The following is a 64,210-nucleotide window of genomic DNA, read 5'->3' as shown; positions in this document are numbered from 1 at the left end:
TGGCCTCCAACTTGTGATCCTCCTGCCTCAGCCTCTCGAGTCTCTGGGATTACAGGTGTGAGCTGCTGCACCCAGCCCTAGGCCCCACTTCTTAAATGTGGCACCACCTCCCAACACTGCTACACTGGAGACCAAGAGCCCTGCACAGCACCCTGTGATGTGAGTGTGGGTGACGCACTCAGACCATATCAGACCATAGCAATTAGACAGGAAAGAGGCGACCATGTCAGGAAGTGTGATGGTGTTGCAGGTCCGGAGAGGCATGGTGTTTACAGAGCTGCAGGCGGCAGGGCAGCTCCCAGCCTGGCTGTGGCTGCTTGTGACTTTAGGAACATTCCCTCTGTTATGTAGCCTGGGCTTTTTGCCAAATTCCTGAGCCTGATTCTGTAAGCGTCCCAAGTCTCCTGGGACCTCAATGTCCTTCCACATGCTGCTCCTCTGCTTCACAGGACCAGAGGCAACATCTGTGGTCTGCAGACAAGAACCTTGGTAGGCAAAAGCTTTCATGGCAGCCCTGCAGGGGGCCCTCAGGAATCCCCCTTTCTGCAGCGCAGAGGGGCTTTTGCATCTATGAAATGAAGTTCCTTGGCCTCAGCTGCAGATTGGATTCACAGATGGTGTCTCTGCTGTTCTTAAGCAGAATAGGCTTCTGAAGGCTTCTGTTTTGAAGACGTAGGCTGCACTTCGGGGGATGAGGAAGGAAATCTATTTGATTTCTAAAACTCCTGTTGAATGTACTTATCAGACTGGAAATAAACCAAGCCTCCATCTAGAGCAAACGGGATGAACGACAGTATGTTCAGCTAGTGCAGCCATGTTAGGAGAGGATTAGGGGACAGCGTCCATGCAACCGAGAGACCTTCAGGATACAGTCCTAGAACAGGGCAGGATGCAGGACAGGGAGTCAGGATGTTGTTTGTGTGTGTGTGTGTATAAAAATAAGTCTATATTTCTATTTCATTATGTTCATATAAACACTGGAAGAACATAGGAGAAGCTAATGGGAGGGGTTAGGTCTGACAGCAAGATTGAGATCATTGTTTAGTGGGGGATAGGACTTCCTTGTGCGTATGCATGCATTTTTGTATCTTAAACTTATTGCTGTATTATTTGTTTAAAATAATATCTGTGTGTTTGTTACATGGCCCAATAAGCACTGCCTTATATCTTATGAGTATTAGCTGACATGAGTGTACACATTGTGTAGGTATGTATAGATGTGCATGGATATTTCTGGAGAGATACAAAAGCATGATATTATGCAATGGATATTTCTGGACAGATGCAAAATAAATCAGTCAAAGCAGAAGGGGAGAGGAACTGGGCACCTTGAGAATAGGGATAGATGAGGGATTTTATTTTCACCCGTAAACACATACCACCTCAAAACATGCAGCCAGAGAAGGGGCCTTGCCAAGACAAATGAACACAGTGGTCCCTGACCCTGAGGTTTCTGAGGTTTCAGTTTCCTGAAACAAATAAACTATAAATATCTATATATCTACACGCACCCTGAGGCAATGAGAGTTGAAGCAAGGGGCATCCACCACTCAGTTACATCCCCAGCCTTTTTATTTTTTATTTCGAGACGGGGTCTTACTAAGTTACTGAGGCTGGTCCCAAACATGTGATCCTCCTACCTTAGCCTCCCAAGTCATTGGATTTATAGTGTGCACCATGGTCCCCAGTTGCAGTCTGAAAATATTAAATGGAAAATTCTAGAAATAAACGATTGATAGGTTTAATTCTGGGAAGCATGGTGAAATCCCACTGTTTCAGTCTTCCCAGCCTGAGAAATGAACCATCCCTTTGTCCAGGTTGTACGTACTACCCTCGTCTTAGTCGCTGGTAGCAATCTTCGTTATCAGATTGACTGTCAAGGTATCAGAGGGATTGTGTTCAAGTATTTTGAACACAATTATTTTGCTTAATAATGGACTAAAGTCCCAGAGTCATCATGCTGGCAGTCTGGATATGCCAAAGTGAAGCCTCAAAGTGCTTCCTTCATCACTTCACATCGTTACAACAAAGGCCAGGATGTACAATAAAACATACTGAGAGGGAGAGACAGGTGTGGGGGCACGCGTCTGTCATCCCAGCTACCTAAGAGGCTGAGGCAGGAGGATTACAAGTCACAGGCCAGCCTCAGCAACTTGGCCAGACCTGTTTCAAAACAAAAAATAGAAAGTTCTGGGGAATGTAGCTCAGTGGCAGAGCACCCTGGGTTCAATCCTCAGCACTGCACCTACACACAGAAGACGCACCAAGAGACCACAGTCACATGCCTTTTGCCTCAGTACATTGTTAGGATTGTTTTATTTTATTATTACTTATTACTGTTAATCTCTTACTAGCCTGATCTATACATAAACTTTACCATAGGTGTGTATATAGGGAAAACACAGACCACACACGGTTTGATTGTCTGTGGCTTCAGCCTCCCCCAGAAAGTGGGGAGCACTACCTAGGATTCCTCACTAGCCCCTCGCCCAGCCTCTCATTGCTGGCTGAAGGAGAAACTTTCCTGTTAGATCAGGCGAGGTGGGCAGTGACCAAAGGAGGCAGATTTAAAAAGGCTGCCACACGAGGCTTTATTGAGGTATCACTCCTGGGCGGAACTCGATCAGACCCACAGAGTGGACAGGAGAAGGGTCTGAGGAGAAACCGCGTGGCAGCTCGACTGGACTGGACTTTTATGGGGCTTACAGCAGGAAGGGAAGGGCTTGGGACAGGAAAAGGTGTTCTTAGGGTCCCTTGTCCCATCGGAGTTGGTCAGGGGAGTTGGCTGAACTCCAGGATTGGCCAGGGGGTCCTGCTGATTGACAGGTGTTAGTCAGGAGATCTGGCTGATTGACAGGCGTTTCCACCGGCATCTGGGCACCTGATAGATGTTCCTTTCCCCGGCTCAGGCTGCTTTGTTCTAAGTCGCCGCCACCGACCTAACATCTCCTGAGCTCGAAAGCCACAGGGAAGTAAATCCTACCAGCACATGAGCAAGTGTGGAAGCAGATCCTGCCCCAGTTCAGCCTCCGGATGAAAACCCACTCCCAGACCAAGCCCTGATTCCTGTCTTGCAGAGAGCCCAGCTCCAAAACGGTGAAATGCAGAAATGGTGAGATAAGAAAACGGTGAGGCAAGACATTCTGTGTGGTTTTAAGCCACTAAGTGTGGCTTATGTTGTTTACAGACAATAGATCATTGATGCTCTCTGCTAGGCAGGGAGTGTGTTAAGAGGGACAGGATGTGGCCATAAAAAGAATGAGGTAGGGCCTGCTGGGGGGGCCGCCCAGGCCTGTGACCCCAAGTGACTGAGGGGTGAGGCAGGAGGATCGCCAGTCGGATGCCAGCCTGGGCAGCTAGGGGAGACCCAGGCTCAAAATAAAAATACCGAGCTGGGGATGTGGCTCAATGGTAGAGCACCCCTACACACACCCACACACACACACACACACACAATGGGGTGGGGCTGGGGTGCAGCCCTGAGTTTGAAACTAAGCATCCTCAAAAGGAGGAGTCAAAAGTTGAAAAGAAGGTTGGCATGAGATGCAAAGAGTTTCTTTATTATTAGAGGAGAACAACCCTGGCTGGGCACGGAGGTCTCTGGTTTCAGAATGGAGAAGTGAAGAGCTTCCCCGAAAGAGCTTCTATTTTCTATTTAAAGACCTAGAAGGAGCTGAGGGGGAAGAAAGAGTGCCAAAGGTTGAGGAGAAAGAAAATAGGGTGCAAACTGAGTGTCCCTTATCTAGAATGCTTGGGACCAGATGTGTTTGGAGAATCAGATTTTTTTCAGATTTTGGAATAGTCACGTACACCAGACTGTCTTGACGACGTGACCCAAGGCTAAACATGAAATTTTTGTACACGGAGCCTGAAGGTAATTTTACATAATACTGTTTAAAAATATATTTTTAGTTGTACATGGACACGATGCCTTTATTTATTTATTTATTTTTATGTGGTTATGGGGCTCGAACCCAGTGCCTCACACGTGCTAGGTAAACCCCCCACCACTGAGCCCCAGCCCCAGCCCTCCTACAACACTTTCAATAACTTTGTGCATGAAACAAAATTTCATGGTATGAAATTTTCCACCCGTGGTGTCATTTCAGTACTCGAAAAGTTTTTGTATTTGGGGGGGGGGGATTTCTGATTTGGGCCAAGGATGCTCCAGCTGGCCTGCCGCGTGGCTCACTGGTGAGGCACTTGCTTGGAGTGAGCAAGGCCCTGGGTTCCATCCCCAGCTCGAAGCAAACAAACAAATAACTGCAGCCTCCACCTGTTCTTGCCATACAGGAAGCGGAGGAGTAGATAGATCTTCAAGAGGACTGCGATGCGGCTGTGGGTGGTGATGAGGGCCTATTTGAACTTGGTAATCAAAGGCAGTCTTGATGTCCCAAGCCTATAGACCCAGCACTTAGGGGGAGGAGGTGGGGAATCACTGGAGCCCAGGAGTTGGAGAACAGCGTTTGGTTTTGTGTGGCGGAACGACTTGGCTCCGCCTAGGGCGTTTCTGCAGCCGTGCTGAACAGCTGAGGTCAGCACAGCACGGCCTTTTCTTCTCCAGGACTGGGGCAGTACCAACACAGGGGGCACAGGAGTGTTGGGTACCTGAGGTGGCCACAGTGCGACTGAAATTGGATGTGCAGTCACATCTAAACAAGGACGAAGGGAGAAAGGCTGGAGAACTGGGTTTCTCCTGGGGAAGGAAGGGCCTAGTGGGAGTTCCGAGGTGAAGGGGAAGCCGTGGGCAGGAGAGGCGTGGATAACGGAGCGGGTGGGTGTCTGCCTCAGGGAGGGCAGTCAGGTCTTCAAGTCAGTGGCTCCAAATATTTTCACATCGTGGGGCAAAAAGAAACAGGAAGCTCTTCCTACAGCACGCGGCTCAACAGACGAGGCTGCCATGGCCAAGGCCACCAGTCCACTCGGAAGACAGAGGGATTCCAAACCTCATGGCCACCTGTAGGACGGATCCAGGGCACAGCAAGTGGGAAGCCCGTGACGCCAAGTGGCCAGGAGGTCCACAGACAGCAGAAAGGTATTATCGCCAGAAAACAGCTTAGGGGCTACCTCTCAATAAAGGCAAGGGGAGGAGGGAGCGAAAGCCGCAGTGTGGGTGTGGAGTGGGGCTCATGGTAAGTGCCTGTCTAGCACGTGCAAGGCTGGGTTCCATCCATGGCACCGGGTGGGGTGGGGGGCGCTCTCACAGGGGAGTTTGCCTGGAGAAAGTCCAGAGGGCAGAGAGCAAGAGGAATTGGAGCCGGTGGTGATGGAGACTGATGGTCAGCTCTAGCAGGAGTCTTCCTCCTTCTGCCTGGCTCTGGGTGCAGAGGCTCCCCCATCCCGAGAAACCCAACCTCCCTGGGAAAAGCTGAAATGTGGACAGAGAGGGTCCCCCTTCACAGAGCTCAGGACACCATCAGGGCAGCTCCAAATGCAGCTGCTCTTCCAGATGTGATCACCTTATGGGATGGAATCCACTCAGCCCTTGGCATCTAACAGGGCCACTCTACCACAGCACACGGGAAACTGAGAAGCAGTTTGCCTGCCCGCGGGATGGTGGATGAAGGAGCTGAATGGCGGCCCCAAAGCTATTTCCACATCCTGGGCTCTGGGAGCTTCCTTTCCAGTACTTTGAGGTCTACAAGATGTATCTAGAAAATTTACTATGGTGGAAATGAAGACTGCTTAAGTCAAATGGGGGGACAGCTTGTTTGTTTGTTTATTTTTGTTTTTTATTCTTTTTAAGAGAGAGAGTGAGAGAGAGAGAGGGAGAATTTTTTTAATATTTATTTTTTTAGTTTTCGGTGGACTCATCTTTATTTGTATGTGGTGCTGAGGATCGAACCTAGCGCCCCGCGCATGCTAGGCGAGCGCACTACCGCTTGAGCCACATTCCCCAGCCCAAATATTTATTTTTTAGTTTTAAGTGGACACAATATCTTTTATTTTATTTTATTTTTTATGTGGTGCTGAGAATCGAACCCAGTGCCTGATGCATGCTAGGTGAGCACGCTACCACTTGAGCCACATCCCCAGCCCCTATTTATTTATTTATTTATTTAAATTAATTGAAGTAACACTGTCCTTCCAGTGGCTGAGGGAGTTTCATATTTTCTTTTTATGACATCATTAAGTGCCACAGCTCTTACAGAACAACTTTGATGCTATGTGAATGCTGCCATTTTGCTAGCACTGATATGGCTCTTGGGTCCTCCAATCCATTAGAACTCTTTACTCCATTCATATTAATTTTCATTACAACTCTTACAAAGGGGGTGCTTCTAGGTATTTAGGTCCATGTTCTATTTTAAGGCTATATATTTGGTTTTCATAAATTGCTCAAGCCTGTGCTGGCTGCCATCTTGCTGAGGCAATCAGTTTTACAAGGAGGAAACATTTATTTTGGCTCATTGACTCCACGGCTTTTGGACCCACGGTGAGGCAGAACATCACGGCAGGCAGCGAGCAATAGAGGACAGATGTTCATCTGGTGGAGGCCAGGGAGCAAAATAAGAGAGGCGGGCCCAGGGTCCTACAGGTTCCACCACCCAACAGCACCGTCAGCTGAGGATCAAGCCTTCAACAACAGGGTCTTTAGGGCTCACTGAAGAGCTAAGCCATAACACAGTGATAGCTATCATGATGAGAGAGAGGGAGATTTGACCAGACACCCAGGAGAGAGCAATGTGGAGATGGAGGCAGGGAGGCCCGCAGAAGCCAGAAGAGGGTGGGAGCCCTTGTTCAGGGGCAGAACTTGGAGAGATTAATGTTTTCTATTGTTTTAAACCACACAGATTATGATAATTTTCCAGGCACAGTAGCACACAGCTGCAATCCCAGCTACTCAGAAGGCTGAAGGAGGAGGATCTCAAGTTGGAGGTCCTCTTGGTCAACTTAGCATCACCTTGTCTCAAAGTCAAAGAAATTTGCGTGTATGTGTGTGTGTGTGTGTGTGTGTGTGTGTATTGAACACAGGGGTGATTAACCACTGAGCCACATCCCCAGCCCTTTTTATTTTTTATTTGAGACAGAGATCACAGGCGTGTGTACCACACCCAGCCGAGATAGTAACTCGCTAATTGCTGAGGGTCTTAAGTTGCTGTGGATGGCTTTGAATTTACAATCCTCCTGCTTCAGCCTCCTGTGTGGCTGGGATTATAGGTGTGTGCCACCCCTGCCTTGTTCAAAGTAAGATTTTAAAAGAGAGCTGGGGCTGTAGTTCAGTGGTAGAGTGCTTGCCCAGTGTCGGGAGCTGCCACGAAGGAGGAACCAAGCGTCCCTTAGCCCTGAGTGATGGGAATGTGGAGATGTGGCCAGCCAGCCCTGGGCTGTGTGTGTGTGTGTGTGTGTGAACTATGGGCATTAAGCACGCAAAGTGGACTGAATCCACGTTGTCCTCTGTTTGGATGGGCCTCGCTCTACCATGATCCCCACATAGCTCATGAGATGGGCGTGGCCTCCCTAGATGCAGACATCAGGAAGCTAGACTCAACCCCCTGAAACCTGACCCTTTGCCTCATTTGAATGGCTTCTTTCCCATAAAAGGGTTCAGCATGTGCTCCTCTCTCTCTTTCCATGGACCCCTAAGGTCAGAGGAGCCATCACAGGACCCAAAGAGAAAGGTATTTCTTTGTCTCTGAGTGATTATTTTGTGCAGCCCAGTTCACCTGGAGTGACCCTGAGTGTTTAGTCAGTATGTGTGAATTCAATCCCCAGTACCATTAAAAAAAAAAAAAAAAGAAGAAGAAGAAGAAGAAAGAAAGAAAAAGAAGAGGAAAAGATTGTGATCATGTGTGCCGGTGCCCTAGGAAGCTAACTGGGATGAATGGCAGTTCTAAAGGTGAAATTCTTTCTTCAAGTCACTTCCAAATGGACTCCCCAGGAGATCAGGTTTTTCAAAACCTTCTGGACAGCTTTCTGGTCAGCTGCTCTGATGATACTGTGCTGATAAGACCCCCAAACCAGGAAGGAACAGATACAGGGGAGGTGATCAGGCCCAGGAAACTGCCAGTGTGCACCTCAGGGAAGACATTGGGAACCCTATAGCCAGAGGCCAGTAAGAACATTCTCTCCAGATACAGACGTGATTTCATCTTGACCCCTGTGTCACTGGTGAAAAGGGAAGATGTCCTCCAGGGGAGTGGGCACTTCTTAGCCTGCTTTGTTCCAACACAGGAGATTCTCGTAAATATTCATGGGTGACTGAACAAATGTCAAAAGGGCCCAAAGTATGGTACATCTGTATGAGACTGTGATACACAAAATATGTCCTTTAAAATATACCAGTGCCTTCCCAAATTCTATGTGCCCTTCTAGCAAATCATCAAACCCAAGAAGGAGGTCCTGGGGTTCCTGATACAGCAGTGTTCAGAGCCATGGGAGGCCCAGGCCCCATATTTGCATCTAGTGGGGGAAGCCTGGTAGGACAGAGCCATCAGCCGTAGGGCTAGACCCTAACTTCAGGCAGTGCTGGGATGGAATTACAACATTGGTTACCCAGTTGGTGCCGGTGTGCCAGAAACTTGACTTTTGGTGTATAAAATAAAACCCACATGTTTAGTGTTAGAAGCTCTAGAAGTGAAAAATGGAGTAAAATCTGTATCCCAGGCGAACTCTCCCCCAAACAGAGAGTGTCACAGGGAATGCTATTATGTCATCTGGTAGGTCAGAGGCTGCTCTGTGGCTCCCAGTCAGACTTCCACTAGCCTCCCCAGTTCTTGCTCAGTAGACTCCTGAGCCCATGGCCATGGTGGGCCACCAACCTTAGCCAGCTCCGTCACTGAGGAATGCCCACCTTGTTGGCAGCAGCCACTGCTGAGCCCCCACCAAGGCACAGACTCCTAGCAAGGTCGTCAAGGCCTGGTCAGTTGAGGATTACATTGGACCCCTTCCATCATGGATTGGGCAATGAGTTTTTCCTCCCTGGAATAAATAACTCTGGCCTTGCTATTTGCTTTCCTTGCCCTTTGCACTTCTGCCAAAAGCAGCCTTTCTGTGTGCGATGAATGGCTCTATTCACCACGATGTTAACACACACACAATATTGCTTCTGATCAGGGAACTCAATTTACGAAGAGGTCAGCGTGTGTGTAGGGGGGTGCTGTCCATGTACCCCATCACCCCAATGCAGCTAGCCTTGTGGAACAGAGGCACAGCCTGTGTGAGACTTGGTGGCAGTTCCAGGTTGGGGATAACATCTTGGGGTTGGGGTGCTGTCCTACAGGATGGGTAAACACTGAACCAGGGACACATGTGTGATGCCAGATTACACAGACTTGGGAACCTAAGAGGGCCATTTCTGAAAATCACACCCAGTGACTCACTCTTCAAATGTTTGCATCTTGGGCTGGGGGTGTAGCTTGGTGGTAGAGCACTTGCCCAATAAGCATGAGCTGAGACGTGCGTTCCATCTCCAGCTCTAGGGGGAAACAAAAAGAAAAAGCCAAATATTTGCGTCCTTTTCCTGCTACCCTGAACCCTGCAATGGAGGGGTTTTAGTGCCTAGAGAGGACATGCTTCCACCACAGGGCACAGCATAGTACCCCTGTAAGCAGAGGTCCTTCTGAACCTCAAGTCTGCCACAATGGGGTCAGGCAAAGAGGGTGACTAGGCAGGAGGGGGGTAGAGGTGGGGCCAAGGAGGTGTGTCAACCTCCCTGGGGAGGTTCCAGGGAGCTTTCCACTAATAACTGACTTCTATCAACACATAGGCCCACCCTTTTTAGACAAGGCCAGATACTGGGAGCAGTAAAAACCCCTCCCAGTCACCTCACCCCCAAAGTAAAAGCCTTCCCCTGCTGGTTGGTGTAGCCCATGCCTGTAATCCCCGAGACTAGGGACCAGCCAGGGCAATTTAGGAAAATGAAGAGAGGTGGGAGATATAGCTCAGAGGCAGAGCACTTAGCAAGCACGAGGGAAGCCCTGTATCAATCCCCAGTGCAGCCAAACAAACAAACAAGCAAACCCCTCCCCGACGCAGGACACAGAATGACGAAGGGTCTGTACCCCCCTCACTCTGCGGGGGCACAAAACCGAGCTTACAGGCTCTCCTTTCCTCCCATCTCTGCCCCCACCCCTGCAGAGCTAGCAGCCTGGTCCCCCACCAGCCCCTCCCTCCTCCGTAGGGCAGGCAGGCGGGTACACCTAGCTCCCACGCCCTTTGGACCCCTCCCTCCGCCACGCGCGCGTCGTCCCCCGGAAGGGGTCCAGCGGCAGCAGCGGAGGAAGCTGCGGTTAACTGAGCGTCGGGAAGCCTCCGCAGTCGCCATCAGGCCCCGCCCAGCTGCCGCCGAACTGGGCCGCGCCCGGGACCGCTGCAGAGCGCGGTGAGTGAGCGCGGCCAGGAGGGAGGGAACCGGGCGTCTGGGTCCTCGCTCAGCCCCTCCCCGGGGGCCCAGCCCCTCCCCGGGGCACCCCGACCTTCAGCTCCCTTTTCTTTCTGGGCTGTCAGTCCGTTTCAGGGCCGCAGAGCCGCCCCTTAAAAAATGAACCCTGCAGCCCATCTCTGCTCTGGGCCCCCGACACATTGATCCACTGCATCCCTCCCTCTTGCAGAACCCGGAATCCAGAGCCCCCAGACCCAGCCGTGTCCTCATTAAGACTCGAGTCCCTGCCTGTCCAGGAGCCGGGAATGCAGGCCAAAAATATCTTTCCAGGCCCAGAAGGCTCGCTTTTAACCACTTCTGCTCCTAAAACCCTGGGAGTCTGAATTCAGATTGCTCTTTTCAGTCAGAAACCTGGCCCCCCAGCTTAGGCAGCATGTGGAACCCAGTAATCCGTACCCCAAACTCCTACGGCACTGGGTCCAGGAATTTTGCTACAACACCCTTCCACCCCTATTGACTGTGATATCTGAGACCCAGGAGTCTGACCCCCTCCCACCCCGTCCTTACACCGCAGATACCAGTGTAAACGTGGTTTAAGGGACCTCCTCCCAAGATCCTTAAATACAGGAATCTAGCCTCCACTCTTTCGTAGGAACCCAGGAGTCAGGGATTCTAGCTAGCCAGGACTTCATGTAGAGCCTAGGATTGGCACCCTCAACTCCATCTTCTTTTTGGGAGACAGAGACCCTAGCACGCAGATCCTATTCAAACCAGGGGTCTGGTTCCCCAATCCGTTGCAACCCAGGTAGCTAAGGTTTCCTCTGTATTAGCAGAGCGGCGGACTGGAGCCGACAAGGAGGGCGGGGGGGGGGGGAGACATGAAGGGAGAGGCACAATTGAGTGAGATGAGGCTGGGGTGGGGACCTGAGTTGGGGGGCTCTGTTCTAAACAAACCACAAACATGTGGGTTTCTATGGAAACAGCCTTTCCCGGCCTATCCTGGAGACTTCTCTGGGCTGTGTCGGGAAGGCATCCCCCAGGAGCCCCCACTCCGCCAGCTGTTGTGTCTTCCTGTTTTGTCACCATGGCAACGGTGACCTCAGTGCTCCACTGGGCTTACTGGTAGAGCCCGAGCTCCGCTACAAGCTTCAGCTCAGGAGGGGCGTGGTGTGATCTTGGCCCCGCCCTCAGGGCGGGCAGGGGATAGCCCCAGCTTGGGGAAGTCCCTTCCTACTGCCCCGGCCGCTAGCCTGGCCTCTGCCCGCGGCCCGCCCCCGGCCCCGCCCGCGCTCCCTCCGCAGCCCGCCAACCCGCCCCAGCTCGCAGACCCTTCTGGTCTGCAGCTGTCGCGCTTGCTTCAGCCGCAACCGCCGCTGACCGAAGAGGTGAGGCTGACCGACCCCCCAGAGGGCGGGAGCAGCAGTTCAATATCCTTGGGTCCAGAGGGAGGAATGGGCTGTGATTCGGAATGTCTACGTCCCTAGAAAGACTGGGGCTGGACCAAGATTCCAGGATTCTGCGGAGTAGAGGGTTGAGAACCTGGACTGAAAGAGAAGAGCTGGGGCCTGGACCCTGGGTCTGAGGGAGGAGGGCTGTGGACTGCAGAGGAGTGGTGCCGGGACCCCTGGGCCTGAGGGCGTGGACACAAGATGGGCCTCCCAGGTGTCTGGCTGGGCTGGAATCTGGTGGGCGAGGTGCTCAGGAGAGGAAGAGGGGAGGGACTTGGGGCTGGGACTCCTGGGTTTGGAAAGTGGCTGTATTTCAAAATTTCTGATCCTCTGCCTCCCGGGGACGAACTTTGTGCTTCCCTGAAAGGCGGGGGCTGCCGTCCGGCCAGGGAGGCCAGGAAAGCACAAGGCTGCCCAGCTCCTGGTGTGGAGAAAGGCCGATTCGGGGTTCGGGGCGGCCCCCGTGTCTAGGGAGAGATGGGTGTGGCGCCTGGAATGGAGGGGAGGGCGCCGAGGTGCTGGGTGTGGCTGGGGAGTCCTCCGCGTGGAAGCCCCAAGGGGCGTTTCCTCTCCCAGCTTCAGTCTGCGGCTTTGCATTCCCGAGCTCTGACCTCAGGCAGCTGCTGGAGGCCTTCAGGGCGGGGTGGACCCCCACCTCTCCGCAGGATCCCCCTCCCCGCCGCCCTGCAGACCCACCTTCCACGAGGAGTGAGTGAGTTACGTCGCTCCTCCTTCACCCTCCGGTGGGCGGCTGGGCAGTACCCGCCTTCAGGAGCTAGGGGGGTGCGGCTAGTCCCGACTTCCTGCTAACAGGTCCTGGCTGGGTCTGGGGAGCTGGAGGTGGCTGACTCCATCCACGTGGCACCTCCCAGGTGCCCGCTCTGCGAGCCCTAGCCGGGGACCTGCGTTCATGAATGTGTGGCTACTGATCTCCGGGCATCCTGTGCCAGATTTCCGGCCTGGAGCCAGGGGGCCTCCGCAAGGTGAAGCCGGGCGTCTGGGATCCCAGCTTAGTACTCCTTCTTGGAGGTCTAGGTCCCCGGCCCGTACTTACAGAGCTCACACTTTTGGAACCCAGAAATTCGGCCTGCCATCCCTGCTAGGACCTGGGGGTCGGGGCGCCCCTCCCCTGACAGCGGGCGAGGGGTGGGCAAAGCGCTGGCCAGTGCGGGGCTGGGGTCCCGGCACCGCCTCTTGGTCCGCGCCACATTCCAGATGGCTGCACCGACTTGAAGCCCTTATAAGGCGCGGAGACGTCGGGCGCAGCTGGGCAGCCCGCCCCCGCAGCCACCGCCCAGGGCCTGCCGCCTCCCGCCGAGTACTTCCCTGGCCAGGGCAGGGTTAGGATCGCACACGCCCCTCGCTGGCCGCGGGCCGTGCTCCTTCGCCTGTTTCTCTTCACTCCCGCCCGCAGTTTGTATCTGGGGAGGAAGAAGGGGCGGTGTTCCTGTAGGGTCAACTCCTCGACGCGTCTAGGCTTGGAGCCAAGTCCCGGCCCCGACCAGGAGGCGCGCGGCGGCTGAGGAGTCCATGGCCGGCGCTGGCCGCTTGGGCCTTGGGGGGAGGAGCCAGGTCAGCCAGCTGTGAGCTGACACAGAGGGCCTCTCTCCGCTCCAGGGGCGCTGACCAGTCTTCTCCAGGTGGACGACTGAATCGCCTTCATCGCCGGATCTTTCTCTTTGGCCGGCTCAGCTAAGACCGCAGGTGAGTGCCCTGAGGTCCTAACCACCTGGGTCTGAGGGAAGAGGCTGGGGCCTGAGGGAGGAAGGTTGGAGTCCAGACCTCGATCTGAGGGAAGAGAGACCTGAAGCTTGGGTCCCAAGGAATCGGGCCTCAGGCATCCGTGGGGGAAGTAGAGTGTTCTGTGTCCTCTGTCCTCTGTTTGGGACAGGCCTCTGGAGAGGTAAAGCCTGGCTCTTGTTCTGCTGTGAGCCTGACACTGGAGAGAGGAAAGTTTTTTGGCTGAGAGCCACGTCCAGATATTTTTAGGGATGTCAGCTGAGATTAGACATTTTTGCATCCTGAGGAAGGGTCTGAGCGTCTGGTCCTGATGCCTGAGGGCCTTTAGGATGAGGAGTGGGAGATGTATAATTTGGAAGTGGGGAGAAAGGTGTCTCTAGAATGTGACTCACCTGAGACTGAGGGCTGAGTGATTGACCGGTGGAGGCTAGGGACTCCAGTGCGAGGAGCTGGGGTGGGGTGAGTTTGGAATGGGAGCAGCTGAGTTTCCCAGAACTTGGGGGCTCCTGGGGGAGGGGACACTCAGTGTGAGGGAACAGACAAAGGAGAAAACTTAGCCTTCCTTGGTTTTTAGTACTCTAGATCTAAATCTGATTCCTGACCTCTGCAGAGAGAGGTGGGAGCAGCAGTTTACACCCCCTTCCAGAAGCTTGTAAGACCATCAAGGTGGGAGGTTGGAGCTCTGATCAGACATGTGAGAACATAGCACGTGGAAGTTGAACTCTTGGATAAGTAGGACCCGGAAATGTCTGAGTGGCTATTAGTTCATAAAAGAAGGAAGCTTGTTTATAGGGGCTCGAGTGTAGAGCCTTCCGTCTCCATAAGGAGGAACTTCAGAGGGGATTTTGGAGCCTGCAGGATAGGCCTCTTGTCTTCCTATTTGAATCTAGAAGAATTCAAAATGTTAAGTGGCTGGGTTGCTGGTCGCTGAGTCCCATCTGTAAGGAGGAAAGGAGTTTTGAGTGTCTGGAGGGGGCAGGAGAAATACAGAGACCCAGAATTCTGGGTTCTGTCTTGGGTGAGGTAGTCTGAGCCAAGAACCAGGGTGACCAATTCATTCTTATATGCCAGGGACTGTCCTGTTTTGCACACTGAAAGCCCCATGTCCTAGAATAATTTGTCCTAGGACAAATGAGGGCTGGGCCACTGGATTTCTTTGTCTGGGACTTCACTGAGACATTGTCTTTTGCCTTTTGCAGCCATGGCGGTGACGGTGACCCGCACGACCATCACAACCACAACAACGTCCTCAGGCCTGGGGTCTTCAATGATTGTGGGGTCCCCTCGCGCACTGACCCAGCCCCTGGGCCTCCTGCGCCTGTTGCAGCTGTTGTCCACCTGTGTGGCCTTCTCACTGGTGGCCAGTGTGGGTGCCTGGATGGGCCCCATGGGTAACTGGTCCATGTTCACCTGGTGCTTCTGCTTCTCCGTGACCCTCATCATCCTCATCGTGGAGTTAGGTGGGCTTCAGTCCCGCTTCCCCCTGTCTTGGCGTAACTTCCCGATCACCTTCGCCTGCTACGCGGCCCTCTTCTGCCTGTCATCCTCCATCATCTACCCCACCACCTACGTGCAGTTCCTGTCTCACGGTCGTACCCGGGACCACGCCATCGCAGCCACCGCTTTCTCCTGCATCGCGTGTGTGGCTTATGCCACTGAAGTAGCCTGGACCCGGGCAAGGCCTGGTGAGATCACGGGATACATGGCCACCGTGCCAGGGCTGCTCAAGGTGCTAGAGACCTTTGTAGCCTGCATCATCTTCGCCTTCATCAGCAACCCCTCCCTGTACCAGCACAAGCCGGCCCTGGAGTGGTGTGTGGCAGTATATGCCATCTGCTTCATCCTGGCAGCCATAGCCATCTTGCTGAACCTGGGGGACTGTACCAATATGCTGCCCATCCCCTTCCCCAGCTTCCTGTCAGGTCTGGCCCTGCTGTCTGTCATCCTGTATGCCACTGCCCTGGTCCTCTGGCCTCTGTACCAGTTCGACGAGAGGTATGGTGGCCGTTCCCAGCGGGCGAGGGATGGGGGCTGTGCTGTCCGTCACCCCCACTCTGTGTGTGACTGGGACCGCCGACTGGCTGTGGCCATCTTGACAGCCATCAACCTGCTGGCGTATGTGGCTGACCTGGTGTATTCTGCGCGCCTGGTGTTTGTCAAGGTCTGAGACTCACAAAGGGCTCCCGGTCTCCTTCCAACCTCTTCATTCTTCCCATCAGCGTCTGCAGTTGGTTCTTTTTCCTCTGAGTCCTTCTTCCCTCTCTATTTTCTTCATGCTTCTCCAGCTTTTCTTCCCTCTCCTCTTGCTGTCTCCCTTCCTTTCCTTCCTGTTTTGTTTGCTGGCCCACATTGTATTTTGCCCCCAACTGTTTCTCCCCAATCCCCTTCTGCCTCTTCTCACCTCTGGTTTTTCCTGTAGCCTGTTTCCTAATCACCTCTTCCTCCTCCTTCGGGAGCCCTGAGACCTTTCTGTCTCCCTCCACCCCACCTCCAAAGGTGCTGAGCTCCACACACCCCACACCCTTCACTTCAGCTGTTCATGCCTGGCCTCCTGAGGGGCCTCATTGCCAAAGCATGCCTGCCCGCCCTAGCTGTGCCTTAGTTCTTGTGTATTTGTGTGTTGGGGGGGGGGGGGTGAGGGTAGGTAGGTAGGCACCAGCCCCCCATTCTCCCAGTGGAGGAGGGTGTACAATGCACCTCCCCTTTAAAGTAAAAAAAAAAAAATCTCTGGAGGTAAATAATTCCTAGTGGGCGGGAGGCTTTAAGCACAGACCCTGGGTCCCTAGGCCCTGCCTGGCACTCAGTCTTGCCAAGGTTGACTGCAGAATTGTTGCCAGGCTTACTAAAATCCCACTGCCCCAAGGCCATCTTAAAGGTAGCAAGAGGTGCAGATGCCTTTTATCCTAATTATTCTGGACTATTAAAAAGAAAAAACTGGCAAGAACCACATGGTCTTGAAGATGACCATCTGACGTATTTGTGAGGGGCAGTGATGTGGTCCTCAGTGTTAAAAATAACACGTCCTGCCTTGGCAGGGATGGGAATAAAATGGCCACTGCCAGCCTTAAAGGCAACATATGCCTGGGTTTTTCTTTTCTTTTCTTTTTTTTTTTTTTTTAATTTTTCTGGTCATGAGGGCAGAAATTACTGGTAGCCCTATTCTTCCAGAGCGAAGTTCCTTTTCAGCTTTCTTTTCTTTTTGGGTGGGTGGGGAATGGGGATTGCTGCTGCCATAGCCAGAGGGATGGCATTGCTTGAGTGTGGTGCATGTGCACGTGTGTTTCTGTGTGCTAGATGCTTCTTGCTGCTGCTTCCTGCTTCTCTGGGACTCACATGCATAATGTGATATATAAATGTATAAATATATATTTTATTTTTTTTAATTCCCTGGAGCTTTTGGTTCCAATAGCTTGTGCTGTCAGTCATAGAAGCCTTGTCCCTTCCCCACTCCCACATCCATAATGTTCTTTATAAAAATCTCAATATAAAGATAAAAGGAGAACTTGTGCTTTCTTTATTTCTGGGGAGGACTCCAGGAGAGTGGTGAGGTCCAGACAGATTTCTCAGTCTGATGGAGGAGGAGGTTGGAGCCAAGATGATCCTGGCCACATCCAAAAAACCTAGCTGTGCAGGGTGTTTTAATCCCAGCAACTAAATGCAGGAGGATCACAAGTTCAAGGCCGGCCTGGGCAACTTAGCAAGGCCCTAAGCAAGTTAGTGAGACCCTGTCTCAAAAAATAAAAAGGGCTGGGGATGTGGCTTAGTGGTAAGGCACTTCTGGGTTCAACCCCCAGCACCCTCTCCCCTGCCAAAAAAACAAAGCTAACACTAGTAGAATCTGGGTCTTCTGGATTCCTCCCCAAGCCAGGAGGGCTGGATGGGATTAAAAATGAACAAGATTTTCCCTTCCTTGGTGTCCCTTGAGCACCTCAGAAATACAATGTCCCACTGAGTGCAGCATCTTTTCTCCAACATCAACTCTTTCCTCCCAGGTTCCCTGCCCAGCCACAGACTCTCAGAGCTGAGAACCCAAGCACCTGGTCTAAAACACTCTCTATTCCTTCTAAGTACCATTTACATCTGTTCCCCACCTGAGCTACTGCCCCAGCCTCCTTGACCTTCTTACCTCTGGCCTTCCCTAGCCTCAGAGAATTCCCCAACATCCATAGCTGATCCTGCCTTCTCCTGTTGAAATCCTTCCACATCTCACCCCACGTGCCTATAGGTGCTATCAAAAACCCTCAGTGGCATTCAAGGCCTTCAGGTTCTGAGCCTGCCAACATTCCTGCTATCATCAGCTCCATGCTCTTATCTGCTGGGTGCGCCTGACCACACACCCTGATTGAGTGTATTACTCCTGCCGTGAACCTCTGTCCCACAGGTCCTGGTTCCCCAAACTGAGGACAATATCTAGGAAAACTCCAAAATCACGCAACCTCCTTTGTGCCCTTACACCTGCAAAAGCAATTAGGAAGAGATACTGAAAAGTTTGGAAGAAGGCGGGGTAGGGCCAAGTAGGGCACATTCCTTTTGGGTAATGCAAAGCCGCTTCATCTCTGCGGGAGTCCGACCTGCACCCAGCCGCCTTCTCAGAGGGCGTCTCGTTCCCCTCCCCTGCCCCGGCCTCCGGAAGGCACCAGAAAGAATAGCTCTCACCGTCACCACGGGGGCGGGGAAAGCGTTGGGCACTCGGGAAAGGGCCGAGGCCGCTGGCCTAGAAGGCGGAGGGGCTCCTAGTCCAGTCTCCAGGGTCTGCCAGCCGAAATCCTGGAGCTGGGGCGAAGGCAGAGGACCCACGCCTCCAGAGGGAGCGCTCAGAACCGGGCAGCGGCGCCTGCGGGACCCCGCCCACCGCGCGCGGCTCGCCGGGAAAGGAAGGTCCGGGCCGCGCCCGGGCTCAGCCTGAGCGCGACGCGGACTGCAGGTCCCAGGGTGCACTGCGCCCGCAGCCCGGGGCGGGCCTTGGTTGTCCTGGCAACAGTGCGGCCTCCGCGTGCCCCGACCCGGAAGCGCGCGCGAGTGGAGGACACCGCCCAGCGGAGGGGGAGCGGCGAAGATGCGCGCAGCCGGCAACCGGGGTGCACGGACTCCCAGGGAGACTCGGGGAGCGACGCCCAGAGACGGAGAGTCCTGGGGCTGGACACTCGGGAGTGGTGGGCGGGGCGACCCCCAGAGACAGAGTACTGGGGCCGGGGGCGACCCCCAGAGATGAATAGTCCTAGGGAGACAACGGGGGAGAACCCCAGAGATGGAATCACTCAGGGAGACACAGGTGGAGAGGAACCACCCCCCAGAGATCAAGATGACCAGAGCCAGAGACATGGAGAAGCAACCTCCAGGACATTGATTCCCAGGGAGCTAGCTACAGAGGAGTGAGCCTCAGAAACAGAGTCACAGGGCCAGAGGGACAAATAGAGGATCAGAGGGAAAGGGACAGAGAAGAGAAAATGGAGAGACGCTGAATCACAAAGAGATACGGGGAGGAGAGACAGAGGCAAATATTCAGAGCTTTTCCCTAGCGACAGAGAGATTGACAGAACCAGAGAAGGACAAGCAAAGAGAAACATATTAAACCACAGATTGAGGAGAAAGAGGCAAGCCCAACAGATTAGCCATAAAGAGAAACAGACAGGCAGGTATAAAGGCAGGGATGTGGGAGAGAGAAGAGAGGCAAGAACAGTCAGAGAGAGGGGCAGAGACTGATCCTCCTAACACTAAGACCCAGAGAGGTGACAGGCATTGATGGAGACACACAGCCAAAGAAAGAGAGAAATGGAAACAGACGTTCTCGGACAGGCAAAGGAAAACAGATCTAGGGAGAAAGGGGGAGAGAGAGAGAGAGGGAGGGGGAGAAAGGGAGAGAAAATTGAGAATATGAATCTTCACGAATAGAAGGAAAGTGACAAAGTCAAGAGGAAGAGACGCTTCCAGAGAGAGACGTATAGAAAAAAAAATTCACAGATCGTGGGAAAAAAGAGACTCCAGTAGCATGGGAGAAAGTAATACACCAAATCTCTGTCCACCATTGGATTCTCAGCACTAAGCAGAAAGTTTGTTGATTGACTCAGAGTGACACCGTCAGAAAGACGGAGACCCGAGGGGAGATGCAGGGGGCGAACGGGACACACCAAGGCAACTGGGTGGGAAGAAAAAGGGAGCCGATCAGGATAACAGATTGTCGGGGACAAGGCTTAGAGAATGCCCTCTCCCCGCAGCCAATTCACGGAGTGGGTGTGTGCACGTGTAGGGGAGAGGGAGGGCATTCGACCCATGTCTCAGGGAGGGGGGCGCCTTTAAGCAGAAACCCCGCCCCTCGGTCGCCATGGCAACGCCTCCCCCCACCCGGGGCTCCCACATTTCAGCAGGTGCCGAGCCCAAGCTCCCGCCGCCGCCCGTGCCTCCGGCTCCTCGGCGCCCGGGCTCTGCTCTCCCGCACCCGCCCGCTGCCCCAGGCGGGGCCGGCGGGGGTGCCGCTCCTGCCGGCGCTGCGCACCTGGCGGTGCCTCGCCCCTCTCCTGCCCACCTCGGGATCTCGCGAGTCCCCGCTCCTCTCCAGTACACCTGTTTCCCCAGAAAGGCAGGGTCCTGGTCCCTGCTGCATTCCTGGGGCCATGGCGGGTCTGGGCCCCGGCGGAGGCGATTCAGAGGGGGGACCCCGACCCCTGTTTTGCAGAAAGGGGGCCCTGAGGCAGAAGGTTGTCCACGAAGTCAAGAGCCACAAGTTCACCGCTCGCTTCTTCAAGCAGCCAACCTTCTGCAGCCACTGTACCGACTTCATCTGGTGAGGGAAGGGGCTGGGGGCCGAGAGAGGAGGGGACTGGAGGTGTAGACTTGTGTCACACAGACCTCCGAGGGAGGAGCACAGAGGGGCTGCAGCCCCGACTCCTGGGTTCCAGGAGGGTGGGAACCTAGGGTCCGGACCCCTGGGTCTGAGCGAGGAGGGGCGGGGGCTGGAATCCAGGGTCTGAAGGAGGAGGGGCTGGACCAGAATTTCTGGCTTCTAGAAGGGGAGGCGGCTGGGGCTCAGCTACCTGGGCCCAGAACTGCAGGTCGGAGGCCAAGACCTCAGACTTCCAATGGCTCTCAGAGGTGGGAGGGTCCACCCTTCCCTGCGCTGACCTCAGGTCCTTGCTCTTCCAGGGGAATTGGAAAACAGGGCCTGCAGTGCCAAGGTAAGAGCCGGGACCTGGACTGCTGGGACCCCCGAGGGTGGAGGCTGGGGTTTCTCAGCTGAGGCTGCTGACACACGTGTTCTCTGGTCCCCAGAGAGGCGCGGGGGAGCCCGGGGCGGGGGGTGTGGCAGAGACACAGCCTGTGGTGGGGAGGGAGTTCTGATGGCAGGGCCACCGCGGAGGTGGTGCTGGGGGCCCCTCCCTCGGCCGGCTCCAGGTGGGGACAGATATTTGGAGAATCTGTTGCCATGGGAACAGGGAGATTTGGAAAAGGGGAGCTGAAGGGGGAAGGGGCTGGAGATGCAAAGTCAGAGCCCCCCCACCCAGGCAGCCATCACCATGACAACGCCATTCTAGGCAGGGGCAGGCCGGGTGGGGTCAAGGATGGGCGGATGGGGGCCCAGCCGGCCGGCAGTTCTGGGGGGCGGAAAGGGGGGCGAGTCCTAAAGCACCAGCTGCCACTGCTGAGAACAGAGTGAGTCAGGGTGGGGGGCGGGCCGGAGCAGCGCCCCCAGACTCACTTCTGCCCAAGTTGCCACTCTCCGCTGTGTCTGAGGATATTTCTGTGTTTTCTCTCCTTAAATCTGTCTGCCTCTCTCCTGGCTTTCTTATCTGCATCTGTGGGCTGGGGTCTGTGGGTCCGTGGAAGGCTGCTTTCTTTCTCCCTGTCTCCCTTGGGCTGTGGTTGCACACTGGGGGCTCTGTGCTCTGAGTCTGATTCTCTGCATCTCTGAGAACATTCTTGGTTCCCCCTCCCCCGGCCCAGGGTCTCTCTTCTGATTTTCTATCTGTTGGACTCTGTATGCTGGAATCTTCTCTGTGTGGTTGTCTCTGTCAGAATTTTGAGTCTCTTTCCAATTTTGTGACTGTCGGGGGTCTCTCTGGATCTTCCCATCTCTCCTTGCCTCTGTGTCTCTATGATTTTCACCTTCAGTCTGCAGCTTTGTGGTTCATCGACGATGCCACGAATTTGTGACCTTCGAGTGTCCAGGCGCTGGGAAGGGCCCCCAGACGGATGTGAGTGTCCGGACACCTGGTTCTTCCTCCTCAAGCCGCACCCCCGCCCTCACCCCCTCGGCGTCCGTCCCAATTTCTCCTGCTATTTTTAAGGCTGGTAGGGGAGGGGGGCTGAAGAGATAGGGGGAGCTAGTCTGGCCCAGATTCTTTGCCCTTGGCCTGGAAAGGGGGAATGTGAGGGGGCCTGGGACAGGCCAGGGACACAGGTGGGGGACAGAGAGGAGGCAGGGGTGAAGAAACCAAAGACCAGCACTGGAGGGGGTAGGCTACAATCCAGAGGTAGGGGGATTTAAGAAAATGAGGCCTGAGGAACAGAGAGGTCAATTTGGACCTTGATACCTTGAGATAAGATAGAAAAAGGGACAGAGATACAGGAAAAGAAAGTCACAAGAGATTGATTCAGAAAGAGAAAGAGAAATGGAACAGAGAAAGCAATAGAGGGGAGCCGGGTAGTTCTGGACACAGAGAGACAGGCCGAGAATCAGAGGCAGACACGCAGGTACTGAGAGAAGCTAAAATAGGAAATGGTGGATCCTGGACCTTTAGTGATGCTGAGAGAGGGCGGCCCAGAGACCCTGCGACACACACCCACACGTGCCCAGTGCAGTTGCACACGTGCACACACTCCGGTCCACACAGCCTCCCACCCTGCCCCTCTCCCTCTCAGGGGCTGACAACAACTGTCAACTCTGGATGCCCCTCCCAGCCCCTCCACTTCCTCTCTGAGCCTCAGTTTCCTCTTCTGTAAAACAGGGCTGATGACCTAGCCTTGGCTAGTAGAGCTCTTCAATGACAGAAGTGTCCTGTTTGCTATCAGGTGGCCGTCAGCCACGTGCACTAGTGAGCACATGAAATAGGGCTGCTTCCACTGAGGGGCAGGGGTCTCCATTCCATTTCATTCCAACTGAGTTAAACTTAAAGAGCTACATGTGGTTAGTGGCTACTGAGTGGGACAGCACAAATCTAGACAGATGTCCCTGGCTTGTGTTGACAGTTCCCTGAAGCCGGTGGGTTGACACGTGCAGGGTGTGACACGGGTGGGTGACCGCTCTGTGATTAGACGACAGGCAAAGAGAGAAAGATCCACAGAAGCCTGGGAGACAGTTGGCCAGCTGGTCAGGCTGTTGAAGTACATAGCGGTGAGACCTCATAGAACGCCGCAGCCCACACGCCTGTGTGTTCTGGCCACCTGCCCACCTCCACCAGCCCTGGCTCGGTCTGTGCAGTGCTCATCCTGTGCACACACCGGGGTCTCTGGACATGGAGTAGAACTGAATCTCCACAGCCAGTAAGGTTAGCTGAAGTGTTCCGTCCCCGTCCGAGCAGGGGATCATAGCCCTGCCACATTCTGGTTCTGCAGCCTTCCTCAAGGAACTTACCACTTGATCTCAAGTTCCTGATCTGTAAGGTGGGGGTGTTAATTGTGTCCACTATGGAATAATTCTGAGGTTTCAGTGAGTCAGATACTCATGGATGGTATCTGGAACCTAGAACCAAAATATTATTTATTATTATCATTGCTGAAAGTGTTATCATCAGAGAGGAAACAGGATGAACAGTGAGGAGGAAGTCTTTCTTCTGCTCCCCCCTCTCTCTCTCTCTGTGCTTCTTAATGCTTTTGATCTTGTTGTAAGTAAACGGATCAAGGCTTTAGAAATGCCAAGGGCTTGGAAGCATGATTTCACTTGGTCCTCATGAATCCTTTTCAGGAAGGGCTCATGGCCCCCATTTTACAGTAGGGAACCTAAGGTCCTAAAAGGGCTGGTCGTGGGGAGGCCCAGGGCCAGGTAATGACTCAGACCAAGACTCAGACCTGGATCTGCCTAACCGGAGGCTCTGTGCTGACTTCTTTTAGCAAGGACCTTCACTGTGAGACTAAAAGCTTCTGTCGGTGGATAGCTTGTGTCAGGCACCCTGCTGAGAACTGTCCCTACCCCACCCAGCACACACCCTGGCACAGGCATCTTATTTAGGGTGGCAAGAACCTTTGGAGTTAGAGGCCCAGAACCTTGAAGGAGATCATGGCCATTTCCAACTCCCTCCCCCAACCCAAATATATATATTCAAAATAGAAACCTTGCTAAAATAAAGGCCAAGACTGTTGTAAATTTTTCCCTATGACAATTCTTTCAATGAATTCCTAGAAAAAGAAAAATATCAAGTTACTTAACAACCAAACATTGTCCTAGGGGTAGAAGTTTGGGGGGCTGGTAGGAGATGCGGCGTAGGTGTTCTAAATTCCTGTGGAAATGACTCTGAAAAGTTAGCATTGCTTCAAGCTGTGAATTGCTTACTTCCATTAGACAGAGGAGGACGCTGAGGCTCAAGACTGGGAATGGCTTTGCACAGTCACAAGCTCTCATTTAAACTCAGGACTACACAGGACTGGCAGCAACGTCACTAGTAATAACCACACCGATAACTACGGCCAGAACCATGACATTGAGCACACCTGACATCCAGAGTCCTGCTGGGTGTTCTATGCTAGTTCATTCAGGTCTCCTGGGTGCCTGCCATAACTGAGGGGTCACCACCCCTATCCCATTGAGTCTGGAAGAACACAGTCCACCCAGAGAGCAGACACTAAGGCTATCAGGAAAGGATCCTGGGGTTCAGGGCAGCCCACAAGTTCTCCAAAAATGTTAGAAGTCCCCACCTTCAAGTTCTGCCCAACTGCCATTTTGTTAGTAGGGCTCCTTTGACCACTCCACTTCAAATTTCAGCCCCCCCAAATTCTGGCAGTCTTTATCCCTGCTGTTTTTTTTTTTTTCTAGAGCATCTATTACTGTCCACCACACTACTTATTTTATTTACCGTGTTTATACTCTGCCTTCTTCCACTAGGAAGCAAACTCCAGGTAGCAGAGAGTTTTTTTTTTTTTTTTTTATTTGTTCAATGCTGAGTCCTGTTAACCAGAACAGTGCCTGGCGCACAGTAGGCGCCTGGTGAATATTTGTAGCCCCAAATGAGTAGATGGCAGGCAGAGAACAAGGCAAAAGGAGATAAAAATCCTCCTCTTGCTGGGGGGCCCTCCCCACCCCTAAGCCCCCCTAAGCGACTCTCCTCCGCCCAGGACCCCCGGAACAAGCACAAGTTCCGCCTGCACAGCTACAGCAGTCCCACCTTCTGCGACCACTGCGGCTCCCTGCTCTACGGACTGGTGCACCAGGGCATGAAGTGCTCCTGTGAGTGCCCGCTGCTGACTGCTCGCGTCCGGGCCCCTTCAAAGCCAGGGTCAGGGCTGGGGAAATGCCGGGTGCGGTGTGGGACCTGGGATGGGCTTGTGCTACCCCCAGTTTTATCCCGCCAGGCTGCGAGATGAACGTGCACCGGCGCTGTGTGCGGAGCGTGCCCTCGCTGTGTGGGGTGGACCACACTGAGCGCCGTGGGCGCCTACAGCTAGAAATCCGGGCCCCGACGGCCGACGAGATCCACGTGACTGGTGAGGCCCCACTCCCTCCCAGACGTGAGGCTGTGACCGAGCCCCACCGTGCTGGCCCACGTCCACAACACTGAAGCCACGCCCTCAACCGTGAGGTCACGCCCACAACAGTGAGGCCACGCCCACCAGCGCCTGGGCTCAGCCATTCCCTTCCAGCTTGGCCCCCGCTTCCTGCCTTGGCTCTTGCAACTTCTAGGGATCAGAACCCTTGAAAGGGCTGGATGTGGGAGGACCTGGGGTCCGATTTCTGGATGAATGGTTGAGGAAAGAGCCTGGTTGCCTGGGCTTCTGGCAGGTGAGGGACGTGAGAAAAGTCGGGGCTCCGAGTTCTTTTTTTTTTTTTTTAATGTAGTTGTAGATGGACAACATGCCTTTATTTTATTTGTTTTTATGTGGTGCTGAGGATAGAACCCAGTGCCTCACGTGTGCTAGGCTACAGCCCAGGAGCTTGGGGTTCTTGATTGGACTGAAGAGGGCTAGGAGCCTCTTCCTGGGCCTCTAACTCAAGTGACCCCCTCCCTCCATTTGTGCTTCAGTTGGTGAGGCCCGTAACCTCATTCCTATGGACCCCAACGGTCTGTCTGATCCTTATGTGAAACTGAAGCTCATCCCAGACCCTCGGAACCTGACAAAACAGAAGACGCGGACAGTGAAAGCCACGCTAAACCCTGTGTGGAATGAGACCTTTGTATTGTGAGCTGGGATGCTGGGGAGGCTATGATGACTGGCAGATGATGATCTAAGGGTCCTGGTGGCCAGAAAATCCCAGAGAGAAGCTGAGAGAAGTATTAGGATACAGAGACTCTCCCAAGCAGGGGCAAAAGAAGGTGGTAGGACAAAGGAATGGAATGATTGAGGGAGGGGAATGGAGATACAGAAGCTGAGAAAAGCCCTCAAGTTTAGAGACAGCCAGCAGAGAAGAGAGGGCACCATCAAGAGACAGATTGGAGGACAGACAGAGAGACTCACAGATACTCAAGAGGTGGTTGGGACAGGTGGGGAGGGGACCAGAGAAAGAGGCAGACCTAGAGACAAAGGAGATCCAGAGAGTCTAGAGGAGACAAAGAGGAAAGGATTCAGGAGGGAGAGGAACAGCCAGAGGCGGTCACTAGGAAGAAAAGACCAGGGGAGGCACAGACCCAGAGAGAGAAGAGGTGTGAGTCCAAAGACAGGACAGGGAGGGAGGGTGGGGGGAGTGGCAGGGCACCAAGAGAAGCCATAAAGACAGGACAGAGACTCAGGGAGGGAGAGACCAAGAGACAGGGATGGGAAAGGGCCTAGAGGTCAGCAGGGAGGGACAGCTACTGCGAGTCCTGGAGGTTTATGTGGGCCCCACCAGCCAGGGTGGAGAGACTCCCTTGTAAAGGGCGGAGGTGGCTGCATGGGTAGGAAATGGCCACCCCTCACCCTGCCCCTCTCCTGCCGCAGCAACCTGAAGCCGGGGGATGTGGAGCGCAGGCTCAGCGTGGAAGTGTGGGACTGGGACCGGACTTCCCGCAACGACTTCATGGGGGCCATGTCCTTTGGTGTCTCCGAACTGCTGAAGGCACCCGTGGATGGCTGGTGAGGAGGAGGGCTAGGGCCGGGCACACTCAGGATCACCTTCTCCATCCATGTGTGGTCTCTCCTCCAGACCACCGTCATCCCCTCCACCTCGAAGCACTCTCCCTCCTCCTCCTCCTCTCTTTTCTCCTCCTCTCTTTCCCTCCTCTCTCCCCCTCCTCTTTCTCCTCTTCCTCCTCCTCCTCCTCCTCTTCTCTTTCCCCTCTCCCCTACCCTCCCTCTCCCCCCTCCTTATCTCACTCTTTCTCTCCATCTCTGTGTCTGTCGCTCTGTGTCTCTTTCTTCCCTTTGGTTGTCTCTGCCTCTCCCATGGGTGCCCTGCTTCCCCTACCCCTGCCCGGCCCTGGTCTCCGTCTGTATGTCAGGTACAAGTTACTGAACCAGGAGGAGGGCGAATATTACAATGTGCCGGTGGCCGATGCTGACAACTGCAGCCTCCTCCAGAAGTTCGAGGTACCTGGACGGCTTCCCCAGGGGAGCACAGCCCAGCCTCCCCCAGCTCAGAGCTGGCCTTGCCCTCTTCCCACTGGTTGCCCTCTGGTCCTGGGACTACAATTCCCAGAAGACACTGGGGGCTCCTTCTTCTGCCCTTCTGGGGGGCTCTAGCCCCAGGGCCTGATGGAAATTGTAGTTCTTCATCCCCACAACTTATGGGTATCAGGGGCCCTGGTCCCCAGTCTTGGGCAATCACCTGCTCTCTTGGGGCCCTGACTCTGCTTTCTTCTCCCCTAGGCCTGTAACTACCCCTTGGAGTTGTATGAGGTGAGTATAGCCGGGCTCTGAATGAGACCTGCTTTTCCTCTCCCTCTTTCTACCTTCCCCTCCTTCCCCTGATCTCCACCTTCAGTTCTGCACACATAGGTTGAGCACATACTTTGTGCCAGGTACATGCAGTGATTGCAGAATAATCCCAGTGTCCTCAGGCAGAGACTTGCCACAGATACTTAAATAAAGGAAGGTGTGCTAAATTAGAGATGGCTGGGGGTACTGGAGAGGCCTGGAAGAGGCCATGAGCCAGCCTGTGGGTGGGTGGCCAGGAGGGCTTTCCTGAGGCACTGAGGTCTGACCTGGCCCTCGGGTTTTCCATCTTTCAGTGGCTGGGGCCCTCCGCCTTTGCCTTTGCTCACCCAGTCCCAGAGCAGTAGTTCCTGAGGCATGGCATGCGCCAGGCCCTGTCCTGAATTAGAAGCAGGTGGTTCTCTGACAAGGAGGCAGCCTGAGATGGCCAGGACAAGGGGATGTGTGTTTGAAAATGGAGGTGGCTCAGGCCCTGGGGAGGGGGCACAGCCTGGAGAGTGGGGGCAGCTCCCCAGAGCCTGGAGGGGCAGGCAGGCTGTCTCTCCAGCTCCTGTGTCAGAGAACATTTTGTGGAGCATCTCCATGTGCAAAGCCTGGTTCTGCACACAGAAAAAGTCTTCCCCTCCTGGGGCTTTCACTGGGGGGAAGACATGAACCCAAATAAATAAGTACATGGTCATGTGTAAAAGGTGACAGGTGACAAGTGAAAAGAAGGAATATGAGCATCAGGGAGGGCAGGGAATGCTGCTGGGGAGGTTCTCAGTAGGCAGAGGGCTTCCCCGGGAAAGTGGCTCTCAGGCAAAGACCAAGAGGAAGTGAGGGAGTGAGCCTCAGGGACCCCTGGGAGAAGGGCCTCCCAGGCAGAGGGATGGGCACATGTAAGGGTCCTGAGGCCAGAGCAGGTCAGGATGCCTGGACAGTGAAGCCTGAGCAGAGGAAGGGGGGAGGAGGTGGAGCTGAGAGGGAAGGGATGCCTGCTCATCTCTCCAGGATGGCCCTGGGTGAGGGGGAAGGCATGGAGCAGCCAGAGAGGGCTGAGCTGAGCCAACTGAGGTTGTAACAGGTGACTGCCCTGGTGTAGCATGCAGGCCGCAGAAGGCAAGGTGGAAGCAGGAAGAAGACTGCTAGACTTGGGCTGTAGCTGAGGATCAGTAAGTGCACTGGGCCTCTGGCTCCCAAGGCCTCCGTCCGCTCAGCACCCTCTCGCCAGATCTTGTAACCAAGCAAGGGGATGGGAACTGCTGGGGAAGCTTTGCACTGCCCAGGCTGCTGCACAAATCACAAGGACAGAGGGGCTGTCAGGGGTTGTTAGCAGGGGGTGGGAGTGGGTGGCCACAGGCTGTGGTAGGAGCCCAACACCTGGCCCAGAGGCTTCCCAGAAGAAGCGGCACTTAGGTGATAGCTGCAGGACAGGTGAGATTCAACAGCAGCAGCACAGCTAATCCTTCCTGGACTCTTAGAGCAGCTCCCACCAGGGTTCTGGTTGTGTTTGTGGTCACCTGCATCAGAATTAGAGGAGCATTTGCTTCAAAAAGCATGTTTCTCACCTCTTTGCAGACCTACTAAGTGAGACTATCTGTGTACTAAGCACATTCCTCCACTGGCTCTTTTGCATTGTGAAATTTGAGCACTGGCTGCATTGAAGGAAGGACAGAGGGAGGAAATCCATGCCCAGAGAGGCAGAGCCTTTTTCCCAGAGTCCTTCAGCAGCCGCATGGTGGTATGGGTATGCATAACACCTGCCTGTGCCTTCAGCTGAGAAGGTGTGGTCTGCAGATACCTGGCGGATAGTGGGCAGAGGCCTGGTGGCAGGAAGTTGGAGATGGCATATGCCTGAAGTAGAGAGGTCATGAGTGACAGTGGAGGGAGGTGTGGCTTGGGGTGATTTGTCCTGAAGTACCCAAGTCTAGAACCTGTTATCTAATCTTGCTCTCTTAGCCTTTTGGGCGTTAATAGTTTCCTTAGAAAATTAGAGATTAGGGACACGAAGCAAAACAAAATAAAATGTATGCATGTATAGTGTGTACAATTTTCTTTGAATTCTACCTTTGGATTTTATGAATTCTGTAGTCCATAAATACCACTGATAAGGCAGATGTGCCTGTGGTATCCTTTGCCACTCAGTGATGGGCAGGGATTAATATTACCAATGCATTTCCACAGGCGCCAGCCCCTAAGGAGGCTGGGTGTCCTGTGGGTATCCGGGCCATGGCAAACACAGCAGCCTTTCTCACACTTTAGGCACCTTCTGGGTGCTTTGCATATGTGAATACACCTGCTCTTAGTAGCTGCCCTGGCGGTCACTCCTGTTATCCCAGCATCCTAGGGAGGCTATGGAGATTTCTCAGCAGTGGCAGTCCGAATCCAGGAGGTCAGACTGCGCTTCTGCACAAGACTACACCTTGTGCAGCTGCAGCTATGCCCCAGGAACTGCCACTGCATCTTGGAGAACAAAACAGACCCCTGCCGCAGGGGGCTGGCCCATGGTGTGAGCAGATAGGCACGCAGAGAGAGGCAAATGACCAGGGCTATGAAGGAGCTGTCCACAGTAGCAGAGACCATGAGAGGCAACTGACCCCTTTAAAGCAATTTGCAGAAGCCTCCGAAGGCCTGAGCCAAGGTCCAAAGGATGCTTGAGAGAGAGCTAGGAGGACAGGGGAGCGGAAGGAAGACTGGGCGGGGCATCCCTGTGGGGGAGGGAGGACAGTGCATCTGAGGCCGGGGTGGCTGAACATGAAGGAGGAGGGACCCGTGAAGCCACATGGAATGAAACCCTAATGCAGGGAGAAGCCGTTAGAAGGTTGGCAGCATAGGGGAGACATGACCTGGTTTATTTATTTTTAAATTGGTCCCTTTGCCTGCCGAGCAGAGAGTGCATTAGAAAGAGCCGCGCGACAGACAGGGACAGTGTAGAAGCCGAGGCAGCCATTCACTAGGGGACCCTCCTGGAGGCAGGGGCAGGAGGAGGTGCAGAAGCTCTGGCAGCTCAGAGCCCAGGTGGTCTCCAGGCCAGCAGCATGCAGGGCCTCCTGGGACCTGTTAGAAATGCAGATTCTCAGGAGTGGGGCCCCTTGTCTAAGGGATTCAGGCTGAGAGGCTGAGAGCAGCAAGATCACAGAGATGAACAGCGTGGGTCCGATGGCTGGCCAGGTTCCTGCCCTCTCTGACTCTGGGCAGATTGCTTAACCTCTTCTCCCTGGTTTCTTCTTCTGTAAAATGGGGATGACGGCAAGGTTTCCCAGAGGTGGCGTAAGTGTTAGTTAAACAATAAATCAAGCGCTCGGGATGTGGGGAAGTCAGAGAAAGCTCCTCGGCCAAGCGCAGGGTGGGAGGAGTGGCACCCTTTCCTGTCTTTATCTCTCCCCACCCTCTCATTCTGGCCTCTCAGGGGCCTCTTCCTACCCCTGTCTGGGTTTGACTACCTCCGGACCTCATTCTCCCTTTTCTCGCAGAGAGTGCGGATGGGCCCCTCTTCCTCTCCCATCCCATCCCCATCCCCTAGTCCCACAGACCCCAAACGCTGCTTCTTTGGGGCCGGCCAAGGACGTCTGCACATCTCTGACTTCAGCTTCCTCATGGTCCTAGGAAAAGGCAGTTTTGGGAAGGTTGGATTTCTAGGGTTCTGGGAGAAGGGGGGGATGTCTGTGGGGAGGCTGGATTTCTGATCCTTAGGTGAGAAGCAGGGGTGGGGAGAGATGGGGCTCCCATGTTCCCAGATGGATTTTGGTGGGGTTGCTTGGGTTCCTGGAGGGAAGAGGTACAAAGGTATGGACATTTCCTCAAGGGCATGGGAGCAAAGTCAGGGGACCACCGCTTAGGAAAGGGGAAGGTACCTGGGACCCCATTCTCTGTGTCCCTGCTAGGAGATGGGGCAAGGTCCTGCACCCCTGAGTTCCCCAAATGGACTGCCCTTTCTGGATCGCTGTCTGTAGGTGATGCTGGCCGAGCGCAGGGGCTCTGACGAGCTCTATGCCATAAAGATCCTGAAAAAGGACGTGATCGTGCAGGACGACGACGTGGACTGTACTCTGGTGGAGAAACGCGTGCTGGCACTGGGGGGCCGAGGTCCTGGCGGCCGGCCCCACTTCCTCACCCAGCTCCACTCCACCTTCCAGACCCCGGTGAGGAGGGAGGGGACAGAGTCTGGCCCAGAGACCTTGCCTCTCCCCCCTTTGGATGGATTTGCTGTCTGCTTTGGGATTCTGAGTTTAGGGCAAGGAAAAGGAAACTTACTCATTCTTGAGTGGGCATGGCCAGACGGTGGACTCCTGGGCATGCTTGGAATGGATGCCATGCTTGGAGGGTGGCCAGGGGATGGGATCCAGAGTGGGCGCGGCCAGGATACCTGTGCCCCTGGCAAGCTTGGTTCTGAGCACATGTAGCCAGCTCTCTGGATCTTTGAGCACAGGAGTAGGTGTGTTCTAAATGAAGGATAGGTCAGAAACGGGTAATTCCCTGAGACTACGGCATGGAGCAAGGGGTTTGACTTTCAGGGTTTGGGGAGGTATGACCAGCTTCCTGGATTAAAAAACAAGTACAGGTGAAGCCTGACCACCTTTGGTCATAGGTAGCCAGAATTACACATGTGGGTGGCTGGATGTGGAAAGAGGTTTTGGTGTGCCTGAATTTCAGTCCCGTGTGTGAGCCTTAGTGTTCAATTCTGGGACAGCTGGCACCAGATCATCTGATAGGTATAAGAAGGGAGGACTGGGCCATGCAGATTATGAGGAGGCGGGATTAGAAACTTAGGGCCCTTCTTGTTGGGGTGGCCACTTGCTCTGGATTTCTGGCTGGGTGGATCCAGAGCCCTCTATGTTTGCCCTGAGTGGGGAGCAAAGGGCTTTTCCTATCCCAGATGTTTGTGTCCCTGCCTCTAAGCCCTGCCCACTCCTCCCCAGGACCGCCTGTATTTCGTGATGGAGTATGTCACCGGGGGTGACTTGATGTACCACATTCAGCAGTTGGGCAAGTTTAAGGAGCCCCATGCAGCGTGAGTCTCAGCTAAGAAAGAAGGGAGGGGAGGGTGGTAGGGCTAGGTCCAGTGACCTTCCAACTTCACGCTGACTTTGCAGGTTCTATGCAGCTGAAATCGCCATTGGCCTCTTCTTCCTTCACAATCAGGGCATCATCTACAGGTCAGCCCCAGGACTTTCCTTGGAGGGATGTCTGGCCTTCGAGGGGAAGGGATTAGGGCTACAGCCTGCTGAACTGAGCCCTTCCCACAATTCCTCCTCCTCCCCTCATCCTCCAGGGACCTGAAGCTGGACAACGTGATGCTGGATGCGGAAGGACACATCAAAATCACTGACTTTGGCATGTGTAAGGAGAACGTCTTCCCTGGGACCACAACCCGCACCTTCTGCGGGACCCCGGACTACATAGCCCCTGAGGTAACCTTGGAGCTTAAAGTGCTGCTTTGGGCACATTCTGACCTCCCTTGGTGGGTGTGGCTGTGTAGTATTCACAGAGGGTGGTGCCCAGGGGCCTGTGGGTGTTGGAAGCAGGTGAGGTCTCCCTCCAGGGTCTGCATGGGAAGGCCTGCTGGCTGAGCACTCTAAGTGGAGGAGCTGGGTCTCTAAATAGGCAGCGTGAGCAGCACGGGTGGGTGGATGTTGGAAGGCAGTGGCACCAGCTGGTAGGAATGCTGAGTGAGTAGGGCCTGGATCATCCTAAGGAGTGGAGACTATTTCTAGGGTACTTTGTGTGGGCAGGGGCCTGTCCCCTAAGAATACTATGCGTGCGTTGAGGCTGTCCTCTCCTGTGTACTCCAGCTGGGGAATTCATTGGAGGAAAGCTCTCTGGTGCGTTTTGCACATGGATTTGTTTTGTTTTGTTTCTGAGGTGCTGGGGATTGAACCTAGGGGCCATGGCTCTTTGATCTCAGTGGGCTGCTCTTCTGCCACTCTCAGAGGGAAGGGTCACACCCCTAAGAGTCCTGGAGAGCAGCTGCACTTCCTCAAGTACTCTCAGTGGGCAGAGAATCGCTCTGGCTTTGTGAAGGGGCTGGAGTTCATGTTCTGGTGTGCATGCAGATGGGTGCTGTGTGTCCCTAACTTCTCTAGGTTGGTGAGGAGCTTGTGTTGGGGGTGTTGTCCCTTGATCTTTTCAACTGATGAATGCTAATGCCCAGATAACATTAGTGGTTACAAAACCTGGTTGGTAACAGAATCACCTGTGGAACATTAGAGAAATACATGTTCCTGATGGTCGCTCTGTCTCACCAAAGCCAGAAGTCTTCAGGGACAGGAGCATCTATTTTTAAAATAATACCTTAGATGACTGTGTTCTCTAGTCTCCAAGATTTAGCCCCATTCCTGATATTCAAAGGCAAGGTTCAGTTACCCAAATGTTCTAGATGGCTGGAACTTGTGCCTTGGCCCTTAGGTGGTCTTTCTGTTTGAGAGCAAAGGAATGTTTTAAATAGATGAATTTGTTTCATGAATTTTCCAAAGGGTGGAGCTCTAGCCAAAATATTCAGAGTGGGAAGAATTCAAGTGCTTTCAGCACTTGCAGTGGGTAGGGATCCCGAGAGCGAGGCCAGGGGAATCCTGGGCTTCTTAAAGAAAAATCATGATTCCTTGCCTTTGGGCCTCCCTCCAGATCATTGCCTACCAGCCATACGGGAAGTCTGTCGATTGGTGGTCCTTCGGAGTTCTGCTCTATGAGATGTTGGCGGGACAGGTAAGGGGAAGATGGGGAGATGCTGGCTTTGTAGAGGCAACACAGTGGGGTGCTCCCATTGTGTGGCCTTTATCTCAGGAAAAGCAAGGTGGAAAGGAGGTCAAAAGTCTAAGGAGGTGCGCCCAGCCAGGCAGAGGTTGAGCCCAGGCAGCGTTGTCCAGGGTCCTGAAATATTGTCTCACCGTAGGCGGGGCTGCGTAACCACCTCCCTTTTTTGTTGCCAGGGACCCCACTAGCCTGGGGAGGCCTGTGTGCTTCTTCTCAAAATATTGTTCTCGTGTACACAAAATAAGATAATAGAATGACAAAGTCAATCACATAGATTTCAAAACTTTAATAATTTAATTGAATCTAACTTAATTAAATATATACAGTTGTCTAAATATAAAAAATTGGGATGTGAACATATGCTGTTTTTAATCAATCCATTAAGTAGTAGCTCTAACAGTGATACACAGCTTTAGGAAGATCTTACATATCCGGAGGTAGGAATGGCTGAAAACTGATATTCTGAAGTACCTGCAACTCTCATGATAAGATACTGTGGTTTCTATTGGTGATGAAGTTATATAGTTACTGCTATCAGAGATTACTGCTTACATTCACAGTTGGAGGAAATGTTAATGCTCAGCTAGCAGCTTAAAAAGATAAAGTGCCATTTTTTCCCTACCCAAATACATGCTCCCCCCAGTTGTCTACACAGACCACCTAGACTCCAAACTAAGACCCCTCACCTTGGTGTTGCCTTTCCTGTCCCAGAGTTGTGCATTCAGCAGGAGAGTGCATTTACGGTCTGTCCTGCTGCATTCCTCCCTTCTATTTAAATGGCATATTACATATTTAACACCCTGTTGATTGACATATCAGATAAACAAAGCCAGACAGTGAGCTGCATTGAACTGAGGCATGTGAGACCAAAAACCCCCAAACAACAACAACAAAAACTGCATAGAAATTAAACTTTGAGAGTTTGGTCTACTCTTCCTGGGAAGTTTTCTGGTGGCAGTGAGTGGTTGGGTTCAGTGGTTGGTTCCGTTGGTCGTGTTCATGGTGGGTGATGAGGGCATTAAGGTTTGGAAAAAGTAGTTTGGAGGGTCTCTGACTTTATTTCCTCCACTTCCACAGCCACCCTTTGATGGGGAAGATGAGGAGGAGCTGTTTCAGGCCATCATGGAGCAAACAGTCACCTACCCCAAGTCACTTTCCCGGGAGGCTGTGGCCATCTGCAAGGGGGTGAGGATCCCCACTCCCAGCTTCTTCAGACTCATGATCCATGCCCCCTTTGTGGTCTGTCTTTAAAAAGGCTCCCATTCCTCAAGTGCCTTTACCCCCATCTTCTTGGAAACTGGTGGAATGCACAGGTTTTGTTAGAATCACCATGTGCTGCTCTGCTTGCACCCAGCCCGAGCCTCTACCCTACCCTCCTCGGCTCCCACTCCCTGGCTCACGGCAGGAAGTGCTGAAAGGCCAGGGCTTGTGTCTCCAGAACTTGGTGAGTCAGGTAGACTGAACTCCTGCAGCTTTTGTGTTCAGGGGGACTCTTAGAAGAGTCACCAAGATTGTGACCTCAGTCTCCTCCTCCAAGGTGGTGGAGTTACTGCAGGAGGACCATGGGGTTCTCTGACCATGGGTTTCCAAGAAGTGTCAGCCGCTCCTGCTTGGGTGTCTCCACATCCTCTGACTCGCTCTGGGTCTCTGTCTCATACCTCTGCCTCCATCTGCATGTGGTGGCCTTCTGGGTGTGGCCCTGGTGATTCTTGGTGTTTCCTCCTATATCTCTGTCCACACTTTGACATTGTCCCCCTCTCCCGGGTCTCCACTGCCCTCTTCCCCACTCGTAACTGCACACTGTGGATCTCTTGTTCTGCCTTCTCTGGGTCTCTGCCCTCTGCCTCTCCGTGCTCCCTCACTCTGACTCTCTATTCCTCCTTTTCTCTGGGTCTCCAAACTTCTCTCCCTCCCCCTCCCCCTTCCCCTTTGGGATTCCCCCCATGTCTCCACTCCTCTCTTTCTGGGCTCCCTGCCCCTCACACCTTGATTTTTTTTTTTTTTCTGTTTTTCGGACTGTCCTTTGGTCTCCGGGTCTGGATTCCATCTATTCCGTTCCACTTGTTTTCCCTCTTCCCCTTCCTCTCTCCCTTTCTTTCTTGCCCCTCCTCCCCATCTCCGTTCCCCTTGCTGTTCTTCTCCCTCTGGATCCGGTGCCTGTGTCTGTTCCTCTGTGGCCTCCCTGTCCTGGACTCTATCTGTCCGTCTGTCTGTCTCTCTCTGCTTCCCACAGTTCCTGACCAAGCACCCAGGGAAGCGCCTAGGCTCCGGGCCGGACGGGGAGCCCACCATCCGGGCGCACGGCTTTTTCCGCTGGATTGACTGGGAGCGGCTGGAGCGCTTGGAGATTGCGCCTCCCTTCAGGCCACGCCCGGTCAGTCGTCCTCGGAGCCGCCAGCCTAGGTTCCCGAGTGGGGGAGGGGGCACTCCTGAGCTTTGTCTCCTTTACGGGGAGAGGACCCCTCTGCGGAGACACCCTGGACGGGGGTGCGGAGATGATGCAGGGAGTGTCCAGACTCTGGAGGAGGCGGGAATGGCATTCCGGGACAGGCCCCCCAGGAGCCGGCAGAGCTTGACTTGCCCTTCCTACTTTCCCTCAGTGTGGCCGCAGTGGCGAGAACTTCGATAAGTTCTTCACGCGGGCGGCGCCAGCCCTGACCCCGCCGGACCGCCTGGTCCTGGCCAGCATCGACCAGGCGGATTTCCAGGGCTTCACCTACGTCAACCCGGACTTCGTACACCCGGATGCCCGCAGCCCCACCAGCCCGGTGCCTGTGCCCGTCATGTAATCTCACCTGCTGCCGCTAGGTGTCCTCAATGCCCCCTCCGCTCGCCAGTCGCAGCCCCCACTTCTCGGCCCACTTCCCCATTCTAGATCCTGCCCCCAGCATTCTGGCCTCTGCTCCCATGGGTTCTAGATGCTCCTCACAAGCATTCCTGACATTCTAAACTCCATGGAGTCTCTAGAGCCTTCCTGTGTTCTAGATTCTGCTGAGCCCTATATTGTCCCCCACCCCCAGCGTTCTGGATGCTCTTCCACTGGCTTCGAGAACCACACTACCATCCCAACTCCGTGGGGTTCTAAACTCCATCTTGGTAGTTCAATGCCTCTTTCTCTCACCCCACCCTGGGGCAGTAGTCTCTTGGGGTTGCTTGGTCCAGACTCGGATTAGATCCACCTCTATCCTCTAGGCCCCTCCCACTTTGGCCCGAGTTGTAGACTAAGAGGAAGGCTGTGCTCCCATTCTCCAGGCCACCTCCCTATCACATCGGGTATTCCTGGGATCTATGGAGGATTCAGCTTTTGTTCTAGACTCCCCTGTCCCCAACCCACTACTGCTCACCTGCCCATGCATGGCTCCAGTTTTACTGGGAACCTCTCACCCCCTGCCCAGTGCCTGCCACTCTCTGGGACTCTCTCCCCTCCTCCCCCACCTCCCCCTCCTCTTCCCTTAGCCTCTCCCACCCGGACACAGCTGCTGGAGAATAAATTTGGGATGCTGATGCTGAAGTGTTGGGATGTTTTCTTGTAAGCTTGGAGAATGAAGGGAATGTGGATGTGGGACAATGACGGTACATAGAAGCAAACAGAGGCGGGGAGGGGGGTTGCACACAGAGAGAGGGAAAGTAAAGAGTCTCCCCGCCAAAAAGAGAAGATACCCACAGCATGAGAGAGGGAAGAGAAAAGACCCCCGAGAGATAGGGTACACAGAAAGAGAGCGAGCCTGCTCTAGAGAGGACCAAAGTGGATACTCAACACAATGAGAAATGTATACCTAGACCATTCAAAGTACAAGGTAGAGATCCCTTGCACAGAGACACGGCATCTACATATCTATCCAGAGCAACATGCAAGGGCGTGCGTGCACACACATGCTTACGCACACACACATACCCACACACCAAGATCCAAACCTGGGAGGTCCTGGGAAAAGACATGAAAGGTTGGCCTCTCCTAAACAGAGACCTGAAGACTTGATTAGAGAAAGAGACCTCACAATGGAGAAATCAAAACAACCAGAACCCTGCAGCTCAGTGGGTGAGTAAGTCAGAAGGAAGGTAGAAGTGTCCTCTGGCCTGTCCCCCCACACCCGACCCACTCGTAACTGGGGGGCAGGAGGGGAGTAGAGGGGCCCGTCCATAAGGACTACACTTCCCAGCAGACACTGCGACAGACCCTTCCCTCAGGTGCGGCCCCTGGCCGCCAGGGCTGATGGGGAATGTAGTCCCTGGACGGGACAGGCCGGCAGAGTGGTATGCCTGTCTATGCGTTTGGAGGGGATTGAGCCCCAGAGCTTCGCAGGCCCCCTTGAGGGCCTGGCATACTTTCTGGTCTGCAGGTTCCTGGGTTTCTGGGCCCCAGTCCAACTGGATGCTGAGGCTTCCTCTGTCTCCCGTATCATTGCCGCTGTACCCCCCATTCTATGCCCGCAGGCCCCAGCCCCCGCTTCGACCCTCGGCGGGCGGCCTGCCCCTTTAAGAGTGGCCCCGCTGACATCACGGCGGGGGGGGGGGGGTTGGCCCCGCTCCCAGCTCCGCGGCGGCTGCAGGACCCGGCTCTGCTCCTCTGCGCCCGCCTGCTGCTCTGGGGACCCCGGCCCGGGACGCCCCCTCCCGCCTCCTCCAGTCCCTGGCCTGGCTAGAGTTCCAGTCTTTATCAGGGAACCCCACCACCACCCCCGGCTCGCCCCTGCTCTCTCTCCTTCTCAGGGTCTGTCTCTGTTTCTCTTTCTGTCTCTTCTGCCTCTTTCTGTCTCTGTCTCTCTCTTCCCCAAGCTCAAGGTCTCTGGATCTCAGCATCTCTCGGCCCCAGGCTTTTGAGCGCTCTCTGCCTCTTTCTTTCTCTTTCTGGGTCTCTGACCTCTCCACTCCCTCGGCCTTAGAATCAGAGCCTCGGTAGTGGAGGGGGTAAGGGATCTTAAAGTCCTCTGTGTCTCCCTTTCCCTGTCTCCTACGGTCTCAGGACCCGTGGGTCCCTGACTCTCTCAGCCTCAAGGTCTCTGCCTCTCTCTCTCTCTCTCTCTCTCTCTCTCTCTCTCTCTCTCTCTCTCTCTCTCTCCTGTCTCTCTTTGTGCCTGTCCCTCCCGGGCGCTCTGCCTCTGTTCCCATTCTCTCTCCCTCTCTGCCTCCCCCATCCCCAAGGCCCATCTCCCTCCCTCCCTCCCTGCATCCTTCCCCCTCCCTCCCCGCCCCTCCCCTCCTCCGCAGTAGCCAATGAGCGGCCGCCGGTCCCTGCTCCCGGCTCCGTCCGCCGAGTGAGGCCGCGGGCGCGGGGGGTGGGGGGTGGGAGGCCGGGAGGGGGCCGGGACGCCGGGCTCCGGGGCGGGGGCGGGGGGCGCGGGCACCGGCGACCCCGGTGGCGGCGGCGGCGGCCGGGGGAAGCCGCGAGGCCGGTCATGCGGCTGCGGGGCCCGCGGCCCGGAGCGTCCGCCCAGCCCTGAGCGAGGTGAGCGCGAGGGGAGGGTCCTGGAAGGCCGGGGGGGCCCCTGGAGGAGAGTGGAAGCCGCAGCTGGGACCGAAGGGGCCTGAGTGGCGGCTGGGGTGGGACGCCGGCGGTCAGGACGCCCGAATTCAGGAGGCTGGGGGGTGTAGGGGAAATTGGGCCTGGCGATTCCCGGAGGACCGGGTCCGAGGGTCCCGGAGCCGGGAAACTATACTCCCAGCGCCGGTGTCTCAGAGACCGTTGCCACTGGGGAGGGTCTAGGCAGAGTCCTTGAGAGGCGGTACCTGGAGTGAGGGTGGAGGGCACAGGCCGGAAAAGCCGGGTGTGAATCTGGAAAGGGGTCCCCAGAAAGGGGGAGTTACCGTCTCCCCAAGAGATTGAAGGGAGAAGGAGTTCGGACTGCGGGTTAGAGGAGTAGGACCCCAGGGACTCAAATGCCTGGGGTAAAGGACGAGAAGGAGGCTCCAGGCCTGGGGGGAGGGTCCCATAGGAGGATGGGCTGCAGAATAAGGAGCTCTGGGCCGGCCAGGTAGAGGGGAGGCTGGAGCGAGGAAGGCGCGTGTTCGAAGGGGTGCAGACCGGCAAGATCCCAGCTGGGTGTGGAGGCAGACAGAAGAAAGTGTCAGCTACCTGGACAAGAGTGTCGGCGACGGGGTTTAGGATGCTTGCTTCCCAACTGAGAGGACTGGAGCCGAGCAGGCAGCGGGCGGTCAAGCCCTGGAGCCAGCCGGTGGGGGTTGGGAGAAAAGCTAGCTAGAGCTTTGCCAGTCCCTGATCCCTGGGGGGGATCTTGATGCTGTGAATAGGAGGGTGGGGGCTTGTCTTAGACTCCGGGGTCCTTATTGGGGTGGGACAGAGTTTCAAAGTTTCAAGAATTCTAGTTAAGGAAGGTGGAGTCTCACGTCTTGGTTACATTGTTTGGCGAGTATTTAGGGGGTCTCAAACTTTTCTGTCAAAAAGATGATGGATAGAGCTGGTATTCGGGGATGTTGAGGTCTCTGGCTGAGATAGGCTGAGGACCCCAAGGTGAGCCCCCATATCATGGCATTGTGTGGTTTAGGGGAAGGGGGATATGGGGATTGCAGGTGAGGAACTGGAAATCCTTCCGTTTCATGTTTAGGGGCCTCCTGGTTGGAATATCTGGGTTGCCAATTGGACTTTGGGAGACCATAGGTATGAACTGGGGATTTCTTGTTCAGAGGGTTCAGTGTTGGTATCTGCATTCCATGGTTGATGTTGAAGAGTGTCTGTTATTAGAAGTCCTAGCATGAGAAGTCAGGGGCAGAATCTCTGGTAAGGAATTTTTGGGTCATTTGATGGGGGATGGGATCCTAAAATTCCTAGTTCTCTGATTTCTAGCCAGCAGATGAGGATCCTAGTTTTACTGGGATGCTCTGGTTGGGATGCTGGGTCAAGAGTACCCCCAGCTTGTTGTTTAGGCATTCTGGAGTCTCTAGTCAAGATCATGGTTCCAGGTCTCTGGGTCTCACTGTCCTGGGATCCAGAAGCCTGTAACCAAGACCCAGTATCCCAGGTTCAGGGGCTGCCTGATCTGGGAGGGTGAAATTAGGGTTCTGGGATTTTGGCTCTGGATTGTGGCAGTGATCTTAGATTGGAGTGCCAAATTGAGGTCAAGGCACAGGATCAGCTTTAGAAGGTCATGGGTCAAGTTCATGGTGTTAGAATGGGGTGTTAGGGTCAAGTCCGAGAGTTTAAGCTTTGATGGGGCCTCTGCTCAAAGTCTCAGGTAAGCTTGAAGTCAAGGGTCTGAAACCAAGATATGGGGGTTAGGAATTCTTGATTAGTGACCCACTTAGGAGATTTCTGCAGTTCAGAGACAGGGTCCAAAGGAAAAATATCGTGGCATTGGATCAGGGCATGGGTTAGTTTCTGAATAGGTCAAGTTACACAGCATCCAGAATCTAAGCCTACTGCGCCAGGTGCAGGCACCTAAGTCCTGGCTTAATGTTGAGATGATGGGTACTGGTCTGGGAGCTTAGGTCAGGACAGAATAAGGGTTGAAGCTGCCTGTCAGCCTAATAGTTCTCTGTCACCAAGTCAGGCTCAAGGTTGGGGACTCTGATTCTAAGACCAGGTTCTCAGTTCAAGGCAGGAGGTTAGGGCTGGGAGTCTGGTGATGGAATTGAAAATCTGGAATTAGAATTTGTGATAAAAGCCATGACATTTGGAACCAGGTCCAGGCCTGGGATAAGTAGATTTGAGACTTGTGGTTGGAAATCTAAACCTGGGGTTAGGAACCTGGAGCCAGAGCACAGTTAGCAGATACCAGAAGGCCCATCCTGAGGTTGAGGGTCAACAGTTGGTGGCTCCAGTCAGTATGCAGGGCCGGGTGGTGGCTCAGGACACAGAATTCGTGTCTGAGAGTTTGGTTGTGGAGTTAGCTTTCTGGCCAGGGCCCCGTATACCAACTGGCCCCACAGGTTGGGGACTTGGGTGAATCCGCTCGTGGTTCTGCACCTCAGATTCTGGTTCCGCAGGCCCCGCAGGGCGCCCCCCGCCGCTGAGGATGAGTCACTGCAGCAGCCGCGCCCTGACCCTGTTGAGCAGCGTGTTCGGTGCATGCGGCCTGCTCCTCGTGGGCATCGCGGTCAGCACGGACTACTGGCTGTACATGGAGGAGGGCACTGTGTTGCCGCAGAACCAGACCACCGAGGTCAAGATGGCGCTGCACGCTGGCCTCTGGCGAGTCTGCTTCTTTGCAGGTGCAGCAGCTCACCTGCTCTTTGCCCACCTGTCCAGCCTTGCCCGGGACCCTGAGTATTTATCCATAGTCCCCGTTCCCGAAATCCAGAAGCCGACCCTGCTTCCCTTCTGGAAGCCCAGGTTTCTATGTGGAGCCCGTGCCTAGCCCTTTATTCGCTAGACCAGGAGCCTGATGCTGACAGAATTCAGGTCCTCAGACCCCTGCCCACCCCTGCTCTCCTTAACTCTAGACTCGGTAGTCTGAGTCAGAGTCCCCTGGACAGTTCCAGGGTGACATGGGCCGGATAAAAGAATCCAGCCTCCCGGTTGACCACAGAGACCCCGGCCTTTCAGGAATCCTGACCTGCGTCCTTATTCCTATCGGGTCCCGGAGTCTTCGGTGAACAGTCTACTCTCTGAGGACCCCAGGTCCAGCCCTGCCCTCTTCCAACCAGGTGTCCCCAGGGCAACTCACAAGAACTCCTGATCATCCCGCCTACCCCATCCCCACTCCTAATAACAGAGCAGCCCAGAACCCTCGGGGGAAGTGTGGCATCTCCGTCCTGGGGACGCACTGCCCGTCCTGCCCCTAACAACCTCTCTGGAACGTCCCTGTCATCCTGCCATCTTCGTCTTCCCACCAGGTCGAGAGAAGGGTCGCTGCGTGGCCTCGGAATACTTCCTTGAACCAGAGATCAACTTGGTGACGGAAAACACGGAGAATATTTTGAGTGAGGGGAAGAGGGGGGAGGTGCCCAGAAAACTAGCGGGGTCACGGGAGGAGGGACAACGTTGGGAAGGGGAGGGGTCCAAGAGCAGAGGCTAGAGGAAAACCGAGTGGAGGGAGAAGGGGCAGGTTGAAAGGGCGGGGCCTGGACGGGGAGGAGTCGCAGGAAAGGGGAGGGGAGGGGTCAAGCCCGGGGTGTGACCTGGAGAAGGGTGGAGTCAGCCGGGAAGTATCAGGAAGGGGAGGAGTCAACGGGGAAGGGGAGGAGCCGAAGGGACCAGGGTGATGAGAGCTTGGGGAGGTGTCCCACTGGAGAGTCCCCCTCACCCTGCCTCTCACTGTCCGCCTCTCCCAGAGACAGTGCGCACGGCCACTCCCTTCCCCATGGTCAGTCTGTTCCTCGTTTTCACGGCCTTCGTCATCAGCAACATCGGCCACATACGCCCTCAGAGGACCATCCTAGCCTTCGTTTCTGGCATCTTCTTCATCCTGTCAGGTGAGCTGAAGGAAAGAACTTGTAAGTTGGGGAAATTGTTTCAAGTGGCCCCTCTCCCACTTAGAAAGCTGTTTCCTTGCTGTGTGTCTTGGGAGGAGTTGCAGAACCTCTCTGAACCCCACTTTCCTTCTCCATGAAATGAAGCTAGCACCGTGCCCACTGCACAGCATTGCTTAGAGAACCAAATCATAGCAGATGCGTATTGGGTGCTAATAAGCTGCCCTGCTCTGTTCTGATACAACAACCCTGTGAGGTGAGTGCTATTAATAGCCCCATTTTACAGATATGGAAGCAAACGCTCAGAGGAATGAAGTCATTTGCTGAGGGCCACACAACTAGTGAGAGGCAGAGCTGGGAATCAAAGGCACGCCAGTCGCCTCCAGAGCTGTATTTTTAACCACCACTGATATTTTAGTAATTAACAGTTTACAAAGCTCTTTATTTTCTGTGCAACATTTTGACTTTTCTCAAAGAGAAAGTCAAAAGTTTTGTAGTGAATGCTCATGTGTGCAGGACTTGGGTCAACGATTGGCGTCTTGCTAGATTTGTGTTATCCTATATCTGTTCCTCTGTCTATATTTCTAACCCTCCATTCATCTCTCTTACTTTTTAGATGGGTTTCAAAGTAAATTTCAGGTGTCTGTTCACTTAACCCTAAACACTCCACTGTGCATGTTGTTAGCTAGACTTCTGTATTTGTATACAGTTCTTTTTCCTTTCTTTTGAGGTTAGAGGCTCTTTGTATGATCTCATACTCCTCTCATGATATCTCTCAGAGTTGTTATCATCACTTGCTTGATAAAGCGGGGTCGTGAGATCCAGAATTGTGTAGAGAGTTGCCCAAGAGGGCTGGGGATACAGCTGAGTTGGTAGAGTGCTTGCTCTGCGTGCACAAAGCCTTTGGGTTCAATCCCCAGCACCACACACCACACACACACACACACACACACACACACACACACACACAAAGAGTTGCTCAAGATACCAGACTAAACTGGTACCAGATGACTCAAGGGCTCAGACTTCCAGTAGACTTCACTCTGGATTTTACCCTTCCAAATTTCAGCTCGGTGCAGTCCACTTCAGTCCAGCTTAGCCCAGTGCAGCTCAAACATGGGAGGCCTGTCAGTCCAGTCCAGCTGACCCCAATTCATTCTGACTCAGTTCTCCAATTCCATTTGAATGAATTTGCCACAATTTAATTGAGCTGAAGTCAGGTACTTGCAGCTGAGCTGATGTTTGATAAACAAACCCTGCCGTGTGTCTCACCTCCACTCTGTCCCCCTAGAGCTGCCCTTGGCCTCGTCTTTCTGGTTGACTGTGCAGAGTTGAAGAAGCCTCTTCAGTGTCCCCTCCTCCAGGCTCCTCCCTGCTCCTCACCCAGCTCTCTAGCCACACCTCCCCCGAGCCTTCAACCTCGCCTGACGAGACCTTTTCCAGGGAAACCAGGGTGCAACCTCTGAGCAAACTCAGATCACGGCATGTGGAGCCAGACTGAGCTAAAATAAGACATGTAGAATATCACCATCCCAGAGTGTCAGAGCAGCAAGGTCTCATCATTTTTCAGATAGAAAAATAGTGGCCTAGAGAGAGAAAGTGGGGCAGGAGTAGGTAGCATGGGGAGTTTTATTCAACCTACCCAAAAACGTTAGGAGGAAAGCCCCATTGTTTGCAGTTCACAGAAATGGAGAGGGACTAGAGGAGGTGACAGCCAGTCAATGGAACTGGGATTAGAACCAAGGGTATTCTCCCAAACCACGTGTTCACACACCACTGCACCAGGAACTGCCTGCCCAAGGTCAAGCCGAGAGTCAATGATGCAGTCAGGGCTGGACGTCAGACTTCTGATCCAACAAGAGTCACTTGGAAGAGATCGAACCCTATGTCTGAAACTCTTCCTTGAGTTTATTTCCGAGACTACAACCAAAGTGTTCTATCCCAGGGAACCATTCCTGTGTCCTCAGGCTTATGGGGTACAGTGGGTAGAGGCACAGGAGGCGAACCTAGAATGACCGGGGTCCAAATCCTACCACTAACACTTCCTAGGTGACTTAAGACCTTCTCTTGCTGAATTGTTGCCAATAACACTTCATTTATGGACTCTGAAATTTTAATTTGATGTAATTTTCATGTGTCATGAAATAGTGTGCTTCTTTTATTTTTATTTTTCCCCACCAGTAGACCAAAAAAAAAAAAATTCTTAGCTGGTAAACCATACAAAAACACTTGGTGAACCAAACTGTAGTTGGCCAACCCCTGATCTAGATCATGGGTGTAACGTTCCTGGACTGAAAGAGTGCGTACTCAACATGTAGGGGAAATAAATGAACAAACACTGAAATGCAGAAGTAATAGCAGTCACACAGAGTGCCGTGGGGCCAGCAGTTCTGAGCACTTTATACAAATTAAGTTATTTATTTGTCTTGACTTACAAGGCAGGTACCATTATTATCTCCATTTTACCACTGAGGAAACAGAAATACTCAGAGGTTAAGTTTTTTGCATTAAAAATGGATTCCAACCCAGGCCTCCCTCACCATGGCATTACCCTGCCCCACTAAAATTTTAAAAATTCTAAAAACAAAGGACCTAACACCAGTATCTTAGATCTTGGAACAGAATGACCTGGTCCAATCACCTCATGTTCACAAAGAGGACTCTGAGTCTCAGAGACACACAGGAGTTGCCCGAGGAGGGTTTATTGATGGATTTGGCACTTGGTTCTAGAGAAAGCAGTAAGGGCTGGGGCCGGGGAGGGAGAGGGGCATTGCTGGGGGTTAAACATCCCTCAGGAACTGTTCTGGGCATGGACTAGGGGAAGGAGACTGGAAGTGGTGTCACAGAGGAGGTGGCTCCTATAGTGGCCCATGCAGGGGCCGATGAGGTCTGTGTGGGATGGAGGTGTGGGCATAGGGGCAGTTGGACAGTTGTAGGAGAGAAGGACATCACAAGGGGATCAATGGAACCACATGACTTGCTGGGGGTGGGGTAGAGGGCATTGATTTTCTTTTTCTAGGCCATAAGAGGCAAGCACATGCACAAGCGTACACACGCTGCTCTCACCCATGACCTGTACCTCTGCTCACTCGTGCAGTCATGGGGCATCCTGTGTGCCAGACCCGGTGCTTGGCCCTGGAGATACAACCCACTCTAAACAGGAATCCAGATATAATCTGGGCCTTGGTCAGAGCCTGTCACCACCAACTCGATTCCTTTGGGTGGACTTAAATACAGAATGCCTACTCCAGCCCACAAGCTCTTCCACGATCTGGCTGCTGCTCAACCTCTGACCCCACTTCCTAACCCACTGGCACTCTTGACTCAGAACATGGATCGCAGGCTGATCTTGGGATGTCTAACCCACGTTCCTCTCTGTGTGGGTCGCTTGCCCCTCGTCCTCAAGGGGCTCAGACCTGTTTCTCTTCAGAGCTGCCTTCTCTAACAAGTCCAGCAGCCCTTATGTGTCTTCATAGTATTTACTGCTGTTCTCGTCTTGTGTGTTTCAGCCTCTTTCTACCAGAATGTAAACCCCAAAGGGCGCGGACCTTTCCAAACCTGTGCTTGCTTGTCTGCAGAGCCTGGATGAGTTGCCGGTGGGATGTAGACGCTAGAGTGTTTGCAGAATGGAGGAGTGTAGAAGGGGGAGTGACCGCTCAGGGCGTTCTGGAAAAGGGGAGATGCATTCACCCAAGACAGTCGGGTGGCATGGGCAGTGGCCAGGGAGGGCTTCCAAGAGGAGGTGGCACCTGCGTTGGTGCTGAAAGGGCAAGGGAGGATTTTTCCAATGAAGAAAGGAAATTGCCTTGTATGGAAATGTTCATAGCATGTGTAGAGGCACGGGAGCAGCTGTCCATGGTGCTGAAACCCCATTGTTCTGAAGCCAGGTTGGTTCTATTCAGCTTGATTTTGCCTACTGTGATCTAAGAATTATGGAGCAGGTGTAGTCGAGGGAGTGGGAAGAGAGTATGAGAGCTAGATTACAGAGACAGGAAGGGGGGAGGGAGGGAGGTGTGTGTGTGTGTGTGTGTGTGTGTGTGTGTGTGTGTGTTCTGGAGAATCAGAGCCATGGTGAAATGGCCAGGATGGAGAAAGGAAAGAATGGCTTATTTTCTAAAAAGCTTTTTCCTCATTGGAGATATTTGCTACAGACCCTGCTTCTGGCTCTGCTGGTGGGGACTGTTGGCTACTTAGTACTGTAAGGTAAAGCAGGGGCTCACCTCCAGGCTGGAGTGGGTGGGAGGCAGGGTCACCAGCAGGAACTGGATCAGCCCTGGACTTCCAGGCTGAAGGTGGATGCCTCCCCTGTGGGAAGCAGGGAGCCGAGAGGAGCTGAGAGCACAGAGGGCTAGAGTCCATCCTGTTTTTAGAGAGAACCAGTATCTGAAGCAGGATGATAAAGATTTTGAAACAATGACACAGGCATAGAGAATAAGGGCCAAGCTGGGCTAGGCACCTGGGGCTGCAGGGAGGGTTTTGATACATGAAGAACCCAGAAATAAAGTGGACCATTTGGTGGGTGATGACTCTTTGTGGTGGAGAGAGAGAGGGATGGAGATGACCCCTGCATTTGGTTTAGGCACTGAGTGGGGCTGGCATCTGGGCTTCCTTGGTATTCCTTCCCTGTAAACCTGCCTGTCTTTCAACCCTGTCTCAAGTTCCACTGGATAGCACTTCTCAGGCTCTCTCTCCCCAAGTGTCGAAATTATGGAATACTAGAGGTCAGAAGTGCTATGGTGTCCAGAGTGAGGAAAGTTTCATTATTAGAAGGGATGAATGAATAGTGGGATTTGGAGTGAATGAAAGATTAGGCCAGGCACCGTGGTGCCTGCTTGTAATCCCAGCTACTCCAGAGGCTGAGGCAGGAGGATGGCAAATCCTAAGCCAGCCTCAGCAACTTAGCAAGATTCAGAATAAAAAAATAAAAGGGTCAGGGTGTAGCTTAGAGTGTTACCTGGGTTCAATCTCCAGTGCACAAAAATATATGTTAGTTAAGATTTAAAAGAAGAGACAAAGGCAGTCAATGTGCTTTTGCAGAGGTTCCGTTTGCCTGGCAAGAGTGTTCATGCACTCACCCTTGCTGGGCATTTTGTTAGGTGCCAAGAATGCTACCGAGGAGGACCAAGGGGACGTGTACTGGCATCATAGAGTCCCCAGCTTCCTCGTGAGTTGGGGGACGTGTACAATAAAGAAATGACAAGGGCTGAGGACACAGCTCAGTTGGTAGAGTGCTTGCCTTGCATGCACAAGGCCCTGGGTTCAATCCCCAGAACAAAAAAAAAAAAAAAGAAGAAGAAGAAGAAAGAAAAGAAATGACAAACAGGAGCATGTGAAGTGGTGATGCGTGCCACAAAGGATACCGAGCAGGTTAAGGAAGGAGAGTGAGTCATTGCTCTGTCGCACCCATCAGAATCACCTGATCTAAAATATCTGCGCCCCCCACTCCTTTTTATACACACCATACACATTCTTGGCTTTGTTATTTGAAAGTAAGTTGTAGGCATTATAATTCATCTCTAAAAAGTCAAGGTCAGCGTGCATCCTTTAAGGATGCAGACACTCTTCCATAGGACCACAATGCTGCTAGCACAGTTAGAAATTTGATAAAAATTCCACAATATAATTTAATCCGTTTTCTTACTGTCCCAGTTGTCTCTCAAGAATGTCTTTTTTTCTGGACTGGGGGTGTAGCGCATTTGTAGGGCCCTTGCCTAGCATGCAGGAGGCCTTGGGTTCTGTCCTCAGTGTTATGGAGAAAGAAAGGAAGGAAGGAAGAAAAAAGAAAGAAAAGGAAAAGAAGGAAAGGAGGGAGAGAGGGAGGGGGGAAGGAGGAAGACTGCTTTTGAGCTTTCCCTTCAGAACAAGGGTTGGGTCTAGGTTCACGTGCGGCATTTCGTTAATAAATCTCTTGTCATGGAGACTGGTTATGCCACAATGTTTCTTTTCCCACATTGACTTTCAAAATATATTTCATTCTGAAAATATGGAAAGACTGGTTAGGGAAGCCCCGGGCACCCTTCACTGGGTTCCAACGATTGCCAGCATATGGCGGGCTTTTTATAGTCACACCACCGTGTCCCCTTTCTGTACTTTGCTGCCTTATTTTAAAGCCAGCCTCAGACAGCAACCCATTTTGTCCACAAGTATTTTAGTATATCCCTGAGTTAGAAAGTACTCTTTTATTTACTATAGCCATGTTGCCATTATCGAGCCCAAACAAATAAGAAGAATTGCTCAATATCATCTCTTATCTGGTTAGCGTTCAGTCCTCCCACCGGGCTCCTCAGTGTCTTTTAATGGCTAGTTTGTCTGCGAATCAGGATCCAAATTCCACATGTGCATTTAGTTGATAGATCTCTGAAGACTTTTAATCTCAGTTCCTCTCCTTGATTGTATGTTTTTATTTTTATTTTTCATTTGTATTTTGAAGAAATCTGGCCATTTGTCGTGTAGAATTCCCACATTCTGGAGTTTCCCAATCATGTCCCCGTGTATTCAGCCATCTAAGATCTCTGGAAGCCTGGGCAGATCTGGGTTTGTTTTTGGCAAGAGCACTTCATAGGTAGGTGGTGCTGTTCGCGTCCTCCTGCATTCCACCCATGGACAGACGCTTCATGTCTGGGCCTCTTCCTGAGCTGCTGGGATTGCTCTCTGGCTCGGGCACTTTCACCTTGATTCACACATCATCCCCTGAAGGACAGGGGGTCCCACAGAGTATCCCCAGCCTTCATTGACCCGACTCCTCATTTAATCTATTCCTCTTTCTTATATTTTCTGTAAGCTGGACGTTGTCAGACTAGAGGCTCGATGACAGCAGATTAAACGTGGTTACCCAGAAAACTCGGAGGTGCTGCTCTGACTTTTGGATCACTTCAGTAGCAGCTAATGTCAGGCAGTCCCCGCCCCCTGTCCCTGTCAGCCTCAGCCACGTGAAACTTGAGCCCTTGGTACAGGTGATGTCCATCAGAGCTCTCCATTGATGAGGTAGGCTTTTCTCTTTGCAATGAAGAAGTAATTTGCAAGGCCACACTGCAGCACTGTGGGCTGTGTTCATTTTTATTTTAATTTTTTTTTTTTTTAGAAAAAAATGCAAACCTATGGAAAAGTTGCAAAAAGGATACCAGGAACTGTCAGATAGCTTTCACCTAGACCAGCTTCTACCCACGTGTACATGTACACTTGTGTTGTATGTGTTACTCACATATGTAATATATACATTGTGCATACACATGGATGTACACACAGAAACACCTGAGTATAAGTTGCAAACACTTCACTCCTAAATAGTTTAGCACATGTTTCCTAAGAACGGGGCATCCACCCCCCACCCCGACTGCACTGAGGATTGAACCCAGGGGCACTTCACTACTGAGCTGCATCCTCAATCCTTTTTTAAAATGTTAAGAAAGGGTCTTGCTAAATTGCCCAGGCTGGCCTTGAACTTTCTATCCTCCTGCTTCATCCTCCTGAGTCACTGGGGCTACAGGCTTGCTCTACCACGCCCAGCTATAAGGGCATTTTCTTATGAAACCACAGTACAATAGTCAAACTCAGAAAGTTGAATGTTTTCAGGTAATACATAGTCCATACCCAGATTGCAGCAGTTGCCCCAATACTCCTTTGTGGTCATTTTTTTTTCTGACTCAGGATCCAACCTAGGGCCATGGTTTGCATTTCCTTTGTCTCTTTAATCTCCTTACAGATTTAAAAAAAAATCATATTTTTTTTCTTTGAAAGGAGTAAGCTAGGTACAGGGGGTTAGATGCTATAAAGAGGAAAACATTCAACATATCCATCTGCCCCCCTCCCCCTCGCGCCCTGCGGTCCTCCCTGTCTCCCTCCTCTTTCTCGGGTTGGCTTCCTCCCACCTTGAAGACTCGCTCTCCTTGCCCCGCAGGCTTGCCTTTAGCCTCGTGGGCAGCAGTAGGCCTTTCCTGTTTCTGCTGCTTTGCAAAGTCACCGGTGGACAGGCCGAGATGTTCTCCTTTGATACTCTGAACAGAACAAGAAAAGGGCCACAGGAGGCCTCTTGGGTGCTTTGGGATCTTTGAACTTCTCTTTCCCGTTCAGGAAGATCTAGGTGGCCCTTTCCCTTTCATTCTGCCCTTGCCCTGTCTTCAAATTTCCTTTCTCCTTGGCAGACTTTATTCTCTCTGAACACTTCTTAGAAACTCCGAGAAGCTGACCGCGGCCTCTGGGCGCTCCTGGGCGCCTCCAGCGAGTTTGTGCAGATGCACACGAGGACATTTTCCTCTGGAATCCTGCTTTCTCCTGTTCTGTTGCTCTCCTCCCTCTGCGGCCAGTGCCTGCTGCCCGCCTGCTCTGCTCGCACTGGGCTGTCTCTGTGGGTCTGTGCAGTCGATGCTCTGTACGCTTTTCTTTCGTCTTTTATATAGCTCCGATGCTTTTTTTCCCCCAATCTTTCATGTTGGCGTTTTTGAACTGTGCAGTCAGTGGTTTTGTAGACTGTCCCACGGTGTCCCTGTGAGTGGATCCGGGTTACGCATTCTCAGCGGGAGCACTACCCGAAGGAAGCAGAGACTAGCTCAGCCTTCCACACGGGCCCTTGGAGTCCACCTGCCCGATGATTGGCGGTGTCATAGACAGTCTATGGGGAGGTTCTGTCGTCTAGCGATTCAGCGTCCCTGGTGATGCTCCCTTGCACCTAAAACGTGCCACCCTCGTGTACAAATGGGGATGCTACTGAAGCCAACCTTATTTCTCTTATTAAGTTTTAGAAATATCAGCATGGACTCATACTTAAAAAAAAGTTTTTTTTCATCTTGTCACATGACTTTGCTTGAGTCATTCACTTTGGTGCTCATACTGTCCTCAATTTGACTACCAGGAAGCTCTTCTAGCTGGTCCTTGTGGGATGGGACCCAGGGCCTCACCCATGCTAGGGAAGCACTCTACCACCCATCCATGTCCCAGCCCTTAGTTTGTTTTCTTATTTTAAGACAGGGTCTGACTAAGTGCTGAGACTGGCCTTGAACATGTGATCCTCCAGTCTGGGTCTCCACAGTAGCTGGGATTATAGACCTGTGCCATGGCTCCTGGCTCTTTACCACCCCTACCCCTGGCTTCAAATTGGCTGTGTCTTCAGGGAGTCTAGTTCCTCTTAGTGAGGAATGACATTAGGAACCAAGAGCAGGGGGGCTTGGTGTGCTCAGTGCTTTTCGGGGTGCCACTCTCAGGACCTTCAGGTCAGAAGGCTGGGAAATTATACATATTTAAGGAGCAGGAGCTTCTAATGATATCAAAACACTCTACGAGTTTTCTTGCCTTACTTTGTTTGTACCTTTCTTCTTTCTGAGTGAGAAGCTCTCACTCCCTGAAGCATCAGTGTATTCATGGGTCCACTCAACCCCACAATGCACATGAAATAACTTCAGAACTGCTACCCCTAGATTCTACCACCACCCCCCAAAAAAAAAATCTACTAAGAAAGGCTCAAGATTACTTTGTAGGTCTTTGGTCTTTAGTCTGATATATATAGGCAAAGTGCTGTTTTGGGGGGTATTTTTTTTTTTTTTTGCAAAGTGCTGTTTTTAAAAGCTGCTTGGGGGCTGGAGATGTAGCTCAGTGATAGAGCACTTGCCTAGCAAGCACAGGCCCTGGATTCAATCCACAGCACCCCCCCCCCCAACAAACACACACACACACACACACACTTTTACTTAGGTTATGCTCCTTCCTACTGTGGCCATATTTTTAATTTAATATAGGATTAGATTAATTTATTTGCTTATTTTTAATTTCAGTTTTCCCCGTCTGGATGATTCTCTTTTAATATAAAATATTTGCCCAGTTTCAGAGGTGCAGTGTTCTCTCCTTGTTGGCACCCACCCCTTTTGCCTCCCATGCGCCTCTCCACAGAGAAGCAGGTGCACGCCTGTATCTTCAAGCATGCTTTTTTTCCCGCCTAAGAGGCAGCTTGCTGAGCACTCAGGTCCACGAGTTGCCTTGCTCCTTGCGCTTGGTGGTGTGGTCTGGACTGTGACCCTGCCTTGGGTCCCGGAGGTCTCCCTCCTTGTTTCACTGAGGCACAGCACTTTGTTGGACGGATGTGCCACAGTGGATTCCATCTCCACGAGAGCATTTCCTGCCTCTCCAATTACAAATCATGCTGCAGTGAGTTTGCTTGTGCATCTGATTTTCCACATGATCAGAGGGAGGCCTTCAGGATAAATTCCTAGAGGTAAAGGATTGATTCACACGGGGCTTTGTTAGGTATTGCCACATCCCCTGCTCAGAGTCACACTGTTCTGCACTCTCACCTTCTCCCAGTCTTACCTGAAGATGTTGGGAAGCTTTTGATCATCTGACTGCTTAGTTTTCATCTGCATTTATCTAATTTTGAAAGAGGGAGGTTTTTAAATTTATTACCTATTTATTTAAGACAGGGTCTCACTGTGTTGTCCAGGTGGCCTTGAACCTCTGGAATCAAGCCACACTCCTGCCTCCATGTCCTAAGTAGGGGAATGCAGCAGTTGTGTGACACTGTCCCTGGCTTAACTCAATGCCTTTTTAAAGAGGTGACAAACAGCCAGCAAATCCCAGCAGCTCATGAGGCTGAAGCAGGAGGATCATGAGTCCAAAGCCAGCCTCAGAAATGTCGAGGCACTAAGCAATTCAGTGAGACCCTATCTCTAAATAAAATACAAAATAGGGCTGGGGTGTGGCTCAGTGCCCCTGAGTTCAATCCCTGGTATAACCCCCCCCCCCAAAAAAAAAAAAAGAGGTGACAAACACTAGGCACAGTGGTGCACACCTGTAGTCAAAGTGATTTGGAACCTTGTGCATGGCTCAGGCCTGTAATCCCAGCAGCTTGGGAGGCTGAGGCAGGAAGATCACAAGTTCAAGGCCAGCTTTGGCAACTTTGTGAGACCCTAAGGGACTTAAGGAGACCCTGTCTCTAAATAAAAAATAAAAAGGGCTGGGGACTCTGCTCAATGGTTAAGTGCCCCAGGTTCAATTCCTAATACCGAAGCAAACAAACAAAAACAGAGGTGACAAACTGGAGGAAGGCCCTCAGGAAACTGGGAGAGGCATATTCCGGGGGCAGGAACAGCACAGGTGGAGGCCCTGAGGCAGAAACTAGCTTGATGCACTCCAGGAAGAGGGGAGAGCAAGGAAGTAGGTGGCTTAAGCAGAGGGATGGGAGGACTTCTCAGGGATGAGGTTGGTGGGGACCAGGCAGTGCAGGTATTAGTGTCTACAAGGTCACCAAATTTTTTCTGTAAAGGGTCAGATCACAAAGATTTTCACTTTTGCTGTCTGTCTGTCGCAATACTCTGCTCTCCACAGCAGTAGAAAGCAGTCAGCAATATATCAACAAATGGGTGTGGCAGTGAGCCAAGAAATTTGTGTTTATAGGGACAGAAATTTGAAATTCATATACTCTTCAAATTTGAGATGTAATTCACAATATACTGTTCATGTAATGTGCATCATAGGCTTTTTGGTAGATTCACAAAGCTGTGCCACCATCTCCTTAGCTAATGTCACAACACTTCATCACCATCAAGAAATCGCACCCTCGTTAACAGCCAGTTATGGTCGCCCTCCCTCCTAGGCCCTGGCAGCCACTAATCTACTTCCTGTCTCTGTGCTGTTGCCTGTTCTCAGTAGGAACAGGGTCACATGGTGTGTGGTCTTTAGCATCTGGCTTCTTTCTTGGACCAGTTTCCCGTGCATTCCCGTGGTAGCCTAGGTCGGCACCCATCCCCTTTGCAGGCCAAATAACATTCCTTCTGTTGATGGCCCACTGTTTGTTTATCCATTCATCAGCTGGTGGACATTCAGGCTGTTTGCACTTTTTGGCTACTGGGGAATGCTGCTACAAACATTTGTGTACAATTTTTTGGGAGAACATATGTTCTCAATTCCCTTGGGTATATACCTAGGAGTGGAATTGCTGGGTCATATGGTAATTCTATCTTTAACTTTTTGAAGAACTGCCAAAAGAAATCCATATACTTTCTGCATGCTACAAAATATCATTCTTCTTTTGACTTGTTTTTCAGCCGTTTAATTATGTAAAAGCTGTTCAGAAACAAGAGGTGCACTGGATGTAGTCTATGGGTCATGGTTTGCAGATCCCTCTTAGAGGCAATGAAAGGAGTTTGGATTCTGGGTGTGACAGTCACACAATGCTTATTTGTAGGACTCTGAGGGAAGACGCTGATAAGGCTATGTTAGATGGATTTAGGACAAGAAATGGTATGGCCTCCTTAAGTCACCCAGGTCTGGCTGCTGTTAAAAGCAGAGTTCATATTAGGAAAGTGTTATTTGCTTTTTGAAATTCTCAAGCCAGACTTCTCCACACGCTCCATGTGCCTCTGTTTCTTCCGCTGTAAGTGGTGATAAAATGTGTCTACTTCAGAGGGTTGTTTTGAGTTTTGAATGAGTTACTTCCTATATAATGCTGAGAACAGCACCTAGCACAGACCAAGACCTAGCTGCTAGTATCATTGATGCTGTCACTTCTTTCCAGCTCAGGCCTCGTTCTCTTCCCCATAGAATATCACAACTCCCTGCCCATCTGTTCCCAACACCAAAGCCCTGAAAGGGTCTTCTAACACTCTGATCTGTCTGTGTCCTTCCTCTGCCCCAAGCTGCCATGGCTCCCCAGTACCCCTGGCATCATGCTCAGCTCCTCAGCCTGGCATTCAAGGCCTATCAGGACCTTATCCCTGCTCCCTTCTCTAACCTCAATTCTGTGGCTGTTGCCCATGTTGTAGGATAGACTAGCTCGGTGTGCCCCCCATCAAATCTTGCCCATGCTGTTCCCGCTGCCAGGAAATGGTGGGGCTCATCCTTTAGGACTTGGACAAAGGAAATTTTCCTTGATTTCCCTTGGTCCTGCCCCAGGTGGCCTTGGGCCTCTTCTGGACCCACAGAGCTCAGTGCCTGATGCCTCATAGCTCATATCACCCTGCTTGTGATTGTTGGTTGGTGTCCATCTTTAGCTTTCCCAGCTGCACTGAGAGTCTGGGTGGCGGGTTTGGGGTAGGGTGAAGAGGAGGTTGTTGGTTCCTCTTCAGACTCCCTGCACCTACTCTAGGTCCAGCCCAGGGGGTCCTGGACGTGGGGGGAGGGAAGGCGGTGCTGTGGGGCTGGGGTTCCACTTCCTCATGCACCAGGGCCCCTGCTCTGCTCCCCCTAGGCCTCTCCTTGGTGGTGGGCTTGGTCCTTTACATCTCCAGCATCAACGACGAGGTCATGAACAGGCCCAGCAGCTCCGAGCAGTACTTCCATTACCGCTATGGGTGGTCTTTTGCCTTCGCGGCTTCCTCCTTCCTGCTCAAAGAGGTGATGTCGGTGGGGCCCAGACTCTAGGGTCAAGGCAGGAGGGGATGGGGGCCTGATTCCTGGGCCCAGGAGGACAAGGAGGCTGGGATGTAGGCTCTGGGTTACGAGGGAGATGGCGGGACTGGAGGGGTCTAACCCCTGGTCCTGGAGAGGAGGGATCTGGGAACTCCAGCTCCTGGGGTCCTGGTGAGGAATGGGGACTTGTTCTCCCGGGTCTGGAAGAAGGGGGTGCCCGGGGGCTTGAGCTCCACGGCTTGGGGGAAGAGCGGACTGGAGCCTTGACTGTTGGGTTCTGCGAGAGGAGGGGACTGGGCTCTGGTAAGAGGCCTGGGGGCGCCTCTGGGACTCTGACGGTGCCTTGCCGCAGGGGGCCGGCGTGATGTCGGTGTACCTGTTCACCAAGCGCTACGCGGAGGAGGAGATGTACCGCCCGCACCCCGCCTTCTACCGTCCGCGTCTCAGCGACTGCTCCGACTACTCCGGCCAGTTTCTGCAGCCCGAGGCGTGGCGTCGGGGCCGCAGCCCGTCGGACATCTCAAGCGACGTCTCTATCCAGATGACGCAGAACTACCCTCCCGCCATCAAGTACCCCGACCACCTGCACATCTCCACCTCGCCCTGCTGAGGCGCGGCTGCTCGGAGCATCCCCTCGCCCCTAGCCCAACCCCTCCCCGCGGGCCGCCCTGAACCGCAGCCCCGGCCAGGGATACTCCCGCCAGAGTAAGCTGCTCCACCCTTAGGCCCCGCCCCGCCACCCTCCCTCTCTTCAATGGCTCCTCCCACTTCCCCGACCTCTCCTCTTTATTGGTTCCTTCCACTTGAAAATGACCCCGCCCTCCGGTCTCAAGCCGCATACGGCCACGCCCAGACAGTAGCCCCGCCCCTTCACCCGGTCCGCGAGCCCAGCACCCCCGAGCCCGCCGGAGCCGCTTCACTGCAGGGGCGCTGGGCTGGAGAGTGGGTTCGGCAGCCGCCAGGAATGCCGATCATCTTCTCCCCTGCGCCCCGACTCCTGTCCCGACCTGCCGGATACTTGGGTGCCGCTCCGCCCACAGCTCCGGGTCGGGTGGGGCTGGAGGTCGCGGATAGGGCTCGCTCGGTTTCTGCCACCCACTCTCTCTGCGCCTCAGAGCCCCCGTTCTTTCTCGCTGGCTGGGCCTTTCCTGCCTCCTGAAGGTGACTTCCTTCTAGGGTTCCAGCCAGTCTTCTAGCTTTCCCAACTGTCCTTGGCCTTTCTTCCTCTCCCCCCCCCTCCCGCCCCCTTTCCTCCCTCCACCTGCACAACCCAAGCCCTCGGTGCATCCAGCCCCGCTCTCCGAAAGACACGGGTGGGGACCCTAGGGTGGAGGGACCTTCCCCACGCCATCTGCACACCTGTGCCCGCCTCTCCCCCCTCGAGGCCCCGTCGGGGGAGGGAGGGGCAGTAGCGGGGGTCAACACCCCCCAAAACCTTTGTCTTCCATTTTCTGGCACTTCTCCTCATTGATGTCCCTCTTCCCATCTCACACCCCCAACTTTGGCCTCTTTTAAGGGCCCGTCCGCCCCCATGGACAGATGGGGGAAAAGGGGAGGACACCAGGAAATCACCCACCCCCCCCCCCTTATTAGGGGAGGAGGGGCGAGGTAGCACAGTGTTGTAAACGGAACCAGAATGGCCCCCGGGGTTGGGGGAGGGGGCAGGGGAGGGACGGGGGCTTTTAGTTTGCATCTTAGGGGGGAGGGGGGAGGGGGGCCGCAGCAGTTAACTTGTCTTTACGCAGCGATTTTTAATGAGGCTGGGGGGAGGGGGGCCTGGGAGGTGGGGAAAGGGGTGGGGTGGGGGGCCTGGCTCTGTTATTTACCGTGTATCATATGTAAATATCGACAGAAACTTCAATAAACTTTATTTCAAACACGTCTTTGCTTGTCCAGAGGGAGGGGGCTTATAGCACTGCAGAATAAGGTTAGAGTGGTTTTAGGGGACTTAATAATCGTAATGAACAGACGCATTTTCATTCGGTCGTGTTAAGTATGAGGACAGCAAGTAACTTGGGTCAGGATTGATAAAAGTTCCCTTGGTTTGACGATCGTCACTCCCAGTGCTGTTACTACTGCCTGCCTTTCTACTTGCGCTGCTTCCTGCAGCTCTCCCAAGCCTCACATGGGCTTGATTGGCCTCCCTGTGCAGATAGGTCCAGAGAGGTGAAGGGCTCATCCAGGATCACACAGAAATCAACAAAGCCTCTGGCTGACACAAGTCCATCCATCTGGTTCTGAACTTGACTTCCTTCCCCTTCACCAGGGAGCAGCCGGCTCCCTAATGCTTGGCTCTGTCACTCTGTGGAGAAACAACTGCTGCCATTTGTTGCACACACCACAAGCCAGACACTTTCCTCCTGAACACGACCCCTTAGGCACTCACAGCAGCCTGTGTGGAAGAATTATCACTCTGCTTTTGCAGGTGAGGGAAGGAGACTCAGAAATAAGCTCCAAGCTCTGTGGTCTCCCCCACTATAGTGAGGGACTGGGAGCAACCTAGACGTTGGATAAGCTTATTCTTGAGATTGTTTTTCTCCCAGTGCTGGGAATGAACCCAGGGCCTCCCACATGTAGGCAAGCACTCTACTGCTGAGCTACACACTCAGCCCCAGAAAACTTATTCTTCAAGTGTATTGGACAGGAAGAATAGGGCCAGCCCCTCATTCTTTGCCATGTCTAAATTTAGCCTCTTGAGGGGCAATAAGAAGCACCTCTGAATCACACCACAGTTGGTGACATCACAGCCCCATTCCTGGATGAGTTGAGCACTTTTTATTTATTAGCTCTTTGGAGCTTCCCACCTCCCCTGAACTAGGCATCCCAGTCTCCCCATCTAATAGATGAAGAAACTGAGGTGCAGGGAAATGAGGTCACCCAGCTGGTAAAATGCAAAAGAGAATCCGTGCCCAGGCACATCTAACCCCAGAGTCAAGTCTACTAGCTGCTGTAATTTATGACTACAGATCTGATGCAAACTCATTCTGTGACCTTGAGCAAGTCTTTTAATCTCTGGGACTTTGGCTTCCTTTCCTGTTTAAAAAAAAAAAAATGAGGGGGATGGTTTAGAATGATTCCAAATCCCTCTGGAACAGGGAGGGCGGTGTGAATAGGTTCTCGGGAAAGAACTCATGTTCAGCAGGGTCAGACTCCCGGAGGGAAATATTCTGAGTCATTTTTCATGATTCCAGGAATTTCTGAAGGTCATGCTTGAGGTTTGCAATGGAAAATACATTTCAGCTTCTTTGTTAAGACCAATTGATTCATAGTGACTGCTTGGAGCACAGTATTAGAAGGATTCTGAACATTTGCTCAGTGGGGAAGAAGTCCCCATTGATTGGTGCTGTCTGTCGTGCTGATCGATTGGTGCTGCCTGCCTTGCCTGCAGCAGGAGTGTTGGTGTTGCAAGTGCTGGATCTTTGCTGACTCTGTCTGAGACCAAACAACTTGAAATCCTATAGCTCATGTTCTTTTTAAATAATAAGCCAAAGAAAAAGATAATTTAAAAACAAAAAAATCAAATAAAAACTTAAGCAAGGTTTTTTTGTTTTTGTTTTTTACATTTTAAAAATGGAATAGGATCCCATAAAGATTTATTTATTTTTTAAAAAGTCAAGAAAAGTTCCACATTATTTATCTAAAGCAAACCTGAATATATCAATATTGGAACATATTTCAGGAATATACTATGTATATTCAAGCATATATGCATGTGTTTAAATTCACTTATAAGGGAGGGTGTAACAACATACGCACATCTACTTGACATAATGTCATTATATTAGGGAGCACACATAGTTCTGTACCTTCTGATTTCACATGTCAATGTATTATAGAGCTCATTGAGTATCAGTTCACTAATGTTACCTGACTGTTTTCCAAGAATGGTTAATAATAATAGTTTGCATAAATTAGTTGCATAATTTACCAGGTGTTTTCCTCTGTGCCAGTCACTTTGTATTCAAGTCCTAAACACCTTACATTCCATAACCCAAGGAGGTTTGACGCTCTTATTATCATCTTCATTTTACACATGAGATTCCAGGCATAGAGAGGTTAATTAATTTTCTCTTGGTCACACAGCTAGAAAATGGCCAAACTAAAATTTGAATCCTGGAAGTCTCCTGAGCCTACAATGCTTCCCCATTGAGCTCTAACCATGTATAATGAAGTCTCACCATTCCACCTGTTTATCTGTGACCATTTTTCACACACTTATATTTTTACACACTTGTATTATTTACAAACCATGTTGTACATCAGTGGTTCTCAAAGTGTGATCCAGGGTCCCTGGGCATCCCTGGGACCCATTTAAGAGAACCACAACATTGAAACCATTTTTATGACAATACTAAGATATTATTTTCCTTTTTCATCCTTATTCTCTCAGGAAATAGTGTCTGGAATTTTCATGATAAATCAGAACACAGTAGATTCAACGCATAGGCAGGAACCCTACTTTCCTCTATCAGGCCAAACACTGAGTAGATTTTTAATAATATTAACCAATAACACTCTATATTTTCTTTGTATTGGAAACCATAGTTATTTTTCTTTAAAATACATTACTTCTATAAGCATGCTCTAACTTTACTATTTTATGTATCAAACACATATTTAAATTATACATTTACATTTTTTATTTTTTATCCTCAGCACTGCAATAAAGTAAAATAAAATAAATCTTTATTTCAAACTAAGAAATGTAAAGCATGTGAAATATCCACAGCTATAACACACACTCAGGTTGTGTGTGTTTTCCAGGGACTTGGGCACGGTAGGCAAGTGTTCTATCACTGAGCCCCATCCCCAGCCACAAGTGGTGTTTTTGAAGTGTGTACAGGAAATACATCAGATGTAGAGATTTCTCTCACTTTCTTTTCTTTTGTGGTGCTGGGGATGGAGCCCTGGGCCTGTCACAGGGCTCTGCCCCTGAGCGCGCCCCAGTCCCAGCCTCTTCTTTGAATGGCTATGCAGTGGTCCACTGCACACAGGTGATTTATTTTAACAGTCATTCGTTTCATTATTATTACATGTTTTTTTTTTTTTTTAAGAGAGAGGGAGGGGGGAGAGAGAGAGAGAGAGAGAGAGAGAATTTTTTAATATTTATTTTTTAGTTTTCGGCGGACACAACATCTTTGTTTGTATGTGGTGCTGAGGATCGAACCCGGGCCGCACGCATGCCAGGCGAGTGCGCTACCACTTGAGCCACATCCCCAGCCCCATTATTACATGTTTTAACACCTGATCTCGAGTTTAAACTTTCAGCAGCAGAGAGGGTGTGAAGGGGAAGGTGGCTTTGCTTTCCCACCTTGGCAATCCCAGCCTCACCTCCAGAACAATAGATCCCTGCTAGTGGCTTCTCCTCTATGTCCCTGGTCCCCTGGTGGGGTGACCTTGCCCTCAGGTCACATCTGGCAATATGTGGGCACATTTGGGGTGTCCTACTGGCATCTAGTGTGTGCCCTACAAGGCACTCTGCATGGTGAAGAAGAAAAGGGGACAAAAGCTGGTACCCCTGGGATGTCCAGTCAAAGTCCAGGCCCTTGGCTTCCCCAACAAGGAACTGAGCAAGACACACAGAAGTCACGAAGGTGAAGATAGCGCTCTGTTAGGTGGAGTGGAGCAGAGAAGGCAGAGAGAGAGATCGAGGGAGAGACCCCAGTGTCCAGAAATTAGGGTCTTATATCCTGAGCCGTGGGGCCTTCTCTGCCCTGTAGGGACCTGATGGAAGACCTTACCCCATTTGCTCCCATTGGTTACCTTGATATATCTGATTAGAATATTTTCCAATTCCTCCTTCCCATTGGTTACTTTAGAAAAACTAATTAGAATACTGCCCACTTTACTTCCATTGGTCATTTTAAAATTTGAACCTGTGGCAGAAGTTGTCATGGTGATGTCCTCAGTGGTGGGAGTTGTCATGGTAATGGGATTTGTTGTAAACAGGGACGCCTCCTGGTCTTGTCCTCCTGCAGCTTCTTGGCCATCCTGGTGTCCCTGAACTCCTACCCAAGAGAGGCAAGTCCGAGAAAACCCAGGCTGGACGTTGTCCCCACCGCCCTTCCCACCCAGGGCCTCAGGCGTGCTAGGCCGACTGACTGCAGCTGAGTGCCACTCCCCGCCATCTGTCTTCTCATAACACAAGAGAAATACTGCTAAGCTGAGTGAGGAGCGGTGGTTCTTAATGTGCAGGGATTAGGGGCCCCTCTGAGAATCAGAGAAAGGCTGGGGCCCCTAGGAAAAATTCGCCCATTCTCACAAAAGTCTGTACCTGATTTCAGGGGCTTCCCTGGAAACCCCAGCTCTGCTAGAATTGCTGGATTGTGTGACTTTTGAATGACAATCCCAGGGCATCCCGTCCCAAGAGACGTCTCCCCTTCCCAGGGGACCCGCCTGTGCTCGGGCCCCCAGGAGAGGCAAGGAGGGGAGGAGGGAAGCTCAGGCCTCCCCTCCCGCTCCCTGGCGCTGGAATGTTTCCACTTCACCCCGAGTAAGGACGGCTGAGAAATGCTGATCATCTCCTCCCGGTGCAGCAGGAAGAGGAGCCGCGCCGCCCGGTTCCTCTTGAGAAGACACAAAGGCCCCAGCTGCTGCTGACGGAACCGCTCCGACACCTGGGGAGAGGAAGGGGACGGCGCGGTGGGGACGAGGCGGGGCTGGCCGCGAGGGAGGGCCATTCCCTCCTTCAGGCCCCCTGGACAGAGGCCTGTGCCCGTCCCTGGGCCGAGGGACAGGGCGAGGGGCACAGGCTTCCTGGCGTAGGGAGCGCTCAGGTTGACTCTCTGGGGTGGAGGAAGGGTTTCCACGGGGCTGAGAGGGCAGGCTCCAGGCAGGGAGCCACACAGCGAGCCCCCCGGTGGGCAGGACCCCGCCGGGCTGTGCAGGAGGCCCGGGAGATGGAGCACGGCAGGCTGGCGTCTGGGAGGACAGGAGCGCCTTCCACTGTCCCTGCTGGCATTGTGCCCAATGTGCCAAAGCAGAGGCGGGACAGGGTCAGCCCTGAACCCCAGAAAGTCCTTGGGGACTATGTGGAAATGAGCCCAGAGGCGACCAGTGCCGTGGGGTGCGGGCACAGCCCCTGTGAGAGCAGGGCAAGGGAGCAGAAATGCGAGAACCCAGGAAGGAGGGCTCTTAGAGGGCCGCCTGAGTCTACACAGTACTGCCTGAGGTCCACACAGTACTGCCTGAGGTCTACACAGGGGCTGCCTGAGGTCTACACAGGGGCTGCCTGAGGTCCACACAGGGCTGACTGGGGTCTACACAGGGGCTGCCTGAG

General features: G+C 52.7%; 3 protein-coding genes and 1 pseudogene across 8 annotated transcripts; 3 read left to right on the top strand and 1 right to left on the bottom strand.

Annotated features, from left to right (window-relative positions):
- The first annotated feature begins 4,874 nt into the window (after nt 1–4,874).
- Nucleotides 4,875–17,014, top strand: Myadm (myeloid associated differentiation marker). 6 transcript variants are annotated; one of them, XM_027921503.2, is made up of 4 exons: nt 11,621–11,709; nt 12,349–12,480; nt 13,390–13,476; nt 14,712–17,014. In XM_027921503.2, exon 4 carries the CDS (start codon nt 14,714–14,716, stop codon nt 15,677–15,679), a length of 966 nt encoding a protein of 321 aa, XP_027777304.1. In that variant the 5' UTR covers nt 11,621–11,709; nt 12,349–12,480; nt 13,390–13,476; nt 14,712–14,713; the 3' UTR covers nt 15,680–17,014. The 6 variants fall into 6 exon arrangements, with proteins under 6 accessions (XP_027777302.1, XP_027777301.1, XP_027777300.1 ...); XM_027921502.2 differs by having other exon boundaries at nt 12,349–12,484; XM_027921501.2 differs by lacking the exons at nt 11,621–11,709; nt 12,349–12,480 and adding an exon at nt 4,875–5,035.
- Nucleotides 5,044–9,814, bottom strand: LOC114079994 (ubiquitin-conjugating enzyme E2 variant 1-like; annotated as a pseudogene).
- Nucleotides 17,015–20,123: 3,109 nt separating the features above from the next.
- Nucleotides 20,124–37,706, top strand: Prkcg (protein kinase C gamma). Its single transcript, XM_027921531.2, has 18 exons — nt 20,124–20,293; nt 20,653–20,684; nt 21,619–21,701; nt 24,775–24,886; nt 25,012–25,143; nt 25,680–25,836; nt 26,572–26,706; nt 27,072–27,159; nt 27,439–27,468; nt 30,957–31,109; nt 31,437–31,625; nt 32,403–32,494; nt 32,577–32,639; nt 32,756–32,894; nt 34,105–34,185; nt 35,311–35,418; nt 36,467–36,607; nt 36,834–37,706. Exons 1-18 carry the CDS (start codon nt 20,124–20,126, stop codon nt 37,020–37,022), a joined length of 2,094 nt encoding a protein of 697 aa, XP_027777332.1. The 3' UTR covers nt 37,023–37,706.
- Nucleotides 37,707–39,611: 1,905 nt separating this feature from the next.
- Nucleotides 39,612–57,607, top strand: Cacng7 (calcium voltage-gated channel auxiliary subunit gamma 7). Its single transcript, XM_027921542.2, has 6 exons — nt 39,612–39,679; nt 42,175–42,399; nt 43,024–43,110; nt 43,462–43,602; nt 56,771–56,916; nt 57,284–57,607. The coding sequence occupies exons 2-6, from the start codon at nt 42,204–42,206 to the stop codon at nt 57,539–57,541; spliced, it is 828 nt and encodes a 275-aa protein (XP_027777343.1). The 5' UTR covers nt 39,612–39,679; nt 42,175–42,203; the 3' UTR covers nt 57,542–57,607.
- The last annotated feature ends 6,603 nt before the right edge of the window (nt 57,608–64,210 follow it).

Source organism: Marmota flaviventris, chromosome 18, assembly GCF_047511675.1.
Source record: "Marmota flaviventris isolate mMarFla1 chromosome 18, mMarFla1.hap1, whole genome shotgun sequence".
Lineage (NCBI taxonomy): Eukaryota > Metazoa > Chordata > Mammalia > Rodentia > Sciuridae > Marmota > Marmota flaviventris.
Note: the sequence above shows the minus strand (reverse complement) of the source record. Positions and strands in the feature narration are given on the sequence as shown.

Excerpts from the sequence above, each read along its gene's own strand:
- Myadm (XM_027921501.2), top strand. The coding sequence starts at position 14,714 with ATGGCGGTGACGGTGACCCGCACGACCATCACAACCACAACAACGTCC.
- Prkcg (XM_027921531.2), top strand. The coding sequence starts at position 20,124 with ATGGCGGGTCTGGGCCCCGGCGGAGGCGATTCAGAGGGGGGACCCCGA. Across the intron at positions 32,495-32,576 it reads TTTAAGGAGCCCCATGCAGC|GTTCTATGCAGCTGAAATCG; the intron begins GTGAGTCTCAGC and ends CTGACTTTGCAG. Across the intron at positions 36,608-36,833 it reads CTCCCTTCAGGCCACGCCCG|TGTGGCCGCAGTGGCGAGAA; the intron begins GTCAGTCGTCCT and ends ACTTTCCCTCAG.
- Cacng7 (XM_027921542.2), top strand. The coding sequence starts at position 42,204 with ATGAGTCACTGCAGCAGCCGCGCCCTGACCCTGTTGAGCAGCGTGTTC. Across the intron at positions 43,111-43,461 it reads AAACACGGAGAATATTTTGA|AGACAGTGCGCACGGCCACT; the intron begins GTGAGGGGAAGA and ends CGCCTCTCCCAG. Across the intron at positions 43,603-56,770 it reads CATCTTCTTCATCCTGTCAG|GCCTCTCCTTGGTGGTGGGC; the intron begins GTGAGCTGAAGG and ends TGCTCCCCCTAG.